Source organism: Monodelphis domestica, chromosome 3 (genome assembly GCF_027887165.1).
Source record: "Monodelphis domestica isolate mMonDom1 chromosome 3, mMonDom1.pri, whole genome shotgun sequence".
NCBI lineage: Eukaryota > Metazoa > Chordata > Mammalia > Didelphimorphia > Didelphidae > Monodelphis > Monodelphis domestica.
The window spans coordinates 326,525,978-326,598,066 of NC_077229.1; the positions used below are offsets into that span (position 1 = coordinate 326,525,978).

General features: G+C 35.2%; 1 protein-coding gene across 2 annotated transcripts; it reads left to right on the plus strand.

The window, feature by feature from the left end:
• Positions 1-7,472: 7,472 nt before the first annotated feature.
• Positions 7,473-59,323, plus strand: PI15 (peptidase inhibitor 15). 2 transcript variants are annotated; one of them, XM_001367530.5, is made up of 6 exons: positions 7,473-7,666; positions 8,232-8,541; positions 41,766-41,884; positions 43,684-43,816; positions 43,939-44,054; positions 51,134-59,323. In XM_001367530.5, exons 1-6 carry the CDS (start codon positions 7,596-7,598, stop codon positions 51,267-51,269), a joined length of 885 nt encoding a protein of 294 aa, XP_001367567.2. In that variant the 5' UTR covers positions 7,473-7,595; the 3' UTR covers positions 51,270-59,323. The 2 variants fall into 2 exon arrangements, with proteins under 2 accessions (XP_001367567.2, XP_007487002.1); XM_007486940.3 differs by having other exon boundaries at positions 7,479-7,666; positions 8,229-8,541.
• Positions 59,324-72,089: the final 12,766 nt, after the last annotated feature.

Below are 72,089 nucleotides of genomic sequence, written 5' to 3' on the forward strand. Positions count from 1 at the left end.
AGGAGGTGATCTGTGAATTCTTTCAATCTCCACTTTTCCCACTTGCTCTAGAATGTTGGGGCCATTTTCTTGGATAATTTCCTGTAGAATGATGTCCATGCTTTTTCATTTTTCATGATCTTCAGGTAGTCTGATAATTCTTATATTGTCTTTTTTGGATCTATTTTCTAAACAAATGGTTTTGTCAATGAGGTATTTTTTTATTTTCCTCAAATTATTCATTCTTTTGATTTTGTTTTATAGATTCTTGCTGCCTTATGAAGACACTTTCTTTTAGTTATTGGATTCTAGTTTTTAAAGACTGAATTTCATCCCTGGCTTTTTGGTCATCCTCCTTCTGGTCTGATTTTCTTTGGAGGTTATCTTTCATCTCCTTTGCCTTATTTTCAAGCTGGTTAATTATGGCTTTCAAGACACTATTTTTTTTTGTTTTCAGATGACTTATTTTGCTTGTTAATTTCTTTTCCTAATTGTATTCAGCCTCTCTTAATTGTTTTTTTGAATTGTATTTTGTGTTCTTCCAAAGCCTGTGTCCAATTTGCTGGAGTTTCTGTGTTTTTGCTTGGTGTTCCTTGGTCTTCCTCTGTTCCATTTGTTCTTTGCTCATTGCCTGGATAGAAGCTGTAGATTGTCATTTCTTTTTTCTGTTGTTTACTCATATTTTTCCCTTCTCCCCCTCCCCCCTCCCCCCATAATTGCCTGTAATCTTGCTCCTCTCATTATGTGCTGGATCTGTGGGTTTGGGCTATTCTGTCATAAAATGACTTCTTCTCTACTCTATTGATTGATCAGGTTAGGTTGATGATATTGATGAGTCCTGAGATCAGATCTTCCTGAGCTGTCAGCAAAAGCTGAAAAGGAGTTGGGCTTCCCACCTTGTTATCAAGTTTGTAGCCTGTAGTGGTTGTTGATTTTGCCCTTGGAGGTTAGTCAGTAAGGCTCTAAGATCAGTCTGTGGTGGAGGGATGTTGGAGCTTGAGATTCCCTGTTCTCTGAAGGCTTCTTGTCTGCCCTCTTGATAAGATTGAGGAAGGGTGGAGTTGATCTACAAAGTTGGATGTGCCCTAAGGCCAAAACCTCAAGAGGCTGGGGGGGGGGGGCAAGATGGAGTGTCTTGATTGTGACTATGCTGCCTTCTTTGTTCTCCTCCATCTGCCTCCCTGATGCCTGTGTTCTACACCCTGGGCCTGGCACAGCTGTGCCAGCAATGTACTCCCTCCAGACTAGAGCTCTTGCCTACTCAGAGATTCTAGCCAGCCCTGGAGAGCTCAGCACTGTAAGTGGGGGAGGAGTCCTGGGACCTTCCTTCTTTTTCCCCCTTAAATCCAAAAGTTCTAGAATTCAGGCTTTTTTGGGGGGGGGGGTTGTACCTTTCAAGTTGAGTCCAGCATGAGAATTCCTTAGCTCTGTCCTGTTGTTAGATTTGGTTTTCAGTCCCCTGGAAGCATTGTGTTTTTGATTTGGTGAAGAAGGGTTTTGCAGAGTTCTGAACTTCTGCTGCCTCTAACCCACTATCTTGACTCTGCATCACTATATTAAAAATTTGAGGAGGAACTAATAAACTGGAAACCAAAAAATCTATAGAAACAATAAACTAAACTGTTTCTTTGAAAAGGCTATGTGTATATCTATATACATGTGCATATGTTATATATGGATATACACATATTTAATGTATATATATATGTATTTGTATATTTTTATGTATATGTATATACCCAAATACCACCTGAAATCATTCTCAAAGAGATGTGGTCAAGAAATAGGAATAATTCACAAAAAGAATTGCAAACCATTAGTTATTATTCAAATATTGCTTCAAAATCATTAAAAATAATGAGATTTCACCTCATATTTTGCCAATTGGCAAAAGACAGTTTGATGATAAGAGATGGGAAAAGTAAATGTTGAAGGACTTATGGAAAGATAGGAATGCTAATGCATTATTGATGAAGTAAATGGGTATAACCATTATGGAAAGCAGTTTGGAATTATGCAAAGAAGGGACTAAAATCTCCTTACCCAGACATTCCATTATTAGGAAAACCTTTGGGACAGGCTGCTACACCCGTACTGAGAGGTAGGCAAAAGATTCTCATAGAACTGACTTATACTCTCTATTCTTACAGGATGTTCTTAGTGAGGAAGGCAAGTTGTAAGCCTCTGATTGGGTAGAAGTTTCAGGACTTTCCCACATAGTCTAACATGTGGTCCCTGAATATAGGCATATAACAAGTTATAGGTCTCTGAGTTTGTTTTCTCTTCTCAAACAAAGAAATATTGGAGATGAAATGGATTAGACAGCAACTTTTTGAGCATCATAATGTTGGGAGAGCTACAGGAGGTCCAGAAACCAGAAGCCAGACCAAAGTTTGCACATAGCACTGAGCAGCAACTCACTGGTTTGGAGCTCAGTAGTAAATTGGATCCAACACCTGAAAGGCTGCTTTCAAGGGTGACATCCATTGGACAGGGTGTTTTTGGAAATGAACTTGGTGGAGTGAATGCTTTGTAGCAAATTCTTTAAGTCTGAATCCACTGTCCTTGGGAGTTAAGGTGGTATGAGAATATTGTGTCTTAATTTGGGGCAATTTTTTATGCTTCTATTTTTATTATATCTTCTCAGAAAAAAAATACTTTTTGTAAAAGACAATAGATATCAATCCCTTTTGTAAAACATGGACACTAATATCTGGAAGTGTATATTGTGGAGAACCTACTGAAATGGCAATAGTATTAAGGAAGAATACCTCTGACTCTCAAAGGGGTAGCCTTTGATCCTGGAGTTTAGACATCTAACTAGACTTTCTCTGATTGGATTCATCAATGTGAATAAAAGTTGAGAGGAGGCTATTGTTTGGTCCATTGACAAAAGTCATTGGTCTAGTGTCAAGACCATTGGTTTTGAGATGAGAGTATCTGTCTGTTGCTCATCTACTCTTTGACACTGAACAAGTTACTTCATCTTCTCTATCTTCAGTTTCTATAACAATAAAATTCAAAAAAAATTGAAGTCAAATGTAGCTTTGAGAGTGGTGGGGCAGGATTCTATAGTCCCTTACAACTCTAAATTGACTTCTAACTTGGTCTATTTAAGTATTGAAGATCCTATTTGATCTCCTTTCCTTAAGATTCACAATTCTCCAAGTTATCCTCCTCATAGCAAATCTGATTATACTATTTAATAAACATTGATAGCTCCCTGTTACTTTTAAGAGAAATAAATTCTTATTTCACATTGAAAATTCTTCACATGACCTGCTCCAACCTACCTTCATGCCTTATTACATGTTACTTCCCTTCTCACACCTTGAGTATAATGGGGAAAGAGAGTTATATGGATGCAGAGACAAAAAATAATCTTAAAGCAGTTACCACAATGTCACTGAATGGCCTCAACCTTTAAGGCCAGAGCTGCCATGTCTAATATGCTTAATAAAAGCAGAATGGAATCAGGCCTAGCTGATTCTTGGGTGACTTGAACATGGTATTCTGTAGGCTGAATAGACTTGCCTTAAAAAGATTAAGAAAGTATTCCGGCTTGGTTTGCATGTGTGTCTGAACATCAGAGCATAGATCCAGGAGGCTAAGCCCTGGTTATTAAGCCTTTTGTATTATATTTAGAGGCTCTCTTAATTTAACTTAGTTTGATTCAATAATAACTTTTAAATAACCTTCTTTATGCAGAGCATACTGGGCACTCACTGCGAAGGAAGAGAATATAAATGCTTAGGTTAGTCTTCATATAGTCCTTTGCTATATTATCTCATTTGATTCTCACAATTACCCTGGAAAGTAAGTACTGTTACTATCCCAATGTTATAGAAAAGGAAACCTACTTCCCTGGTTTCATGCAGCTATCTAATAACTATGTGAAATGGGATTTGAACTAAGATCTTCCTAACTTAAGGTCCAGTGTGCTACCCAGTAGGTAACCTAGCTGCCTAAAGGACCTTAGAGGTTATCTAGTACAACCTCTACTTTTTACAGTTGTGGAAGGTAAGATCAAGGGGGATGAAATTACTTGTCTAACACTTAGGATAGTGCCTGGCACAAGACAGGTATTCAAGAAATGTTGGTTGATTGATTGTTCAGTGTCGTAAAGGTAGTAAATATTGGAGGTAGGATTTGAACCCAAAGTCTTCTGATTTCAGAGCCAATATTCTTTCCACTATATGATGCGATTTCACTTTGTGAAATCTGCTGACCTAAATTACAAACAGTAAATCTAACGGTCTTCATGAAAGGTAATGTGGCATAATATCTAGACCTCCAGACCTAGTGCCAGTGACCCCTGGGATTCAATCACAATTAAGGCATATATTCCTTATGAGACCCTGGAAAAGTCAAAGCTCTGAGTCTCAGTGGCTAGGTGGCATAATGTATAGAATGCAGAGTCAAGAAGACCTGAATTCAAATTTGACATCAGACACTCTGTGATTCGGTCATTTTCAAAAAAATAAACAACCTATTTACCTGTTTCTTTGTGGGGTTTTTCCTTAATGGACTTCCCTGACCAGCAGGGTCCCACAAGGGAAGGGGCTCACCTTTGTGATGGGACCGGAGGAGAGGAAGGAACCGAGAACCAGGGTGGAGAACGAAAGACACGGACAAGTCAGTGGTTGGATAGGGCAGGCAATCCCTATGATACTCCCTTTGATAGGAGAGTATGAGTACAAAGGAACACGAGGTGGAGGAGGAGATTAAGGTAGGGAATGCAGGCCGAGATGGTTACAGCCTCGGGGAAGGAGGTCAAGAGGAGAGAGAGACATAGTCATTGAGGAGCCCAGTGGAGCTCCATGGAAGGGGAGAAAGGCCAGGAGGAAGTTCATGGGTTTGCCTCTGGATTTTATTCCTGTCCTGCTTGGGCGGTACTCCCAAGGACATAGTATCCACATCACAAAGTATAGACAATTAAGATTGGGTGGCAAGGTAGAGGGAACACCTTTGGGCGTGTAGATTGCAAACCTTGGTGCTTTCCCGGGGAATTGACTCCAAGCATGCTAATGAGTTTGTCTTAGCATGGCCAGTTCAAGGTTACATTCACAAGCCTCATTGGTATAACCTTATGCTTGGAGACACAGTAGCCATACAGTCATTTATATTTCATAGATGTGAATATGCTTGGGATGCTACATACTTCATCTGTAAAATGGGTTAATAATTATACCTACCTCTCAAAGTTGTTATCAAGATATAAGAGATGATATGTAGTTATATCTTTTTGAACTTTGAATCATTATGTGAAAATTATTATTTATTAGCTGATGGCCATCTTTCTAGTGACAAGCTTCTCCTTAGTTCCTTAGTCTCCAGCATAAAGTTTATTGCCAAGCCCATATACTCAAAGTCTTGTAGCATCTTATGGGAGATGTGTCAAATACATGCCTTTGATTAGGCAAAATCCCAAGTGGTGAAGAAGATAATTCTACATGGTATCAGAAAGTCAAGTCCACATTTACAGGAGAACAGGCATAAATGAAAAAGCCAGGCCAGAAGGGTACCAAAGTAACTAGAATGCTCATCCCCTCCTAATTCTCCAAAGCTTTCATTCTCTGCCCCTTGTCCTGGATCTGGGCCAATTTGCTGAAGCCTCTTTCTAATTCAACTGTTAAGTATAGGTAGTTAGGTCCCACCAGAATTTTATTACATCTACAAAGCCTAGACACATATGCTGTGGCTCCATAGCCATGATGTTTAAGAGGGATTTAGAATTAGTGTAAAATATAAGAAATAACTCTGTTTACATTATCCTGAACAAAATAGCCATATAAAATATTTTTGATATTTTTTCTATGTTTGATTTAAACTCTTTACTGATTATTTAATAAACTAATCACCAGGTTTTAAATAAGTACCTATTATTATCCAGAGACTGTATATATACTATTTTTTTTCTTCCCAGGTAGCACTGGTAAGTTAAGAAAGTATTCCTTGGACCAAATATAGGGATGATGGCACAATTGGAAATTGGTTCTTTATCCTCCTTACCTGTAACAATCTAATAATTGTTCCTTATGAAAATATGTTCAAATATTCTCCAGCTGAAATGTGGTCAAAATCAATGAATCAACAAACTGGATACATGATAGTGTATCTTAAGCCAGTTTATAAACAGTATTTATTTCCTGGATTCCTTTTTCTAGACACTGAATAGTCTGTATTTTGTTGATGACATCACAACATAAATCAGCTGCATTTTCGAGGATCCACTCCTTACATGTTGCCTCACAATTCCTATTCCTGGTTGTAGTTCAGCCTGACCCTGAATAAGGTCCAACATGCATCTTCCTAATATGGGACTTCTGGCTGCTGGCCACAGCTGCTGCTGTTGAATTCTTCCTGGCCTCTGTATTGTGCCCTCCACTCTGCTGCTCCAGTGGCTGAGCCATTCTCTGCTTGAAATAATTTCAACTATAGGCTTCTAAACCCAAAACAGATGTTTGCCTGGCTGCTCTTCATTCTGTCATGCTGGTTCTTCAGTGTCTCAAAATTATTCAGGTACTGGACAGTAGTTCTGATTTATGTAGCCTTTATATTTAGCCAGATGTGGCTATTGGGAGGATGCGAGAGAGATGTTGCTAGGTTGGGAGTCAGTGTGTGTGTGTGGGGGGGGGGGGAGGGGGCAGTATTGAGGAAGAGGCTGAAGAAAAGTGTATGTGGGAGAGGGAAACACAAACAGGAGGAGACAGAAAAGGAGAGATAAAAAGCCAGACACAGGTAAACAGACCAACAAGCAATCAGACAGAGGGAGAGAAGGAAGGAGGGAGGGAGAAAGGGAAAGAGAGACAGAGAAAGAGAAAGAGACAGAGACACAGAGACAGAATCAGGGAGTCAGAGAGAGCCAGACACACACACACACACACACACACACACACACACACACACACACACACAGAATATGAAAGGAACAAAGTCAAGGGAAGACAAATCACTTAAGCATCTCTTGCATTCATGTCCTAAGAATGCTCATGTAATATTGTGACTCAGCGTCTTAAAACAAAAACATATATATATGTATATATATATATATATACATATATATATATTTCTTTTCTTCTTTTTTCTTTCTTTTTCTCCCCCCACTCCCCGCCCCAATACACCTAGACATACCATTTGTTCCATTTCTTTGATTCCGCCCTCAGATCATTCATTGCCTATGTAAAACACCCTACTTGCTCCCCAAGTAGTTGCATTTTCCCCAAGAACTAGCCCTTTCGAACCATCCCCTTTTTACTATGGGAACCTAAGACGTGAAAGTATCAGATGAACTCCTTACTGCAAAGGTGGGAAGCTTGGTCAGAAAAGGGGCTTGTCTTTTAGAGTTTGCACTTTGCAAGCTGTGGGTGTGACTCCGTTTCCTCACCACCCACATGAAAAAGTTCGCCACCCAATCAGTGTGTTCTCTTTCCAAAAGCCCCACCTCTTTCATTTTGGCTAGGGAAAGACCCTTCGAAAGCCTGCCCTTTCTGTACTATGCAGCCTGTGACATATAAAAGCTGTTAGCAGTTCCTGGAGCCAGCAGCGTCAAAACTAGCAAGAGTTTTTGCTTTTAGAAGGCTTGTAATAAGACACACTCCTTCTTACAAGGGTTCATGCCACAACATAGCAAAGAACTTTTTAAAAAACTGGAAGGACAGTATACTCATTTTGGCATTGCTCAGAGGTAAGCCATTTAGTTGAATGAGTGTTTTGCATGCATTTATTATATTAAGTAGCTCACATTTGTTTTTCTTGAATGAAATCGAGATAGAAATATAATTTTGGTATATTTTTTGTTCCTCTCTCTGCGTGTGTCTGTGGCAGAGCATCCAGACATTTGCTGCAGGTAGCAGAAGCTGTTTCCTGAGATATATTTGTTCTCTTCAGTATCTGGAAGAGGTTGAGTTCCTAGGAGATTGCCCACTTAGGGCACTTGGTACTCTATAGGGTATATATGTTCAGACACTATGGGCACATGATTAGTAACACATCTGAGGGTTGAGGGTTTATGATGTGCTGCCTTATTCATCTCCATCTCTGGAGACCTCATTTTAGGTTTCTTCTACATGCTGTTAAAGGCTTTCTATAGCACTGATTTGAAAAAGTCTTTTGAATTACAGAATTTAAGAAATCAAGGAAAGCTCTCAGAGGAGAAATTTAGTCAGGAAAGGCATGTGCTCTGGGAATTTTTTTTCTTTTTTGCCCTTTACACAGTTCAACCTTAAATCTACCTTCCTATTTCAAAGCAGAGTAAACCCTGTGGCTTCTCCCCTCCTCCATCCCAAGATGATAGCAGTCTCTGCTGTCAGTGGTGTGCTCTTGTTCTCCCTCCTCTGTGAAACAAGTGCAATCGCCTTGCTCAACGCCACTGACTCATCCTCGCCAACCAATAACTTCACTGATATTGAAGCTGCTCTGAAAGCACATCTGGACTCAGCGGATCTCCCCAAAACCAGGAGGAAGCGCTACATCTCACAGAATGACATGATCGCCATCCTCGATTACCACAACCAAGTTCGGGGCAAGGTGTTTCCACCTGCTGCCAACATGGAATATATGGTAAGAGGGATTCTCTTGTCAGGGGTGGGGAGGTGGTTCCTGGTAGAGATGCCTGGTTTTAATAATCAGACTCTGGGAGGACCAAAACATCAAGGCATATATATATGCGCAAAGCGGTTCTTATCTGCTAGGGCATTCTATTGTGACTTGGTAATTAATGAAACTGCCTCAGAAGATGAAGGTATAGAGGATTTTCAATTAGCTTCTTGAACTTGTCAGAGAAAGAGCTATAAAAAACCCTGGAGTCTGCCCATGAAAAATGTGCACGTCTTCATGCTAATGATTTTATTTTTCTCTCAGCTACAGACTTTATTTTGAAAAGTTTCTTTAATAACAACATGTTTCTGTAGACTCCAGTGTGCTAGTCTTGCCTTTCTGGAGAGACTCTATTCCTATGCTAACATACCATGCCCGTTATTTCCTCATTATGGCTTAATGCTTTGTAGTTCAGATAACAGCTAAGTTAGTATACTTGCAGATTGTTCCAACCTGCAGTGAATAAATACTTTAGTACTCTTTCATTAAAAATAGGCTGTCTATGTTTAAATTGTTTTAACTACCAAGTGAAAAAAATCCAAGTTGTTCTTAAAATGATACTCACATTATTTTTAATGAATAATGCTTCAAAACTTGATGGTTAGGGGGAAGCAAGGTAGCTCAGTGGATTGGGAGCCAGGCCTAAAGATGGGAGGTCCTGGGTTCAAATCTTATCTCAGATACTTATCTAGCTGTATGACCCTACGCAAGTCACTTCACTCCCATTGCTTAGCCCTTACCAATCTTTTGCCTTGGGATCAATGCACAGTATTGATTCTAATATGGAAGGTAAGGGTTTAAAAAGTAAACAAACAATAATTTGACATTTAATTCTATCTTAAATGAGAGCAGTAAGCAGCCTTTGGGCACAGAAGACCATCAGTAATGAATCTAGAAGTAAATGTTGGGAGTGATGATAATGATGACCATTCTCAACTTAATAATTTGGAAGTCAATCAGGACTGGTCTTCATCTGTGCAATTTCAGATAAACTTTCATACTTGATCAACTGGAAAGATTAGTAAGAGAAAGAGTAAGGTCATCTTTCAAATGTAAAGAGTTTCAGTTCATTTAAGTTGCTTAAGGTCATTTAAGTTTCTGCCCAAATAAACTCTCCTGTGATTTCTAGGAAAGGATAATATGTGGTCATACCAGTTGGGGTTACTGTCTTTTCAAAAATTTAACAGGAGTTGTGCCAAAAATGAGAATGACTAACTCAGCCAACAAGGATGTTTAGAAATAAGTTGATGTTACAAGAGGAGACCAAACTAATTCATTTATTTATTCTGTTACATTAATATATTTTTCTTTAAAGAGCAGAATGTTTAGAACATGTTAGATTCACAACTGAGCTTCATTTCCTTCAAAGGATGAGAAGACCAATCCATTCATTTTGAAGATGAGGAAATTAAGATTTAGAAAGGTTAATTGACTTGCTCAAATTCCCACAGTTGGTAAGAAGTGCCAGATTTTGAATCTTGGTCCTCTGACTCCAAATCTAAAACTCTTTCAAAGAACCATACTACATTCTCCTTGTTCTAGAGGAAATGCCAACAACTTCAACTAAAATGAGGAATAGTAGTTCTTGCAAACAGATTCAATGGAAGAAATTATACATTCCATAAAGTATTTTATTATCAGAGTAATTACTTATAATTATATTTCAAATACATTGCCTTACTTTTATTTCTGTACAATAACTCTATGAAATACATAATGTTAATAGTTTATTCCAGTTTTACAGATAAAGAAAATGATGCCCAAGTAAATTAACCAAAATGCCAAGTTCTCAAAGCAATAAAGTATGAAACTTGAACACAATAGTTATGAGTCTCAATCCTTTTGAATACATCATAATCTCTCTCATTTTGTTTTAAGATAATAGAAGAACCATCTAATTCTTATCTATTAGATTTAGTGTCATTTCAACTACTTGTGTGCTTGGATATCACAATTAAGAATCAGGTAGACACTTAGCAAATAAGATAAATGAATAAAATGCATATTTTGATTCATTAGGTCCTGAGTTCAACTTCTGCATTAGATACTTATTTAGCTCTGTGACCCTAGACAAGTCACTTAGATTGCTCAGCTTTAGAATCCACATCTGTGAGGATAATAATAGCTCCTACTTTTATGGATATTATGAAAAAATAGTGAGATCACAGATTGAAAGCTCTTTGCAAAACTTGTGCTATATAAAAGTTGTTGCTGTTGTTGTTTACTTGAAAGAGGAAAAAGAAAATATTTGATTGCATTAAAGAGATCCCTATAGATGAAAGATTTAGGAATTCTTGAGGGAAAGGCTATACTCAGTTGACTTAACCTTTTCCCTACTGGCCCAGGAAGGGGAATGTCTCTGCCCTTAGGGAAACACATTTCCTGTATCTTGGCATCAATAGACTGGTTGTCCTATTGTTCCACTCACCATCTTTGTAATTTACCAGACCAAAACCTCTTTCCCACACTACCACCTCTTTATAAATATTCTCTCTCTCCCTACTAGAATGTAAGTCCCTTGAGGGCAAGGACACTCTTGATTTCCTTAGTACGCATTATATAAAATTTTTTCATCCATTTTTTCTTACGTTTCTGGAAACCTCAAGATCACTCAAATGCTATCACATGAGGTTTCATTTTCTCTTGGCATGAGGGTACCCTGTGATATGCCTTGTTTTTAAGATTTCTTTTTTTTTTACATTGAGATAGATCATTTATTTAGATGCAAATTTTCTGTTTTAAATCCTACATCAAGAACAAATGATGCCTGAAAAGTGTAAACTTCTAAAAGGCCAGGACTGTCATCTTATGATACTTAAGGTATATGTAAAGGGAACTAGAAAGTCAGGTACTAGAAATTAAAAGGAAAGTGATTATGTTGTCTCTAGGAACTCTTTGGAAAATAATGCATTCTATTGCACTGTCTAAAGACAAAAAGCCTGGCATTAATACTACCTACAGAGAATCAGGTTGCTGATGCCTGCACACTTCTTTATAAAAGCTGGGAGATGAAATCATCAAATCACAGCTATAAAGGATATAAAACTATGAATGGCCTTAGAGATCCTCTTTTATAAGTCTTCCATTTCAAAAATGTAGAAACTGAGAAGACAGATTAAGTCACAAACACACCTATTATGAGCCAAGATTCAACTGTATATCCTTTAAATCCCAAATCTTTCCACTATTATAAATTGTTCCTCAATTGTTTCAAGGACATCTTGAAATATAGAACTCCAGTTGACTTTCCCACCATTATTTGCTCTTGGGTAGGGAGGGAAGGGGAAAGGAGAAGTGATTGGCCTTATGTGTTCCTTTTGTATTTCTCAGAGTTACAAGCATAGATAGATGCTCAGTAAATTCTTGTTCCTCAGTGTTTTAAACCAAAGCTAAACAAAAACAGAATAGGCTTGGATAGGTATGACTTAGACTTGTTATTTCAGTGATATAAGGAACTCGGACATAAGGAATCTCCCTAGATTTGAACCTTTTCTACAGAGTTGCTTAGAACACCTATATTAAGTAATTTGCCAAGGGTCATGGCCAGTAGTATGTTCAGAAGTGAGGCACAGTGGATAGAGCATCAGCCTTGAAGTCAGAAGGATTTGAGTTTGAATTGGACCTCAGATCCTACTAATTATGTGACCCTAAGCAAGCCACTTAATTTTGTTTGCCTCAGTTCCACATCTGTAAAATGACTTGGAGAAGGAAATGGCAAACCAGTCCAGTATCTTTTCCAAGAAAACTCCAAATGGGGTCACAAAGAGTTAGACATGACTGAATTGACTACACAAACAACTTGAACCAAGGTCTTTCTTGCTCCAAAATCACCTATCAACATATTATGTCTTACATTTGAAGTGATGTTGTGAAATTATACAAGGGTGTCCAAGAAGACCATCTCAAAGTTCAACAATTTATAAAGATTCACAAAGTTTCAATTGACCTAATAATCTTTGTTTTAGGCAAAGCCAAAGACTGTAGAATGTGTAAAAGATTAAACTGTCTCTAGTAGTTCAGTGGGCATCAGTACCTTAAAGGACATTGAGAACCTCTAACCAATGTTGCCCCCCATTTCAAGGCTTAATTTAAAATTCCAATTTTATTTTAACTCATAAACAATTGTACTGTATTTTAAGCAATGTTAAGGCCTGATCCATTTCTAAGTATTCTAAGAGTTTACAACAAAGTCTGGCTCCCTGAGATTGCTTTACAAATATTTGTTGATTGATCACTGACCGTTTCCTCAAATGGCCTTCTTTGTTTATTGATAATCACCTGCCAAGAAGGTTCTTTTTAGTCAAGAACTTCAAATAATGCCAACAAGATAAGTTGAATTAGTTTGAGATCAAATGTCACAAATTTTAATCATTTTCCTCTGAAATATTTAGCATTCTTCATGGAAGGCATTAAGATTCTTAGAAGAGCATATAAAATATATATCTTTATAATGGATGTAAATCATCCTTGAATGAATCAAAGCTGCTACATACTTTAAAAAAAGCAGAGTAATTCACAAGTTAAAGTTAAATCCATTTGTAAGAGTGTTAATGGACCACACTAATAGCACCTTTGGCAGTTATGACACTGGGAATTTTTATTCTATTTATTTCTTGGCTTTAAGGTACTGGTCAATTCTTCTATTTCTTAGCTTTATGCCAAATCCTGAAGAATATAGACTAATCTGCTGCTGAGTAACAGGACAGAAGTTTGATTTATTAGAAAGGATTTTAAGATATTTGGACCTAATCTGACTGTAGAAGTTCATTCTTAGGAAGTTTTATTATAAATAATTGAATTTATTCTTCAAAAAGTGGGAATTCAGCAAAATGTTAATTTTGATATCATGCTGTATGTTAGTTTTCTTCTGAAAAAGTCATTGAATTCAGTGTTTTAAAAAAAAGCACCTGCAGCTAAGTGGCTCATTGGATCAAGGTTAGAGATGGGAGATCCTGGGTTCCACTCTGACCTCTGACACTTCCTATTTGTGTGACCCTGGGCAAGTTACTTGACCCACATTTACCTAGCCCTTAATTCTCTTCTGCCTTGGAGTCAATACACAGTATTGATTCTATAACAGAAGGTAAGGGTTTAAAAATGTATAAAAAAATTTAAAGTACCTACTCATTTCCTCGCACTGTGAAGATATAAAGACAACCACAAAAATAGTCATAGGGCATTACACAGTACTAGGAGCAAGCAATTTGCATGAATAAATATAAAATATATAGAAATAAACATGAAGTAATATGGACTGGAGCACTAATGTTAATGGGGAGAATTGGGAAGGTCATGTGGAAGAAATGGCTCTTGAGCTGATAGCCTTGAACAGAGTAATGAATTCAGACAGAAGTGAGGACTGAGAATACCCAAAATGTTGAATTTTCTATATGAAAAGCTGGAAGAGAGAGAAGGAATATATTGTAATGGGGAGATTAAATAATTCAATTTGGCAAGAATGTAAAGTTAGTAATATGAGCTGATATTAATATTCATTATATGAGGCATATATACTGCCAGCTCCTGGGAACCTTGAGTTTATAGTTTGGTTTGTTTTGAAGTTATTTAGTATAGTTATATCAAGAGTTCAGGGATTAAAATAACTAAAGCCAGAAGTCAGTATGATGTATATCAGTGAAGTGGCCACATTGAACAAATCGTAGATTTTTTAAAATACTGAGAATTTTATTAAAAAGTCATCTATATATATATATGCATTATAGATATGCATATGCTTATATCAGATCTATACTGATCCCTTGATCATTTGAAGTAGATATTCCTTGCCCCCACATGCCTTCTCATCTTGAGTCCTTCTTGGCCACCGTTATTCAGTCTTTCAGTCATATTCAACTTGTCATCAGCATGTCTTTTATGTCCATAGAATTTTCTTGGCAAAGATAATGGAGTGGTTTGCCATTTCCTTCTCTAATGGATTTAAGCAAACAGAGATTAAGTAACTTTCCCAGGATCACATCATGGGTGTCTGAGGGTAAATGGGAAATCAAGTCTTCTCATTTCCAGGCTCAGCACTTTTTCCACTGAATGATCTACCTGGCTCTCATCCATTGCTTTCTGCAAATCCTTTCAAAGAAGACCACTCCAATATGCTAGATCCCTCCTTCTAATTATTTTATTATTTTATAGATAAGAATACTACTGCAATATTCATTACTCATCTGTCATCCCTTTCTTCTTCTATATGCTCTGCTTACCTACTTTACTTGTCATAAATGCCATGAATAATATCTTTGATTCACCATATCAACATTCTGATCAGTAACAAGATATAGCCCATTCATGCTTACTTTCCATAATTATATTAGGTGGCCTGCAGTTGGGATTCTTCTCAGACAATGATTCTCCTTTGTTAAGAATATGAAGGAGAAGGAAAAGTAAAGGGAAGAAGAAGAAAAAGAGAAAGGAAAAGAATGGGAAAAATAAGGGGAGGAGAAAGACAAAGAGGAAGAAAATTATTTTCATATTATAGATGGGGAAATTGAGGCTGTGGGTTTGCTTATAGGCACACATTTCTTGGAGTCAGATGCAGAATTTGAACATCAATCTCCTCACTCCAAATCTAGCTTTCTTTCCATTATACTACAGTACCCTCTACTGACCACATCCCAGTACTTCTGAGATAATAGCTATTTTTTTTCTTCTTAAGATTGAAATTTACACCACATATCCAATTACATGAATCCAAAGATGGAATGATTTTATATAAAATAGATTAAACTAGTTAGCATGATGGACAGAGTGTTGGGGCTGGAGTCAGGGAGACAAGTTCAAATCCTGACTCAGACACTTCTTAGCTGTGTGACCTCAGAAAAGACATTTAATCTCTATTTGCATCAATTTCCTAATCTGTAAAGTGAGGATATTAACACCACCTATTTCCCAGAGTTTTTGTGAGAATAAATAAGATAATAATTTAATAGTACTTAGCACAGAACCTGGCACATAGTAATTGCTATATAAATGTTAGTTATTGATCATCATCATCATCATCATCATCATCATCATCATCATTATTAGGAGATAACCTGTAAAACATTGTGGATGAATGAATAGGGTCTTAAACTTCAAGTCAGAGAGAACTAGTTTCAAATAATAGTATTTTAAAAATATAGTTGGACAGTGTTTACAAATATCTCATTTTATCCTCACAATAACCCTAGAGATAGACAGTATCATTATCACCATTTTACAGATGAGGAAACTGAGGCAGACAGTAGTTAAGTGATTTCTCCAGAATCGTACTGCCAGTAAATATCTGAGATAAGTCTTCCTGACTCTAGATCTAGCATTCTATCCACTTTGCTACTCAGTTTCTCCTAACTTTCATATCCTACTTTTGACACAACTAGCTATGTATCTAGACTATATGGGGTGTTCATGGAGGACTACCACGTCTGGTGTGAAAATTTACTGATCCCTTTTTAGGGTTTCTCACCCACTTTTTGTTCCCACCTTTCACCCAATTCTCACCTGTGGCTTTGAGCAAGTATAGTGTGCACAATGGCCACACAGTGGTAAATCAACTCAGCAGATAAACTAATCCAAATTAAATGTAATAGACAGGTTTCAGTCCCATCAGTGAGTTAGAGGAATGTCTACCCAAAGATTTTCCCCAGGGGAGTGGCGTAAAATGAGAACAGTTTGTTCCAATGGCCACAAAGGTGGCTGAAGCAGGTTTTGTGGAGTGCTCAGAGCTTGGTCAAACATTGAAGATCTCAAGGTCATCCACTGCATCTAAGTCCATCACCAGTTATCCTGTCCTTTATCTTGACAACTCTGGAAAAGCAAGTGAGGCTTTGTGCAACTCTGCCTCATTTAAATCCAATTCATACATGAATTCAGATCACCTGATGATGTAATTTAATCTTTTTGAAAGGAAGAACAATAGTTATGTTCTCAGGAGCAAGATGCTTAACCTCTCTGATCATAGACTTCCTTATGTATAAAATGGTAATCATAATTCTTGTATTGAGGTTGTTGTGAGGATTATCTGAAATAACTTCTGTAGACTTTAAAGCAAAATATTATAAGTGGCAGTTATTATCTGAAAATTCTTAATGTAAATCTTCCATATAACTTGCATAGACTTGTGCAAAAGAGACATTTGTAACTGGGTCCAACTTACCAGTTTGTTTTATATGAATTATCATGTGCAGATTCTAATTGGATAATACTTCTTATGGAGTCTTGTGGGAAAAGGAAGAAAGCCAAACTTTCAGTTTGTACTAAATCACCTAAAAGCATGATTTTAATGAATGAGTGAACAAATGAAGAAGATATTAAAATAATCCTGAAAATAGGTGCATTGACCTACTTGCCAAGAATTAATAATAAGTTATAATTTGTGATAATAGAGTTACTTCCAAATTGACTAAGACTATCAAGGCTTCCACCAAACTCTCTAAATCCCTAGAGTGGCAAGAAAGATATGATCTCATAATACTTTAGCCTTAGACATCATCCAATAAGACAAGCTTTATCCACTATTTAATTCCTGTGGTAGATGAGAGAGTATGGTAAAACACAAAGAAAACTAGATTAGGAGTCTGGAGGCTAGGATTTTAGTGCTCATTTTATTTTCTCTGACTATGTGAGCAAGTCACTTCATATTTCTGCTATTGAATTTCCTGATCTATAAGAAGGTTGGACTAGAGCTGTGTAGGAAAATCTGTGACATGAATGCTGAAGGGGGGAGCTGCTTCCCTCCCCTCCTCCACCATGCCTGAGGACATTTATCATGTGACCCGCCTTTCTGACTTTCTACTCCTGTCTGGGGTAAGGTAGGGGCTCACATGCTGCATGATGGTTGCAGTTTGGGCATTTGGTTCCTAAAGGGTTTGCCATCACTGAACTAGAGGATTTTGTTGTATCATATGCACGTAGAAGGGATCTCCAAGTCAATCTAGCCAGACATATGAAAGTCCCTAATTGATATTCATCTAGTCTGTGCTTCAAGATCTCATAGAACTGATTATTCAATAGCCCATTCATTTTTTTTGACAATTCTTTGTCTTAGAGATATTGAATCAACCTCTATATAGGGTCAAAATTTTACTCCTTCAAATTTCTACCTGTTTACCCTGGTTCTGCTCTATTAGACCGACTATGACAACATTTTAAATATTTTAAGACATCTATTATGATTTCCATAAGCCTTCTTTTCACCTGGCTAATTATCCTCAGATCCTCCAGTAGATCCTTTTGAGGCAAGATTATTCTAAAATTCCATCATTCTCTAATGACTTTTGACCTCATAAGAACAAAGAGTTATGCCTCTCTGCCCCTTTTCATGGCAGTGTGGGAGAGAATATTGAGCCTTCATGGAGTATGAAGTGTTTAATAGTTTTTATAGGGAGATATTAAATACCAGACAAAAACAGCCCCCTCCTGGAAGATAGCCATCCTTATCAAAATTCATGCAAAACAATAGAATGTCTACAGACTCGGCATTTATATTTATTTGGGTGTGAGAATGCTTTTTCCCTCCTCATTGTAAGCATGAGAAATTTCAAGTGTCAACTCTGAAGTCTTTCCATAAATGTTTTCTTGACCACTAGAAAGTCTCTAGAGATGTTTTGCCAAAGAGCAATGAACCCAGCAGGATCTTTGACAGGAAGGCATTTCTCCAGCACATTCAGAGCTCCACATTCCTGCTCTACATAATGGAGAACCTTTTCAATGCCTTGGCTAGAAACAGAGACAGGGCACATTTTTCAAGAATTTTCATCCAAGGTACACATTACTTTGACTAACTTGTACATGAATGGAGAAGGTAGTAACCTTGAAAAATCCCTGCTTTTAGTCAGCTTTCCACACATAAAGCCAAAAGGAGACAAGGTTGTACTATTTTTCCCAGCTGTGAAATGTATGCTAAAAAGGTAAAATGTAAGAGCAAAACTTTAGGGGTCAGTATAAACTCTTGGTTACTCTGGTGGTACAACAGAGCGGAGATAAAAAAGATCCCAAAACACATGGAATCCATAGCTATGTATTCATTACCTTTAAGACTTTAAGTTCTTGTAATTAATTTCACATTTGATTTCTACACGATTGTCAAAATATTTTCCTTAAGTGCAGGTCTGAAGCATATCACTCTTCTGCTCAGTAAAGAATGTGGCAGTGATGGGCAACCTTTTAGAGATAGAGTGCCAGGCCTCACTTCTCCTCACTCCTCCATCTTCCCCCATTGCCCCAGATAGAGGAGAGAGGAAGCAGTCCCATTGGCTGCTGGGCAGAGGAGTGGGGGAAATGAGGAATGTCCTGAGGCATTTGGAGAGGGGGAGGAGAACAGCTCCACCCCAAGATTCTCTGGCTTTCTGGTAATGAATGCTGGTGGGTGACTGCAGGAATGCCCACAGAGAGGGCTATGCATTCCCCTTTTGTCACATGTGCCATAGACTCACCATCATGGGCTATGGGTTCCTTATTACTTCCAGAACAAATGTAAATTCCTTTTGTTGTTATTTTGTATTTAAATTTACCAGTGATCTCATAATTGCCAAACTGAATGACCTTTACTCAAAGTTCATCTTTCTTGACCTCTTTGAGCATTTAAAAATATTGAATGGCTTCTCCTTTCTAGATTTTCATGACAATCTTTTCTCCTGTTTCTCCTATTTATGTAGTAACTCCTTCTTAGTCTACTTTGCTACAATTGTCTTTTTTTTGCTTGATCTTCAGTGTCTTCACTTACTTTGGATCATTCCAAGTTCTGGCCTGGAACCTTTTCTATTTCCCTTCTATACCATCTTACTTGTTAATCTCATCAATTCACATGGGATCAACTCATTTCTGGACAGATAATTCCCAGATCTACTTAACTAGCTCTAATATTTATTTTAAGTTCCAGTCTTGCATTAATAATCACCTTTTAGACATCTTGAATTGGAAGCCTTGTAGACATCTCAATTTTGCCATACACAAACTCTTCCCTCTACCCAACTTTCCTCTTTCTTTCAAGGGCATCACCATCCTTTTATTCACTGATCTCACAATATTTGTTTCACCCTCAAATCTTCAATTAGACCTACCTCCAATATCCAATCTGCTAAATCTTTCCTTTTCTACTTTCACAATGTCTCTGCATAAATCCTCTTCTTCCTACTCATGCAACTTATGAGAGACCTTATTTACACCTTTAGCCTGAATAATTACATGAGTCTTGGACTCCCTACCTAATTTTTTTCTCCAATCAAGTTCATTCTCCATTGTGATGCCAAAAGCCTAACTCTGATGGTTACATTCTTACCCAATCAACTTTAATAGAATATCTATTATCTCCAGAATTATATATAAAATCTGTCATTTAAATTCCTCCCTCCTATTTTTGGCCTAAATTATGACCCACTTATTTTTTCTCTATATCCCAACTCTTTGTATTTGCACTATCCCTCCCTTCATTGAATATGCTCTTTCCTCCTCTACAATTTCTCGCTTCCCTTACTTCCATCTAGATTCAGTTCTACTCCTTTCTCTTACACATCCTGTTCTTTTGAAATTACTTTCAATTTATACTATATACCTATATAAAATGTAAAAATATATAAATACCTACTCTATATAAACATGCGTGGTTGTGTAGATATCTATATTTCTATACCTATATCTATATCATTATTTGCATGTTGCCTTTTCCATTAGAATGTGAGGTTCTTTAGAGCAAGGATCATGATTTTACCCTTTAAATTTTTTTTATAGTGTTCCCAGCTCTTTACACAATATCAGGCAGATATTAAGGCCTTAATAAATACTTGTTGACTGACTTCACAATCCAGCTCCTACCTAATTATACTTTTCCCCAATTTACATACTCCACAGTTTAGCCAAACTTTTAGATATAGATATAGAGTAGATATAAATATTTAGATAGAGACAGACAGAAAGATAGATAGATAAATAGATAGATGGATGGATCACCCCTTCCCACTCTTCATTCAGAACACTCTGTTGTTTAATGACATTCTTTTGTATAAGTTGCTTAGAATCTATTCCTTTTTCACTTCCATCTTTTAACCAATTTAATTTTCTTCCAAGAGCAGCTAGGTGCCCTGGTGGATAAAGTTTTAGGCCTGCATTCAGGAAGACTCATCTTTCTAAGTTTAAATCTGACCTCGTAAACTTAATAGCTGTGTGGCCCTGGGCAAGTCACAACCCTTTTGCCTCAGTTTTCTCATCTGTAAAATGAACTGGAGAAGGAAATGGCAAATTTCTTCAGTATCTTTGTCAAGAAAACCTCAAAAGAGGGTCGTGAAGAATCAGACATGACTGAAATAACTGAACAACCAAAACAAATTTTCTTCAGAGCTTTCTGGGCCTCAATTCGATTATCTTGAAAATTCAAATAGCAATTATGTAATCTACTTCATTGGGTTATTGTAACTATAACTATCTATCTATAATTTAGTAAGATTGAATACCCTAGAAATGTAAAAAATATATTAATATATAGAAATTATCCAGAAATCCTTGGGTTTATGCAAGTTACTTTTAATTCTTAGGTCCAGGATGTGGGCTTATCTCTGCTTGCTCTGCTAAGCAGAAAACATTATGGAAGTGGTCCAGTTTTACAGCTTAGCATACCCTTCTACCATTGTGTGGGGATGCAAATTGACTGTGTTGTGACAATTCATTGAAGAACATTAATTTGATAAAGCAAATCTCCATTCATCATATAGAATGCTGAATAGGAAATTTATACATGGGCACGAGGGGAGATACTATTCTTAGAATCATATCATAAAAGAGAAGGGACACCTTAGGTGGGAAAACTTCACATAAGGCTTCATATCAGACTCCTCAAATTTTAGGAAGGTTACAGTTATAGGTTCCTTAATGTAGAGACATGAGAATATTCATCAGTCTTCCATGGTTAATCAGAATCTCAATGTGCCCCACAGGTCATATCCTGGGACCCCTGACTCTACCCTTATAGACAATAATTTTCTAAAATTAGTCTTAGGATTCTAAAAATAGGAACTGACTGTGGGGAGCCTGGCCCAGCTGAGAGTGTATCCTAAACTTCAGTGTTTAGCTATGAACAAGTTGGCATAAATAATTCAATATATCCAACATATATTCAATGCTACTTAATTATTTGTGAACCTTCCTGAATGGTAGGAGGAAGCATGGGAGAGTCAAAACTTTCCTTGAAACAAAAAAGCAATTAATAAAACTTGGCTTTAGATTGAGGAGAACAAGGTTCTTTTTTGCTGGCCAAGATTATCTAATAATATCTTAATTTACAAACCAAACATTTTTGACATAGATGTGGATGGTTTCCCAGTAAATTATATTTTTAGTCTTTTAGAATATATTTTTAGCTTTATCATTAAATAAGTTCATAAAATTTCACACACCATAAACCAAAGTAAAACTTTTAAAGAAGATGTCTCTTGGACACAAACATAAATCCTAAATACAGATTATTCCTAAATAAATGTGAATCTAGCACCAAATCTATATTCCTTTCTGCATTCTTAAATGATATGTCTTCCTCAGGCATTAGGTAGAAGCAAAGAATTTGTGATGTGTTGCACATGGTGATTCAACATGCTTTTGTCAAAATAGGTAACAGCAAAATGTGAAGTCTTTCCATTTTATGAGACAACATGGATCACAGATGCATTTATATGTATGTATATGTATATATGTCATTCAAGAATACAGTTATAGTAGTATTGTAACATTGTAGTATTTTTAAAATTTTGTGTGGAAAACCAAAGAAAAATCATTCCCTCATTCCTAATAGGACTATTAAATGTTAAATATGCTCTGGAGCATAGCTGGGATCTGTGAATGGCTGAAAAAATGATTTTAACCTAAAATAGAGCAAGAAAAAATGACAGAAAATATTTCTGTAAATAGTATTACCATTTTAATAGGAACTGTAAAAGAGAGAGTCTGAAATGCATGAAAAGAACATCATCTGTCAATCAAAGGGAACATTCTGTTGGAATGTTCCCAGGAGAAGCAGTTGGAGCCAAGCCATGCTGAACTGGGAGACTGACTTCTGAGCTAGGCTGAGAGACTTCTGACTGGACCTCTCTTAGCTTCTGACCTAGGTAGAGAGAGACCTTGGTAGCTTCTGACAGAGTGGTGGATAAGAAGCTGGGATTTCTAGCTTTTGAACTAACTTTTGGCTAGTGTGGCTGATGGTGGTGGCTGGACTTGAAGAACTAATTGTATATCTGAGATTTGAGTTCAAAGAAGAAGAGAGAAGAAAACAATTGTTCTCATAGCTTTCTGACTGTCTCTGATAGTGACTGGATTGTCATACTCTCAATACCCTCCTAACTCTTTGTATAGATTAGGGAAAAACCCCCATCCCTCTTACCTCATCCTCTATCCTTGCCTTGTCTTCCCCAATAAACCTCCTTACTTGAGAAAGAGAGAAAGAGTATCTTCTCTAAATCTCATAGTTCACCTTGAGTTACTTAGAAGGTGATTAAGAGGGGGGAGGGGAAGAGAGGGAGGAGTGAGAGGGAGGAAAAACAGGAGGTATTGAGGGAGGAGGGTAGGAAAATCTTGATCAATTAGCCATCTAGTATTGATCCATAGACACCCTCTAGTATCTCTTCTATCTCTAGTACCCCCTTTATTACACAGCTATCTCCTTTATTACAACTGAAACCCCAGAGAATCCTTTTATTATAGCATACTAGTGATATTTGAGTCTTCCCTTTACAGTGACTTTCACAGTCAATCATTTGCCATATCTAATCAGTATATTCACAGAATCTGTAACTAGTCCTCCCTCATTCTCATCAGCAACCACCCTAACACAACACCTTGGTACTTCCTGTGGATTATTTAAATCATCCTTCCCTCATCCTCACCGTCAATCCATTACATAGGAATAATCTTTTATCTATAAATTTGATCATGCCATTCTCAGTAGCTCATATCTTAGATATTAAATCCAAATACATTAGAACCCTTCTTAACATGGCACCTGCTTACCTTCATGGTGTTACCTCACACTATTCTCTTTCATGTACTGTACAAACAAACAAATTAGCCTGGATATTTTCAAGAATTTTGCTCCATTATTATGTACTTCCTTTGCTGAAATTATTCCCTATCCATAGAAATATGTAGCTATCCTACACTAAGAACCAAGTTTCAATAAGAACTTGACAGACAAGAACATTAGGCTGACAAAAATAAGATTAAATTTAATGTAGATAATTTTAACATATTATACTTGAGATTAAAAATACAACTTATAGGAACTCAAAGATGGATAATGAAATGAAGGGTTAGCAATTAATTTGCAAAATTTATGAGGATTTTTAGTAGAATAAAAGTTTGTTATGAGTAAAAACTGTCATGGAAACAAAGGAAATTAATGGAATTAGTTCTACTGTACTCTTCTCTGGACAGAACAGATCTGGACTGTTATATTCAATTTTGGATATTACAGTTTAGGAAAGGCATTGATTGTAAGCTGAAATACATATGATGGATGACATGAAAGATGGTGAAAGGCCACAAAGATGTGTCATAGTAGAATCAGTTGAAGGAAATGATAATGTTTAGCCTAGAGAACAGAAGATTAGCTGCCTTAAAGTATTTGAAATGCTATTATATAGAAGAAGGATTTAACTTTTTCTATTTGGGCCCAGAAAAATGAAAGAGGAGCAATGGTTAGAAGTTATAGAGATGGAAATTTAGGCTGGGTGCAAGAAAACATTTTCTGACAATTTTATTGCTGCCAAAAAGTGAAGAAGCTTGGTGGTTCAGAGAAAAGATTGCCAAGCCTGGAGTCAGGCAGACTCATCTTCCCAAGTACAAATCTGACCTCAGACACTCATTATTAGCATGACCCTGGACTAGTCACTTATCCCTGTTTATCTTAGTTTATTTGTCTGTAAAATGAGCTAGAGAAGGAAGTGTCAAACAACTCCAGTATCTTTGCCAAGAAAATCTCAAAAGTGTTTCACAAAGAATCTGGAATGACTGAAATAACAGAATGACAAGAAGAAAGTGGACTGGTTTGTTTCATGAGGGAGAAATTATGAGATTTCTCCTCATTGTAGATCTTCAGACCAAAGGAAAGACCAAAAGGAAAAAAATAAAACACTTGTTAGGTATGTTATAGAGGGTTTTTTTTTTCAGTATAGGTTGATTTATATGACTTCTGAGAACCATTGCCTCCAGTAGCATAGAAGAAAGATTATTGGCTCTCTAGTCAGAAACTCTGAATTCAAATCCTGACTCTGTATTTAGTTGCTTGTATGACCTTTGGGAAAGTCACTTCCCCCTCTTTGATCTTCAGTTTGCTCATCTATAAGATGTAGGAGTTGAACCAGAATTTCTCTAAAGTCCTTCATAGCTCTTAATCATAAATTCCACAATCCCCTCCAACTACAAGTATATTGGAGCTGCTTGTACCAGGCATCTAGAGCCAGTTGTTAAATTTTCAGTGAGAGTATTCACATCTCTGAAATTGGTAAATGCTATAAATCAGGGTTTGATTCATTGCTTTGTTGATAATTTAGACATCAGAAATTCAAGGGAAAATGTTAATGATTCAAATTAAACTGAAAAGTTTGTTGTATGTTTTTGAAGAGCTGATTGTTAAATATATGACACTGCTTCCAGCTATAACATTCTGAATGTGTTATATAGAACACCATTTGTACTTGTTCTTCACAATCAAAAGACAATAATCCATAGATTTCTTAATTTCAAAATGCTTTCTCAAGAATTCCTATTAAGTGAGGCATTGTGACATTAGCCAGAAAGCTTGCGCCAAATCAAGAAGATTTTCATTCCAGTCCTGTATTTGACATTCACTAGATATGCAACTCTGGGCAGCTCACCCAAGATTGCAATGTCCTAGGCGATGTTAGATATTATACTTAGCACTGAGTTGCCTATATACATTTACTGAGGCATTTAACTGATGGAGCCAAGATAAGAAATCTATTTTTTTGACAACCAAAAAAAAAAAAAGCCACACTCTCCACAGCCTCCCTTCCTATTCTTAATCAGAAGTTATCTTTAATAATAAAAATTTCATAGTATTTTGAAGCTCTCATGGTCTTATCTCTCACATTTTGTATTACAGATATTTCTGGAAAAGAATTACTTTTTAAAAAAATGGGTTGAAGACTTTTAAAACTCAGTCAGCATCTTTTACTCTTTCTTCATAGATCATTCTCTCAAGATGTTCTCTAACCATTTGATTTCATTAGTATATGGATTTTCAGGTGGAAAACTCTCCTTATCTCTGCAAATAAAATATTAATTTGTAATTTAAAGTCTTAGAGTTTCACCTACAGCAGTGATGTTGATGTGAGAAATGTCCTCAGGTGCATGTGGAGAGGGTGAGGGGAGCAGCTCCCTCCAGCATATGTGCCATAGGTTCACCAACACAGACCTAGGGAATGGAGAGGATAATTCACCTATGGTTATATACTAAGGATATGCCAAGAGGTAGAATTTGAACTTGTGTCTTTCTGAATTTGAATATCAGTTTTTTTTTCTCACTATGCCCCACCACACTTTGTTCCTTGTACTTATTAGGATACTTAATCAATATTTAATCAATGAATCACTTAATCAGCAATTAAATGTTGCTGAAGCTCCTAAAATCTTTGCTAATTTTTGTTTTCTCTGGTCTGGTACTGTTTTTCTTATTACTAAGCACACAATTACTAATACAAGATGCCCTGCTTCTGATTATATATTATTTTAAACTGTTCCAATTCAAAGGGGAAAAAATCCTCTTTTTGGGTTTCCATCTGATTGCTTACTGAGCTTGGATTAGAGCTTGAAGCCACATTAATGCCAAACTGTGTGCTAATGTGACCCAAACTATATACTAACATTTTTCCATGGTTTTCTGGCTACTTTCTCTACAAGGCTGCCATATGAGAGTATGCTGTTACAGTAGCAAAAGACAGTGGTAGTTCTTGTTTTGTGTTACCTAGGGAACTGTTTCACCTAGTTCATGATGACATGTGATCCTAATTGTGTTTAGTAGATTTGTTGGGTTATCTAAAATAAACTGACTTTTTTCAGTACTGTTCTGAACTGCCGGCTCTATGCTGTTTCTAAAATGGTCCCTCACATTTCTTTAAATGGAACACAGGAAAGGCTATCAATGGCGAATGCTTGTGAATGTTCACTTCACAGACAAAATAGACTAATGAGTCCTGTGATAGTAGAAAGAATTTTTAGACAAAAATATGTCTCACTTCTATACAGAGAAACTCAATGTGATGGAGAAGTGACTCAGTGAATCCCTCTCTATGATTATTAGATTAGGCAAAAATAGAAAATTAAATGAAATCATGTCACTCAGTCAAAAAATATGTATTAAGCAACTACAATGTACCAGACACTATGCTAAGCTCTAGGATACAATGACTAGGAACATAATTAATTTGACCAACATCTCTAATAAATGTACTAGTTTGTTGGTAAGATACCAAATGCCAATTAGCTGTTATATTTCTGGTACTGAAGTAAGAAAATGCCTTTCAGTAGTTGATTCTAAAATGTAATAGCCACAACTCTGAGATAGCTGATATGGTCATTGATTTAGTGCTAGATGGATCTTTAGAAGATTTCTACCATGTAAACTCCTTAAAAGATGAACAGAATTAAATGTCTTCCATAAGGCTTCAGATAATAATTATCAGAGCAAGGATTCAAACTCAGATGTCTAAATCCAACACAACACATTAGCTCTTGAAAAAAAAATAAAACCCTTAGCTTCTGTTTTAGAATCAGTACTGTACCATTCCCAAAGCAGAAGAGCAGTAAAGGTTAGTCAGATGGGCAGATGGGATTAAATGACTTGCCCCAGGTCACACAGCTAGAACACCTTAGATCTTGTTTGAAGGTCCTTAGTGATTTAGCTCTCATAGAATAATGTGAATATTCTAGTTGATTTTCCAAATGAACCTAAGTACCATCGGGCATTGGTTTTCTGATTCAATCCAATGAACGTTTATTTGAAATATCTCATGTGCAGGGTATGTGTGAAGTGCTACACATAAAAAGATGTAAAATGACACTGACACTGTCCCTGCCTTCAAAGAATTTTTAGTCAATTAAGGAAGATGTAAAGTTGACATAAATATATACAATACAAGGAAAGGAATGACAGGGGCAAAGAACATTGCCAATTCAAAAGATACTCACCAGGAACTTGAAAGCAAAGGATTCTATCAAGGCAGAATATTGTTACTGTCAGTTCCTCCAATTTTTGATGATGGTGTCTGAAGTGCTTCAGCTATAGGAATTCCAAACCACATTTATAATAACCAGAGACAAATTCTGGAAGTATAAACATGGGAAGGATTTCAGGGATCACCATTACTGTTTTATAAATGAGGAAAGTGTGGCATAAATAATTTAAGTGATGACCTCAATCACACAACTAGTTAGTGGTTACACCAATATCCAGATTCAGGTTTATTATTTATTTATTTATGGTGAAGTTCTCCATTTCCTTGTAGTTACTGCAAAAATTTTCTAGAAATACTACTTGTGGCAGGGAAGGAAGCATTTCAAATGGGAAAGTGTCCTCAACTCTCCTCATTTCATCCAATAAATAAATCAGTTTCTGAATGCTTTACTTCCATTCTCTCCTTTCCATTTTTATTTGCTGGTATTTTAGCTTGGGCTATCATTTTCTGGATTATTACAGTAGTTCCTAAATTGTTCTCTTTGTCTTCAGTCTCTCCTCATCCAATTAACTCCCCATAACATTGCTAAATTACTATTTCTAAAGCATGGCTCGGGATATTTCACTTACTAAATTAAAAACTTTTATTGACTTTATATTATCTATATAATAAAATCAAATTTCATTGAATTATATGTGGCTTTTGTTAAAACTTTGATAAAAACTATCCTGCATTTCCTACTTCTGTGACTTTTATTAATAATAATAATATAATATTATTATATTGTATATATAATAATATTAATAATAATAATAATCCAATGGAATAATAATATTCCATTGGAATAATCTGTTATTAAAATCATGGCCTAGATTTGGAATCAGAGGATCTCAGTTCAAAACCTTGTTAAACAGAGTAGAAGTTACACTGTAGTGAAGGACCAGCCATCCCTAGAAAATATGAAAAGATTTCAACAGTTTCTCAGTTTTGCAAAGTATTTCTCCATGCTTCCTCCTAGATTAACCATCCTGATGGAGTTCCTCACTCCAAGAATTTTAAGTAGTTTTCCCAATTAGAGAATGTAATAAGATGGTATTGTGAATTGAGTGCAGAAGCTGGTGTCAAGAAGGCCTTAGTTTGAATCCTGCCTTTGATAATAAATACCTTTTATTGAGCAAGTCACTTAATTTTTCCCAGCTTCAGTTTCTTTAACTGCAAATTAGTACCTACTTCCCAAGATTCTTCGTAGGATAAAATGAGGTAATGTATGTGAAGCATCTTAAAGCACCATATAAAAATTACCTATTCATTATATCAGGAATCCATTCACTTTGGTCCCTATTCAGAAACAATTGAAATCAATGAGAGACTAATTCTAATATTGCATCAGAGGGGCATTCTTTCGTAATCTACTAAATCTTCTACATGGCTTGGCCCTATGTGTATCTCTCAACCTGATCAAGTTGATCAAAACATATTTTGGGGAAAGGAACTGCTTAATATCAGACACAATGTAAACTGACATTAAGGATTGTTTCATTGTCTTTGTTTGCCCAGTGCTTAGTATGGAAGCTGGCATATGAGAGCTGCTAGATTGATACTTGATTAGTTGATTGATTGATTCAAGATGTGGAGTACCATGTCAAGGGATTAACATTATTGGCTTTGATCTTAAAATGTTATATCTTTAGACCACGTAAAAGCTCAATCAAGATGAGATACTCCAGGCATTATTTTTTGTCATTATAACTTAGATTACTAGACTGTGAAATTTGTGAGGAGTTTGTTTTTAATGAATCATTTCAGATGTGCTCAATTCTTTTGAACTTCATTTGGGATTTTCTAGGCAGATACTAAAATGGCTTATCTATTTGTTCTCCAATTCATTTCACAGATGGAAGAACTGAGACTAATAGGGTTAAGTGATTTGCCCAGGGTCACAGAGCAAATAAGTGTCTATGATTGGATTTGAACTCATGTGAAGATGAGTCTTTCTGATTCCCAGCCCGGAGCTCTATTCACTACTACCACCTCACTGCCCAAAAGACATTTTATAGAGGAGGAAACAGGAATCCAGGAAGTAGGTGACTTTCCTACAGTGACATATGTAGAGGCCATTGGATGTCATATTTAAACCAAATGATTCATCAACAACATGCTTTTCTTCAAATATAACCTGGTATATCATCCCTACACTGTCTAATAACAGATTTACTTATCTTTGAAATAAGTCTTAATCCTATCTCCAGCCTTACCTCCTCTTGCTTTCAACAAGGATATCTCTTTCCCCAACAATTCAAAGATTTCTCTAATTTCTGTAATGACAACTTCAAATGCATTATATTCAAGGTCACAGAAGTGGTCACATCTGTTAATGAGGAGATTGGGGCCTTTACGATAACAAATACGTATTGGTTCGATTTAAATTCTTCACACTTTTCTCAAAGTCAATTTGCAGCTTAGCAACTAATAATTAATGGCTCAAAAAGTTTTGACACATTTATGCCATAATGGGGTTATTGGCATCATTTTATTTATTTCATTACGTGTTCGTTCCACAGGTATTTATTGCAAATATATGATGTATGCATCATTCTTCTAAGACCCTGTGGTAAATGCAAAAATAAATAAGAACTCAAGTACATTTAACTGATGAAGAAAGCTTGAAATGACACTAACTGTGAATCATAATAAGAGCTAACATTTATATAGCATGTATTCCCAAGTTCTTATCTGGCCTCAGATACTTACTATGTGACCATCAACAAATCATGTAACTCTGTTTCTCCTCAGTTTCCTCCTCTGTAAAATTAGCTAGAGAAGGAAATGGCAAAATACTCCAGTATCTTTGCAAAGAAAATCTTAAATGAGGTCATAAAGAGTTGGGCACAGCTGGAAAAAAAATGACAACTGAAAATGTTGACTCCAACCCCACAACTCTATCCCCTAAGCCACCTATTTGCCCCTAACCAGAAACAATTCTTTAAGTGGAAATATTGTGTTGATAGTTTAGAAAATCTGGAATTAAGTTCTTAGACACTGATTTTAGGCAAGTCACTTAGATTTTATTTGTTTTAAGTAATTTCTGGGATTTATCTACCAAGCCCTACAAGGGTTGATGATCTATTTTGGTGAAGGAAATTCCAATAGTGGGAGTTCCAGGGCATTTTTATTAATTAAATTTGTGATTTCTTCATTGTAAGGACTACCAGTGAGGAAATTCTCATGACTAGCTCTGCAATATTGTCTTAGAGGGCTCTCTGGGACACCAAGTTTTTCATCCTAGAACACACATCCTGTAAGTATTGTCAGAGGCCATATGTTCCCTAGCTGAGGCAGGTTCTCTGTCCATTGTACCACAGTTGTCTCTTCTTCAATCCTGATGAAGTCAGAGATGCTTCCTCCATATTTCTAATTCTGCTATGTAGCTGTAGCCTATTTGCCATTTAGGTAACCTACACTTCCTGTTCTAATCATAGGGGGAGGGAGCAACAGTGCAATTCTTGATGTATTCCCTTCTGATCTAACCTTTATTGGGCTTGCTATGTGGGAGTTTGTGATAAAATGAGCTATTGTTTTCACAAATTTATTCTCTAGAAGAGCTTGAATTCACCCTATGGTGAATGCAGCCTCTCCCAGTCCCCTCCTCCTCTTTTACCCTGTTGAAGATGACCCTTTAATTCTATCAGCTCTCATAAATCCCTCTAAAAGATATTTCTAAACTACTTCTATATTTTTCTTACATAATGGGTTTAAGTCCAATTAATATTTTTATTTTAAAATGGAACCATGCCATTATGCTTAGAAAGTGTTTCAAAAGCTGCTGGCTGTCCTTGGGGAGAATTTTTTTGTCAACACTTTAAAAAATGAAATGCTTTGTGGTCATTTCCTCTATTAATCAGTTCTCCTCTTCCAAGCAGACAGACTTTAAAAAAGTAGAAAACAAGATGTTTCATGTTCGAAGGAAATTCAGAAATCATCCAGTTCAACACTTGTTCTAGGAATTAGAAAACAGGTACAGAAGTGTCAAAACCTATCCAAGAGCAGGCATTAAGTGATAGAGACTGGATCCAAGAATAGATCCTCTGATTTCCAATCCATTCGGTATTCTTTCCACTTCATCACATATAAAATTAATTTCCTAAAAGTTATTCTCCAAATTTATTGGAATTTTCTTTTTTTACTTTTTAAAAACCCTTACATTCTCTCTTAATATCAGTACTAAGACAGATGAGCAGCAAAGGCTAGGCAATTGAGGTTAAGTGACTTGTTCTGTCTTCATTTTTATAAAAAGTAATGCATTTAAAACCATCTGGTATTTTCCTGATACCCTTTTTAGGATTTATTAGTAATTACAGAGAAGCTGTCTAAGCAACACCACATTCAAGAGATTTGAAGTAGCATAGCCAGTTTTGGTTATTCTCAATCAGGAGAGAAATCTACTTGTGTCATTGTAGTCTGTAGCCTTAGAAAACCAATATATGTTGGTTTTATGCATTAATGATCACCCTTTTGATTGCTACTTGGGAAATATGAAGAAAGTTTTGGAAGTATAGGAAAACTTTGAAATTTGGGCATTGGAAAATATGATTTCAAATGATTTTATGTCCCTTGTAGCATATTACAATGGAAAACTATGAAAAATATTTTCCTGACTTAAGTATTTGGTTTTATCTTCTTTAATGGTTATACAATTTAGTAGATTTCATCCCATTCTTATAGAAAATAGATTCTTTGAGGGCAGGAACAGCTGTTCATTTTGCCATTGTAGAGTACCTTCTTTTTGAAACTGATAGAGGCAGCTAGGTAGCACAGTGGATAAAGTCCTGAACTTGGAGATGGAACGACCAGACTTTCTGCCACAAATTCTGCCACAAATGGCCCTGGGCAAGTCACTTAAATCATTTGGGACTCAAATTCCTTTTCTGCAAAATGGGAGGGTTGAATCTGATATGCTCTAGTATTATCAGTTTTAAAATATGATCATTTGATCTAAGTATTTGTTGAATGAATTTACCCTATAAATATAAAGCAGTACATATGTAAATAATTTTAAAATAATAGACTACTTTAAAAATGATATTGGAGCCATTTAGCATGTTCATAGTCATTGTGGACATGTTCTAGATTTGACCTCTCCATCATATTGAAAAGTACAGGAAAGAAACTTACATTATCTAATAAAACGTTTACCAGTATGAGTTCAAGCCCCAGGTCCACCATTTACTGGCATTCTGCCCATAGGAAAACTGAAAAGTTAACTGATTTGTCCAGAGTCACACAGATGGTACGTGGCAGAGAGTCAAGTTTTCCTAACTCCAAGGCTAATTCTTCATCTTCTGTATTATGCTGCCTCTCATTTTAAAAATTATCTCCTCAAAATATTCTTATGTAAGGGCTATTTGACACTTAAGAGTTCTTTTAGGCAGTCTTACTAGAAATATTTTTGCTGAAATGTGACAAATGGAAACTCCAAAAAGTTTCAGCTGTGTGAAACAAAAAGTTCCAGGAAGTCAAATGAGAGTTTGTTATAAGATTCAAGAAATAGCCCATTTCTTTACAAAACTTTAATAAGATTCTTCCCTAGTCACCATGTTAATCATAAAGAATTTTAAAGTGTTTATCATAGAGCAATTAACATATTCAAAGTTCTAGGGATCCAAATACAAAAATTCAATAGACCCTCCCCAGTTAGTTTCACTCTTCATATCTTCAATTAATGTGCTAAGACAGGGACAGAAATTTAAACATTGTATGGATGAGTCAGCATATATATATATATATATATATATATACATATACACACAGATATAATAATATATACATGTATTATGTATATATATTATATGGTGATGGGGCTAAGTGTATATATAGATATGCAGACAAAGGCATATACACATATTTACATAAAAAGATAGAAAGTGATTGGGGATGAATATACATGTTTATATTTGTGTGGATAGACAGGGAAACAAACAGAGAGACAGACAGATAGATAGATAGATAGATAGATAGATAGATAGATAGATAGGTAGGTAGGTAGGTAGGTAGGTGGATAGGTAAGTAGAGATTGGTAGTGTGTATACTAGTGTAAAAATTAAAATTAATCTCAATAAAAATATTATATTAAAAAGATTTATTAAAGGTCATTAAAAATAAAGGAATAAAAGGGATACAAAATAAAAACCAGATGCCCATGGCTAATTAACCTATTCAAAACCCCCATGCTTACCACCACCACACTTGTGACATCAAACCCAAGAGTGAAAGTAAGACCACCCACTCACTTTATTCCTTGTCTACAGGAAGTACATAATGATAGGAAGTCAGTGGGCTCCTGGAAAATGTAGTTCTTTTTTTGAGTAACAGATTTTCAATTATACACTAGAAGCTAGGAGAACAGTAGCAACCCCATTTAAGAGGCAGCATTTGAGATTTGAAGGAAACTCCTAAATTTATTTCTATCATCAGGATTTGGGGCTCTTAGGGAATGAAATTCAGGGAATATTTGTTCTAAAATTTGGGATTGATTTATAGGAAAAGCTTTGGGCTAAGGTTCTTTTCATGTGTATTTTATAAGAAATAGTCTAATTGCTTTTTCAGATGCTCATTACCATGGGATTGGCTATACTTGCTGTTTATCTACCAAGTTAGAGATAGACTTCAATCTGTGTCCATGGAGGAAGAACCCATTTTGACAAAATTATATATATATATAATTTTTTGAAGTATTAAATCAGAAAGGAAAGCAATAGAGCAAAAAAAAATATTGATTTGATTACCCAAAGCTGAGCAGTCAGCATTTTAAATACCTCCATATTATCATGCTACTAAGTACTAAGATGCCATATGGGACATAGTCCTTATAATACAAATCCTATCCCTATGGAGTTCATCATTTAACTGGGGAACAGAATACAGATTACACAGAGAAGCAACTGAAGAATACTTTTTGCAGAGCAACATTTCAAAATCTGCTAACTGATAATTTGAAAGATATGCTACAAAATGTTGTCTGCCTCATGGGTGAGTATTGTGGAGAGCGCAGCAATTCTATTGAGAAATTCTGAAGAGATCAGGCCAAGATGGTGAAGTAAGAAATACTCCAAGTCCACCAACTACCCTCTAAATGACCAAAGAGGAACAAAAATGTCTCGAAGTGAATACTGGAGCAGCAGAACCAACAGAAGAATGAGTGAAGCAGTGTTCCAGTTCAAAACAACATGGAGCTAGATCAAAGAGGATTTCTCTCACTGGAGTAGGAGGAGACAGTACTGAGCAAGCCTTGAGGGAACTCACAAGTAATACACAAGTAGCAAGGGATAGAGTCTGACTGTCCAGCCTCAGCAGGGTAAAAGCAGAAACCAATAAAATATAGAGCAGGCAAGAGTGGGAGGAAAGCAGCTTTGCATAGTACAGCCAGAACAGGGGCGGGCATGAACCAGCACAGGTATCAGTGGGAAGAACTCAGCCCAACAAGATAAAGCTTTGGTGGAATTGGGAAGAACCAGACTTGAACTAGATGAACTGAACAGCTGCAAACCTCCACATAGTAGATCAACCGTTCCAACTCTACAGAGAGTGTTTAGTTTGAGAATGAGACAGCTGAGCTAATCCCAGGCATAACACAAGTATGGGACAGTATTTGCTCCAAGGAATGGAGCTAAGCTTAAACATATAGACAAAATTGAGGGAAAAAATAAAATAAGCAAAAGACAGAGAAAAAGACTACCACTAGAAAAATAGTTCAACAAGAGAAATGACCAAAATACAGTCTCAAAAGAGGCCTACAATACAAAAATGTGTGTGAAGCCTCAAAAGAAAATAAGAAAGGATGTCATCTCCAAAATGAACCTCTGGAAGAACTGCAAAAAAGGACAGAAAAAACAAGTAATATGAAACTTAGAAGAAAAATAGAAAAGAAAATGATTGCTAGAAAACATCAACAGCTTTGAACAAAAACATAGTGAAGAAAACAGTTCCCATAAAGGAAATGCAATACCTCAAAAGAGAAAAATAACTCCATAAGAAAGGAAATACAGAAGAAAATGAATAAAATGGTTCCCCCCAAATTAGAATTGAACACATGGAAGCTTATGACTTCATGAGGCAACAGGAAACAATAAAATGAATTCAAAAGAATGGGGAAAAAATAGAAGAAAATTTGAAATCTTTCACTGGAAAAATAACTCACATGCAAAAATAGGTCCAGAAGAGTTAATCTAAGACTAATTTGACTGCCTGAAAGTTATGATTAAAAAAAGAATCTGAACACTATATTGAAAAAAATTAATAGGGAAAACTACCCTGATATTCTTGAACAAAAGAGAAAAATAAAAATTGAAAGAATTAATCAATCACTTCCTGAAGGAAATATAAAATTTAAAAATCCCAAGACTATTATAGTCAAATTCCAAAAATCCCAAGTTAAGGAGGAAATACTACAAACAGTCAGAAAAAAATTCAAATATTGTGGAACCACAAACAGGATTACATAGGACCTAGAAGCTTCTACAGTAAAGGATCAGAAGGCATGGGATATGATATTCCTCAAGGCAAAAGATATAGGACTACAACCAAATATTATCTGCCCAGAAACTGGGCATAGGGGATGACATGGACATTTAGTAAAGTGGAGGAATTCTAGGCATTCTTGATGAAATGACCAGAGCTAAAATTAAAATTCAATGATCAAATTTGATACTCAAAAGTAGGATAAAAAGGTAAACAGAAAGAGCTCAAGAGAATCAGTGGCATTAAACTAATCACTTTCTTTCATGGAAAAGTGGTAAGTAGGATACTTAAGATTTCTGTAGTACTAAGGGTACCTAAAATATTTCATATAATTAAAGTAATCATTGGAAACAATGGGGTTAAACTGATTATATTCTTTGCATGGGAAAGTGATAGCTAGAATATTTAAGATACTTATGGTACAATAAATATTTAAGATACTTAAGATACTCTAAGATAATTAAGGAAAATGGGGTTAAACTGATTATATTACTAGTAACTAACATGCTTAAAATACTTATGATACTTGAAATGCCTATAGTATTTAGAATACTTAAGGAAGTGAACATACTTAAGAACTTTTTAGGGAAGTGAATAGAAATATATATATATATATATATACATATACATATATATATATAGACAGAGAATATATAATAAGTTGAATATGAAGGGATAAGAAAGAGGAGTATACTAGGAAAAGAGAAAAGGAGAAAAATTTAGGGTAAATCATTTCACATGAGGAGGCATAAAAGAATCAATACAAAGGAAAGGAAGATGAGTAAGGAGTAGTGACAATGCTTAAACCATACTCTTATTGGAGATATGAGAGTAAATAATTGACCAGGGTATGTCAAAGTCACTCTTGCAATGTTTCCTTTATTCTGCCATAGAATCAAAGATCTAGGCGTACATGTGAACTCAGAGGCTATCAAATTTAACTTCCTTATCATGCAAATAAGCAATGTAAAGTCCAATTGGATTAAGTAGTTTGCCCAAGGTCACACAAATAGTAACAGGATATGAACTCCTGAATGCTTAAGGAGCATGTAGCATAGAGACAATGTGAGGGAACAAATTATAGGAAACTGAGGCACAGAGAAGTACTTCATAATGTTATACCACTGATCAGTAATGGAAAAAGAATCAGAATGCTGGTTTTTTGCCTTCTTATCTAGGGCTCTTTCTATTAAGCAATGTTATCTGATTAATTAGGTTGACATTTTTGTAGATTAGAGAATCACCTATGTCAGTGATGGCAAGTCCATGGTACAGGTGCCAAAGATGGCACACAGAGCACTCTCTATGGTTACTAACCCTCACTCTCCCCCCCACTAGAGTTTGTTACTAGAAAGACAGAGAGACTCGAGCAGAGCTGCTCCCCTCCCCCTTTCCACCATGCCTGAAGACACTTTTTCACATCTGCCTCCTCTCTGCCCAGTAGCCTAATGGGAACTCATAGGGGGCAATATGGGGTGCTCATAGGCGGCAGAGCTGGAAGGGAGTGATCACTTGGGCTATTCCCTTCTTCTTCTTCACCTATGCTAAGGACATTCCTCACTTCACCTGACCCTCTCACCAGCAGCCCAATGGGAGCTCTTCCTCCCTCCTCTGTTTTGGGGTAAACAGGAGGCACAGGTCTCTTGGGGGGAAGGGGGGACATAGCACTTGGTCTGGGGATGGGGTGGGGATGGGGTTTGGCACTTCATCTCTAAAAGGTTCACCATCATTGACCTATTTGTTTCCTAAGAAACTTTCAAGATATTCCCAGCTATGATCTCTCTCTCATGTGATTGTTACTTTAAATAATTCCCAGGAGTTTTGTAAATTATATTTATTCAAGGCAGAGAATCCTTTAGGACTATTTCAAAACCATACATACAGAGGTGACACTATAAAAGACAGAATCTAATGTGTTTCACTGAAGTACTGAAAAAAAAACATAATTCTGCTAGATAATTCTGCTATGCTTCCTTCTCAGGAAGTGTGGTGCTTTCTGTGTGTATCATAGGACAATGACATGTTTGTCCCTCTCTCTGGTACTGGAGACCTTCCTTGGGTTCTACAACTAAAAACTTTATATTTAGAAGATACTATGTGATAACAAGTAGTCATTATGATATTAATCATTATTAATATTAATAATTAAATTTACAAAATGTTCTACAATTTAATATTAAATACTTTGCATTTAATTTAGTATCTCAAATTTAGTATTAAAAATTTTAACACATAACTTTACTAGTAGTAGCTAAATATTTGTTATACTTCAGGAAAATTTATTAATCAAATTCCATATTCCTACTAAAAGGGGGGGGTAAAGGACTGTATAATATACCTTGGATAAAATGGAATTAAAATCAAAGTGAGGAAGAATTTAGAGTAAGAATACCTTGCTACACTTGTGTTAAGTTGCAAGGCCCAGAGAAACTAGATATCAGGGCATAGAAGAGCTGGTAAATGTCTTTTCTGAAGTAGTGTCAATGTTCTCTCAATTATATTAGAGAAAGGAAGGAGTGACTAGGGAGTGAAGAAGGGCAAAAATTGTCCCAGTTTTCAAAAAAGGAGAAAAGCACCTACAAATTATATAGACTAGTGAGCCTGATTTCAATTTCTATCAAAGACATTATTAATGTGATAGATAGGCGACATCTAGAAAAGGAAGCACTGATCTTGAAGAACAGATGCTGTTTCACTGGTGCCTTTCTAGAAGGTTTTCAGTGGAGTGTTTTGAGCAAGTGTAACTTCACCCTGACATATTTAACATTTTTTGTCAGTGTTGTGGATAAAAGAATAGGTCACATGACCATCAAATTTATATATAATTCATTAGGTGACAAAGTATTAGTAAAAGGTTTTTTTATGGGCCAATAAATAGATAAAAAACTTTCCACTACATTGTGCTTCTTGCTCTCACACTGAAACCTAATGCAGAAGTTGACCTATGGAGTGTATCTGAAGAGGACAAATCTATTGCAGAAGTCTGGATCTCAACTTTAAAGGGTCTTCGCAATTAAGGGTCTAAGGCATTAATACAGATTGTTTTACATTTGTGACACACTTCCAGACTCAAGACCCTTCCCTCGAGACTGATTATCATAATAAATGAAATAACAAAATACTTTTTCAGTCTTGGATATAAGTTGGAATAATTGTACATTCTTACCCCACTCTCTTTCTTTCAAGCTTAATGATATATCTATATAGGAATGATTTGCAGGAGAAAAAATAAAAACAAAAAAAAATCTTGATATGATATCAAAAGTTTTGTCCTGAAATGTTTTCTACTTATTATCTCCAGCCCTTCATATAACCTGTCTTGCTTCTTCCAGCTACTGAAAGTGGCTCATATTTCTGTTAGTTACCAGAGTGACATATAAAGAAATATAGAATTTTTGCACATTGAAACTAGACCTTAGAGGGAATGTAAGACCTCCTCTTAGCAGAAACATGCTACTGATGAAGCTCTTCTCCACTGGATGCAACTTGCCCATGCTGCTCCATTTGAATTTGACTCCGTAAATTATATTCCCTGCCATCATTTGATACTAGATGAGGCCAGAATTATTCTAGCTTCCAGTGAATGAGAAAAAGTCTAAAGTGAGACATACAAGATTTTAAAGAAAAACAAATATATCTAATTAGTAATATATCATTAAAATTGTTTCCCTAGATTTCTACAGGTAAGGAAATTGTTCATATGAATCATGACAAAAGATTAATTTCACTGGGAAATTTCCTTAAGGAACCTGCTTCCTTTTTAATGTTGAAAAAACAAACCACACAATAAGATTACTAATGAGCCATTAAATGTTATAAAAACTAGTGATAATTTTAATACATTATTATAAGATATTTATTATAATTTATCATTTAAATTATTCTATTCAGTTTTGATTTTCTGATGCCTAAAAAAGATGTTTTTTATTGACAGAAGTCATCAAATTGATGACCAAAACAGATGATTCTATAATCTATCTACTTTAAATCAAAGAAATCTTTCTTAGCACAATTATCTGAAAAAAAACTTTAAAATCACCCACATTAATTTTAGGAGTCTAATCTTTATTATAACATAGTTCAGCTATTTTCCATCAATGCTATCTTGAATTTCTACTTATGAAAAATCAATTCACAAAAAAAGATTGTGTCCTAGCTCTGAAAGTTCTGAGCAATTCAGAAATTACTCACTTTTGAAGGACATTATGATGTTCTCTGGCCTTAAAGCTAGGGTCTATTTCAGGCTCTTATTTTTCACTAAGTACTTAAGAAATTCCATAACAACATTAAGGAAAGGAGTTATAAAAATTTATCATTTAATAAAATGTTTTTAAGTTAGAAAAGACCAGACATATTACAAGTCCAATAGTTGGAGAGTTTTCTTTTAAAAAATTACTATAGGATCATGGCCTAGAATTGGGAAGTAGTTCCATTCCTTTATTTGACAAATGGTAAAAGTCAAGCTGAGGCAGATTAAGTGACTTTGTACAGTTAAAGAGGTAATAACATAAGATATAAGATTGGACTCCTCTGACTCAGTGCCAGTGCCCTTTTCACTGCACCATGCGGCCATATTTAAGGGTATGATCCCATTTGCCAATTTCATGGAAAAGGTCTAGGGGAACAAAATCAATGAGACCCTTTTGTAGTCAATGGTCAAGAAGTCCCAGAAGTTGACTTAGAAACTAGAACTACATCATAGTTTTATTTAATTAAATACTATTTTAAGCCTAATTTTCTTAGGCAAAAATAACCAAATAATTTCTAGATGTTTATCTGTTACTATGTCAAAGAGAAATTTTTCATTGGCTTTATTGCTTCAGCATTAGAGTATTTTTCTGAATTTCAGATTGACTTCAGAATTCAAGATTGTACTTTATAAAAACTAAAAGACACACTGGATAAAGAGACATTTTAAGAGTCAAGAAAACACATATAAATATGGCCTCTAATTAGCTCTAGGACCTGGACAAGCAACTCATCCCTTTATGTCTCTTAAGCGACCCCCAGTACTTATTTTATGAGCCAATGATGGTTGACTTGGGGTCTTCTAAACCAGTAGTTCTCTTGACAAAATCAATCCTTATCTAATATTCTTTAATAAACCAATTTTAAAATGAAATAGCTTCACTAAAAATTATAAAACTAGAAGGTATAGGTCACAAAGATCTAATCCCTTCATTTTGTAGATTGAGGAATTCAGACCTAAGAAATTAATAAATGTTACACCATAATACATACTAGTCATTTGCAGAGTTAGAATATCCTAGACCTTTTGAATTCTGGTATACTAAGTTTTAGGCTGCATGGATTGCTATGAACCTAATCATCCTGTATCAGAGTAGTTCATATAAATAAATATAAGAAACAGCTATCCTCCTCTGGTTTAACATTACTCTAAGCTTGAGAATTTGAAGGACTCCTGAAAGTAATTGTATTTTACCTGGATTTTTTCTCACCTTTATCATTAACAGCACTGAGAAAGCTAAAAGCATTTTACTCTTGGCACAGGTTTGGGATGAAAACCTTGCAAAATCAGCTGAGGCATGGGCTGCCACATGCATTTGGGACCATGGACCTTCTTATTTACTGAGATTTTTGGGCCAAAATCTGTCTGTACGAACTGGAAGGTAGGAGGCAGTTTCACTGATATAATTCATCCACATGAATTTATTGTTTACAGAACTCCAACTTGAGCAATACCAATTGTTCATTTAATGAAAAATTTTTCATTTTGTTCAACTATAAATAAATCACTTTGTCTTAGTGAAGCCAGTTTTCCCTCTTCATTCTAGGAAGTTACACACTCTTGTGAGCATAGAAAAGCTAAAACTTTCCCCTCCACCTCAAAACCACCTACTAAAATTTTTGTAGTGGTCAAACTTATATCTCTATCCCAGATGAGCCAGGGAAATTCCTTAGCTGCCACTGACTTCATATGCATGGTGTGAAGTGTGTAAGAACAGCCCATTTTTAAGGAAAAGATTTGCAAAATTTAGAGCTGGCAAAAGCTATGGCAAGATTATTATGGGTGTGAGTTATCAGATCATCTTCCTATCCCCAACTCCTGTCAGTTCCTTCTCCCTTCACTGACTCTGTTTCAACAAGTTTGCCTAGCCTGGAAATACTCAATTATATGAATATTATTGTCTATGTACCCATTGCAGATTGTTGTCCAAATGCACTATCTTTAGTTTAAAGTTTGAAAATACATGAAAAAAGAAAAAAAAAATCAGACTTACCATTGCTGATTTTTTCGTGTGCTTAAGATCTTTAAATCATTTATCCTTAGTTAGCTATATTTCCCCTATGAAGGTCCTATTTCGATACCTCATGAGGATTTGGAGATGAGGAGCCCAGGATTTCAAAGATAATGCCCTTCCAGTGCCAAATTCTAACTGATTTAACCATGTTGGAAAGACTCCAACTAGCATTCCATTAGCAGACTATTTCCATGGTCTTAGAATCATTTTAACACATTCTAAGAGGTTCATCAACTGAAAGTTGGTGACCCAATGAAACTTGTGTTGTTTTCCTAATTCCAACTGTAGTCCTCTCTTCTATGTGTAATTCAGAGTTGGACAGGACTTCAGTGACCATCCAATTCAACTGAAACACAAAAGTAATATCTACTATAAAATTCCTGACAAGAGGTCAGCCAGTCTTCTGCTTGAGACCGCCAATGAAGACTAGACCATCATCTTTCCAGACAGTCCACTTTATTATTAGCAACATGAATGTCAGAAAGGGCATGTCAGTCATATAGAAAGAGTGAGTTGTAACAGATCTTTCAAGTGCTGTATTGGTACTGCTGAGATTTTAAATGAACCAAAAGAAGATATACAGAACATTTAGGTAAATCTTTAATGGATAACATATGAAAAGACCTGGAAAAATTCACAAAGAACAAGATGTGGAAAGATCTATACCAGTGAAGGAAATATAAGTACTATTGAGATCATTGATCCATCTAAGTTTCTAAGACTGTGTAGACAATTCTTGAATACTAAGGGAAAAATAACAATGGCAGACATCATAATAGCAAATTTAAAAAAAGTTTGTCTTTGAAAGACTATCAACCTCACAGAAGGAAAACCGTGAATACTTTAGACCCAAGTTCTTCCATATTTGGCTCTTTTGAGAGTGACTTAGGAGCCCACAAGGCAATGGTAATGGAAGGAGAAAGGATTTAGTTAATCAATCATAAATGATATTCAAGGTCCCTAACCTTTTCACATATGATCCAAAGCTATATACATTTCTGAAGGAAACTGATCTGTGACAAATCCACAGGTTGTTCTAATAGTGACTGCCCCCTCTCTATCTCTCTCTCTCTCCTTCTCTCTCCACTTACTTAACTTTCCCTCTCCCCCTCTCTCATTTCCTTACTTCCACCTCCATTTCTCTCTTTTTTAATTTTTACATCTAGGTATCGCTCCATTCTCCAGTTAGTTAAACCATGGTATGATGAAGTAAAAGACTATGCTTTTCCATATCCTCAAGATTGCAACCCCAGATGCCCTATGAGATGTTATGGACCAATGTGCACTCACTATACACAGGTAATCAGTCATCTTAATTTTTAATTTAATTAAAAATATGCTTGCTTTTTTATGGTGTTTTTTATATGTGTGTGTATATTATTGGCTCTTAGACTTCAACAAAAGAATAATTATTTATTTAGATGGTCTGGGCTACTTCTAATCGAATTGGCTGTGCAATCCATACCTGCCAGAACATGAATGTTTGGGGAGCTGTGTGGCGACGAGCAATCTACTTAGTATGCAACTATGCCCCTAAGTAAGTGTTTAACTTATATTTAATAGACTTTACCAAATTCTCATTTACTGTTATTCACCTGTCCTAATTCGGCTATACCTCGGCCACCTTTGGTCAGTACAGGAGAAACATTAATTGATATGCCTGTACTTTGTGAAAAAGGAGTGATTTTCTATTGATCACTGTTATGACTAACATTATCTTGAAAGACTGATTTTTGAGTAAGACTATAAGTATATTGATTATATCCAGTTTATCGGTTAGGCTAGCATCACAACTGAGAAAGTAATATAGGTGTCCATGGTTGTCTCTCATGACCAGAGATAGTCTGAGCTAGGACAGGCAGCCCAATAAATAGATTTTTAGGAGCTCATTATCTATCCTCTCCCTTGAACATACAAAGACATCTTAAATTGGTGATAGCAGAAGTGGTCCATTAGATCCTCAGTCCTTCCTCAAACTGGCAGGTGGACAGTCATGGCCACAGGATAAGAATCCATGTCCCCTTCATTTATTAACCAAACTCTATTAAAAAGGAAGACATTCTTTGGGTTTCCCAAGGGCAAGGAAAATGCAAACAATAGCAGACTAGATGGTAACTCTGACCCAAATTCCAAACAGAATACATAGTAATTCTCTTTAATATATACGGATCAATAGAGAATATAAAAATAAATCCTCACACCATGAATATAAAACCTTCTTTGAATATAAACATATCTTGACCAAAATGACTACATTTCTTATGAGCTAAGGGATGGGAAATAGAGGAGGAATACAGGTTTTGGGGTTATATGGGTAGGCTTGGAAAAGATGAGAAGAATGTATGTCATTGTATTCTCTATAGACCCTTACCTGAGGTCTATAGTTGTTAGGATATACATGTTTGGTGTGAGGGAAAGCGTTAATTCATCAGAATCTAAACGATTGTTTAATCCTAGCTTCAGATTTCTCTCTTGCAAATCACTTTAGGCAGAGAAAGATTAACCAGGAATTCCAGGCTCTAAACAAGGCAAACTACTTTGTAATATGAATGTTTATATAGCATATTCTCATCAATTTAATCCTTTATAAAAAAAATCTAAATTTACAGTTTCATTGGCATTAAAATGAAGTCTCTCTCTACTAACACAGATGTATAATTTATTGTCTTAGAGAGTTGCCTGGGGCAATGAAAAGTTAAGTGTAATGTCAAATACTATTTTTAAAAGATGAGACTCCTCTTTATTGACAGTCATATACAAGGGCCCCAGAACTGAGCCATCCAGGTAACTTTCTATATATCTTTCATCCTGGTGTGGATTATAAAAAAATAAAACTTCTTCTGTAAAACCGAAATATATGGTGATTATAGCAGTTGAATCTTTCCTTCAGATTTACAAGGAAGAATCTCTAGAAATTATTTTTAATTTCTATCAATAATAAAATAGCTCCTGTGAAAATAAAGGACATTGAAAAGATAGCTCCTTCATTTATTTTTTTCAACTGGATTCCAGAATCACATTTCCTTTATGGAGCCTTGAAAATTAAATAAGGAGATTTGGCTAAGAGGTAGATTTTAAATATGGATAGTTGCACTTTTTAAAAATTTTGACCTTTCAATGTATCTGAAAATAAATCTCTTTCTCTTTTTCTTTGGACTTTAGCAAGAGTATCTAGTGTCTTCCCTCTCCAACCAATCTTTCACACTGCTACCAAATTAATTTTTTCTCCCTTGCTCAAAGAGCTTAAATGACACTGTATTATGTCTTGCATAAAACACCAACTTCATTTTTTGTCACACTCTTAGCTCTTCCTCCTCATCTCACTCAGTTGCCTTCTACTTCTGTTTCCTTCTTCACTCCATCTCACATCAGGTGGCTTGTTTCCATGCCAAGGTAAACCTCTCTACAGGAACAAAAAATCCCATTATTTATTTTCTCCATCAGATCAGATTAGGATATAGTCTCTCTAACTTTTGTCTTTGTATCTATATCATCTAGTATAATGCTTAGCACATAGGAGACATTTAAATATTTTTCGATTTATTGAATTAAACAAAAAATGAGCTTTGTGATACTCTTCATACCACATCTTCAAAAATCACTTGGAAGTTAATTTTAGATATTTGTCAAAGTTTCTCTAATGTAATCATCCTTAGTTACTCCCTCTAGAGTAGTAAATCAGTTAATACTCATCAATAGTCTTACTTATACTACACCCACTTAATAACAGAAACAGATGATAAAAACTTCCTTAGCTGGCAATCTCATTTGGACTAAAAAAAAATGTTGAAAGAATTTATGACACTGTCAGTGTCTTCCAAACCATGACCCAAACAAACCCAAGTTGTCCAGCACTTCCAGCTAGAATGAGAATATATAACTAAGTTACTCATCATTATTGTGCATGCCAATAAACATGTTTAAGGAAAGATTGTAAAATAAAAATAAAAGAAATAAAATAAAAAGAATTCCTTGATTCTCCATTGATAATTTTATTAGACCAATTATGAAGAAACTTAGAAGTTATAAAAATTAAATATAAAAATGTTTTAAGAAAATTTTGGTGGCTAGCTAGTTATTTAATGATAATGCCTTTTCTTCAAGTTTGTATTTGTAATAATACACATAGCACTCAAAAGTTCAGAGAAAGCCTGAGCTGGGAAAGAAGGGTGGTGGCAGCAGTGGGATTGTTAAGAGAAGAAGATATATATACATGGATGATCATAGAATCATAAATTTAGAACTGGAAAAACTTCAGAAATCACTTAGTCCGATTTTCTTTATGAGAAAATTGACATCTGTAGATACGAAATAGCCTGTTCAAGATCATACAGGGAATAATTGACAGAGGCAGGATTTGAATCTGGGGTTCCCTGACTCCAAAGGCATCATTTTGCCCATTGCCTCTTAGTTGTCATGAAGGTAAAAGCAAGATTTGGCAATTTGTTAAATATTTAGGATCAATTAAAATAAGGAGTCAAGGATGGTGTCAAAGTTGTAAACCTGATAAACTGGAAGGGTACCCTCAAAATGAATAGGAAAGTTCAGCAAAGGGAAGGGGTTGTTTTTTTTTAAATGAATATGGGTTTTGTTTTTGACATAGTAAATTTCAATTGCATATGGGACATCCAGTTCAAAATAGTCAATAAGCAGTTAGAAATGCAAAATTTAAGTTCAAAGGAAGAATATACAAATCAGAAAATCAACTATATAGAGATAACTAAATCAATGGATGCAAATTTTATCAAGAGAAGTCAAATGAAAAGTGAAGAGAAGAGGGCTTAATGGCCTGATAAGAATATAGATCCAGAAAAGAACATGAAAAAGGACTGAGGGAGCTAGGTGTCTGGACCTGAAGTTAGGGAGACCTGAATTCAAATCTTGCCTCAGATACTTACTAGATATGTGACCCTGCATAAGTTACTTAACTTCTATGGGTCTCATTTTTCCTCAGCTATATAATGTGAATAATAATAGCACCTATCTCTCAGGGTTGTTGTAAGTACCCAGTGAGAAAGCATTGGGTAGATCATGGAATATTCTGGTATCATTTAGTTGTTTCAGTAATATCTGACTCTTTGTGACCCCATTGAGCATTTTCTTTGCAAATATATTGGAACAGTTTGCCTCTTACTCCTCTAGCTCATTCTATAGATGAGGAAACTGAGGCAAAAAGGGTTTGCCTAGGGTCACACAGCTAGTAAGTGTCTGAAGCCAGATTTAAACTCAGGAAGGTGAATCTTTCTGATGTAAATCTTGGCATTCTTTGCTGCCTATAGTGCATATAGTAAGCACTCTATAAATATTAGCTATTGTTATACAGATATATGTGATGAACAACAGGTTAATATAACAGTACTAGTAACATTGTTTGATAAATTCTCTTGGCATGATTTAGCTTCTTTAGGTACCAAAACAAATTTCTATAGAGTTGTTTTCCCTGTCATCTTTGCTGTTTTGTGGGAGAATGCTGCTTTTATTTTCCTACCATTTCTGTCCATGATGTTTCACAAATAAGTTTATGGTCTAAACTGTTGTTGCCATTGGCGACCATGCCTTTTCCCTAAGCAAGGAGACTAAATATGTGTTGACTTAATTTCTGAGTTCTTTTGGTTTACTTTAAGTAATGATCATGTGCTGGCTAAATTTTGGTAGTAAATAGAGATATTGATACCCATTATTTCTTTTCATTGCTTCAACTTCACCTCTTCTTACTCATTTTTTGTCATGAGGCTTCATGCCTCATAATTCAACTCAAAACTGCTCACTTCAAAGTTGTCATTGATATTTAAATTACTAACTCCTAGGACCTTCTCATTTCTCAAACTTCTTGGTCTCTCTGGGCTAAATGGCTTATGAAGTGATGTTTATCATTGTCTTTTGTCACACAAAGAAACTTAGTCAACTCCATTATTTTCCTCTCTAAGGAAAAACAATGTTATCTTGCCATTTAGATATATCTTCATGTCTTTTGTTTTAATGTTTAAGGAAGCTCTCAGTATCAATATGATTAAGTTCATCTACTAGTATTTTGATTTGTTGATTGTTGGATGACACATTACAAGTATGAATTATTCAACTAATATTGTGAGTCATCTAAAAATTTTATGATTGTCACCCTCTACTGTAAAGTATAAAACATAGAATATATTAGAAATTCTACAGATTTTCAGAGAGGGATTATCTTTTCCCATTCTTTTCCTTTATATGTTTTTAAACACATAAGGGAATATAGAATAGCCTTGCTCTGTATTACTTACTATCCTAGATTAAGTAGGATTAAAGGTAAACTTTGAATGAAAAGAAAAAAAGTCATTGTGGATATATATTAGGAATATCCAGTCTATTCTGAACATAGTAAATGGGGGTTAGATAGGGATAAGAAAAGGGCCCTTTATTTGAAGTAATGAGCACAATGAGCAGAAGAATACAAGAAGACTATTCTGCATCAAGCCTTCACAGAACTTTTGAAGTTACCTACTTCATTGCCTTCATTTTTAAAGAGGGAGAAATGGAATTCAGGGAGCGGGGCAAGGTCAGGCAGAGAGATTGTGAAAAATTCAAACCTGAACTTGTCTCATCCATCCTAGTTAGTGCCCTTTTCATTGTGTTACATGGACAAATAAATAGATGTTTAAATTTTTTATGATTATATAAATGTGCAAAAGAAAATTGTGGACTTAACATCAACTCTGAGATTCTAGGCTTAAAAGAGTAGGAAAATTATGCATAGCAAAATGGGAACATATTTATAGAAGGAATTATATCAAGAGAATTATGTGGCATTCAATATTTGTTTTATGTTCCACAGAACAGATAGCTTTCACTCAAGTGATTCACTCATAAGTCAATCAGTCTAGGCTATGCACCATTGTGATGAATAAATTCTCCATTCATGAAAATGTTATTTGATACTATATTTCAATGAAGTATTTCTTTATGCTTTGAGCCATTTTATTCTAATAACATATAGAAAAAAGGCTATTATTTAAGGAAAGAATAAGGATATTTTGTAACTACAGAATAGTAGCCATATGATGACGGCATCCCCCACTGACTTCACTAGTCTATATTAGTGCTTTCCATGCTCCCTACCCTGACTTTTCTCTATCACAACCTAAACTCTTTCTCTCTTCTCTGTAGGTCTGGCTTTCTACCTAATCACTCAAATGAAGCTATTCTTTACAAAGTTACCAATGATCTCATAGTTGCCAAACTAATGGCCTATTCTTGATCTTCATTCTTTTTTTTTCTTTATCTTTGTAGCATTTGACACTGTTGACCATATTCTCTTGATCATCTTATGTTCCTGGATACACTTTCAATCTTTGTAACACTGATTTCTCTTTGTTCTTTTCTTCATTTCCTGACTAACCCTTCTGATGCACCTTTGATGGGTAGTCTTCTAGGTCACAATTCATTTACCCTGAATGGTTCCCAAAGCTCTATATTGGGCCCTCTTCTTTCTCTGTAATAACTCCATTACTTATCTTATCAGCTCCCATTGATCGAATGATTATTTCTGTGCTGATGATTCTCATAACAATTTATCTACCCCAAAACTCTTCTTGTGACCTGGCTCATCTCCCATCTCCAAATGTCTATTAGACATCTAAAAATGGGGCAGCTATATAAACATCTTAAACTCTTTAAAAAAAAAAGCTAAACCCAGTATCTCTTCCTCCAAATCTTCCCTTTTCTTCTGTTAAGGACACTACTACATCCTCCAAATCATCCAGGTTTGCAAACTAAGCATCACTCTCAATTCCTCAAACTTTCCCATATTCATTTTCTTGATAGGTCCTTCTAATTCTACTCTCACATAGACTCTCATGACCTGTAAAATCACAACAGCTTTCTGGTTGTTCTCTCTGCTTCAGCTCATGCCACTGAGATCTATCTTCCACTCAGATATCAGTGTGATATTCCTAAAATATAGGTCTAACCATATTACTCTTCTATTCAGTAAACTCCCATGGCTGCCATTTCCTTCAGGATTAAATATAAAATCAAAGTTGTGGTCTCTCCTGTTCTTCCAGTCTTCTGATATTTTATAATCTACTGTATAATCTGTGACTTAGTGGAACTGTCTTCCTTTCTGTTCAATTAGGATAATCTGTCTCTCAAATTTCCTCAAACACTGGCATTTGCCCTTCCTTGTCTTTGATTGTTGGCATCTTTGGTTTCCATCAAGTCTCAGACCAAATCCTACATTCTTCAGGAACCTTTTCCTGTCCCCTCAGGAGTAGAACTTTCCCTGTGTGATCATCTTTGGTTTATATGTATAAATCTCCATAATAATTTGTACCTTGTCTCCTGTGAGATACTAGAGGAAAGATACTGTTTTTGCCTGTCTTCCTATTCCCAGTCTTTATCACAATAACGAGCTCATTGTAAAAACCTAATAATTTCTTGTTGTTGAATGAGCACAAGCAAAATTCTTTCCAAAGGCAACAAAATTTTAGTTCAGCGTCTATTCTTGTATATACACAATAGGAAACTAGTCATGCTTTTTCATAAAGTTACTTTTTCCTGCATTTATGTATAGGTAACTTATTTTTTTTCAAACTATATAATAAATACTATAAATTTATTTTCTTTTTATCTTCCTCCCAGGGGAAACTGGATTGGAGAAGCACCATACAAAGTAGGAGTGCCATGCTCAGCTTGTCCTCCTACTTATGGAGGATCTTGTACTGACAACCTTTGTTTTCCAGGAGTAACATCAAATTACTTATATTGGTTTAAGTAAAATAAAATTTGCCCCCTCACACACTTTTTTTATTCAGTAGAATTGTCTTCTGGAATATCAAAGCTTGTAAATTGAATTTTGCACATATTTTGCAAAATGTTTATGGTAATCATTTATCTTTGGGTATTCATTTGTATAAATTAGCATTAGTATATCAAATTTATTTGACTCTTTGGGAAGTAAAAAGTGTTCACTGATAATTCCCCAATTCTGAAAGAGAATAAGCACAAATTATTTGAAAAAAAAACATAACTTCTCATGTAAATGTAACAATAGCTTTAAAAAATTAACTAATAATTTATTGAGTGCCAAAATGTTTTTTCCCTTAGGGCATCATTTCTTTAAGAATAAGATCAATCTTTTACTAACAATGAAAATAATTTGTGGTGTAATGTATCATATGAAAACATATAATTTATATTGAAATAGAGAAGTGTTTCAGTCTGATTTTAAAGTGTGTGAGAAGGACATTTTTGGGACTATTTTATTATGGGGTCCTATTAGGAAATCTCCTAAAATGACACTCAGCCATTTATAGAATGTATTCATTTCTGTCAGAGAGGTGAAAAAGTTAAATCCTTGGGGGATTTGGTTTCATTTGGTACACAAAAGATAGGTTTCCCTAATTACTTCTTAGCAGCAATTAACTCTGACTTTTTTTAAATCAAAAAAGCAACGTGATATGGTGATTTGCATTCCTATGTTTGTTTAGGCACTGACTTCTTGTGGGGCCTTAAGCAAATTCATTTATACACTTCTGTTTCCTGTAATAGCACTATCATTAATCCTCCACAGACTTGTAGACTAGGCATTGCATGATGTGGTATATGATGGTTGAAGCAGTGTGATTTGAGAGATGCTGAAAACTTCAGACAATTATTAAAATGTAAATTTATGAAATGGGAAGAGAAGGAAGGAGAGAGAACATTAGCACCTGTTCATGCCTCTTTAGTACCTAGTTAATCAGAGCATGTGACTAACACCTTAGAAAACAGAACTCTAAGGGAACTGGGACACAGAAAGAGTAGGATTTGATGAAGGATCTGAGAGAAGGCTGAATAATATCACAATCATAGGGTACTGAAAAGAGGACAAAGTAACTTGGGGAGTTTCAGTTGGATACCCTGACTGGTTGGGGACATTTTGAATATAAACACTATCTTTACAGAATATTTCCAAAAGAGAATAAGACTTCCAAGAATAACTTTGCCAACCATATAATTGTGCCTAGGGTAAACAAATCAACCTATTTTGTGAATTAAATAAAGTACAGTATATTATCTAAATATGATTACAGAAAAACTTTAATACACTTTTCATGGGAGCCATTACTCTATATATTTGATTGAGGAAAGATATATAATCTTTCTATACTTTACTTTTAATTTGTAAAACAGTAATAATAATCTTTTGTGCCTATTTCATAGTTCCCTGTTAGGGTAAATAATGCCATTTTAATAGAGATTTTGTTAACTAAGATGCAACAATAGAGATTATAATTTTAATTTCTATTAAAATGAAAAAGGTTCATCTTAAATATTAATAAATGCATATTTGGGAATTAAGAAACAGACAGTAATAATTAGAATCATGACATCTCCAGAGCCTTCATAAAGACCGAGAAAAGGTCATAAATTTCAAACTATATGTTCATTAGAACAATTACATTATTTGTCAGATCTATTAAGCTAATGATAATGGGCTATGAATTTTTAAATTGCACTCACAGAGTGATGTTTTCCAAAAGCAACTTGAACTGTAAGCTAATTTATAATTTAGTAACACCACTGAAAAATAGTATAAAAGATAATGTTATTGAAACTGTTACTTTAAAGAAATTAGTAATATAAAGTGCCCATGTGAAATGTATTATTTTCCAGGGCTCAAGCTAATAAAAGTATGCTGGTAGTAATTAAATGTGTATATATATATATATACATATATACATATATTTTTTGCAATTCACAATAATGGTGCTGGAATAAATATATCAGCATATTATATCACACTGGGTATAAGCTAGTTCATAAAAGCAGCTTTGTATTAAATCTATAACAAGCATTAAGATTTTCATTTGAAAATATTTCACTCAAAAATAATGGGTATTCATAGTTTACTGAACATTGTTTGCCACCTCATAATTATCGATGGCATGTCCATGATAGTATATTAAACAAACAAACAAAAAAATAAAAAAGCAAATCTATCATTAGGTTCTTTCATTTATACAACTGCAAGGAATCAGTATGACTTCTTTGGCTTTTGCTGTTATCACTTAAATGGTAAATTTCCCTAAGGATAGATAGTTGTTTGGGTACTGTGTAGACAGAACCACAATATTTCAGGCAGCTGTACTCTTGCTTTGGTAGATGTTGCAGAGTATTATGTCTGGCTCCCTGTTTCGTAGCAATAAGTAATATTTCTTCCAGGGTCAGTTTGTGCTGCTCAGCAATTTAGCTGATATATGATGAGCTTAGTCTAGGTACAGAATTCACTTAAGAGTCTCATCAGCTCTGCAACAGAGTGGGCAAAATGGTATGAATGGTTCCATGCATATAAATGACTCAGATGTTTAGCCTCAAGGTAATACTTTTTTATTTCAAGTACTGTAATCTACTGATCTAGCCTTGTTGTTGGGCCTAACATACAGATTATTGAATTAAACCTATATTCTGTGGTTAGCACGTTACATTTATTACTTAAGTGAACTAGCCAGATCATTTGCATGTCTATACCTAGCCTAACTGGTCTGTTATGAACTGCTACTACATTAGGAAGGCCTTAGAATCTGGTCTAATGTTGTACACTGTGTAACAAACCTTCTTTCTACAGATTTTTAGGATACAAGTCTTGGCTTGCATGAGAGTCTTTATGCGCTAAACTGTTCAGGGAGAAAGAAACTGGATTCATGACAATGTTGAAGAGATTTGAAAATCTGCTAGTGGAATCTAAGCATTGGTCTAGGAAGGGTCAATTACAGATGTTGAATCCCTAACCGTTTGGTGGGAAATGGTGCTAAAATTTCATTTCGATCAATATGACATTTCTGTTAGATTTTGGTTTCTTTATGATAGTAATTGTGATTATAAGACTACATTTTGGTGCTAAACATTCTGGTGCTAAACTGATAGTTAATGTAGGAGCTTATCTGGGGAGCTTTTCCTTCACTGTCCTATTGCTGTTTTTTTTTTAATACAGTACATATTTAAGACATATGGCAATAGCAACAACAAAAACCTCTCCCATTTTAATTAATCTTTACCAAAATTAGAAAAAGTGAATTATATCATAGAAGAAAAATTAAAGTATGTTACTTTAAGGAGTGCTACAGACTTGATTTTTATTATTATAAATATAAATTCTTCAGCAAATTTCATAGTAAAACACACGTCATTTTACAGTTCCAATTTCCTTCTGCCACAAGTGATGCTAAGTAGTCAAAGTCAAGGACAAAACATCATAATATCCTTGCTCCTCAAATTTCTTATTTTTGTCATTAGCCAACGTTGTCCTCCCATAGAATATTCATTGTCCATCTCAACTTTATGTTATTTGGGAAATGCGTGAGAGTACTAAAGTCCTCTTCCTGATGCTAAGAAAAATTACTTCTTTCAAAAGAATGAAAAAAATAGATTATTTTATATAGCTTATTTTTAATTGTATTCATGTTACATCCCCACCCCCAAAGCTATGTTCTGTCAAGAGAAGGAAGGGAATGCATTTCATTAAATATTATTTGTTTTCATTCAATCATTTTCAGTTGTGTCTTATTCTCTGTGACCTTATTTCCTTGGTAGAGATCCTGGAGTGGTTTAGCTATTTCTTTCTCCTGCCCAGTTTACAGCTGATGAAACTGAGGCAAACAGAGATTAAGTAAATTGTACAGAGTCATACAGCCATTAAGTGTCTGAGGCCAGATTTGAACTCATGATGATGAGCCCTTTTGACTCCAGGCCTAGTTCTCTATCCACTGCACCATCTACCTGCTCCAAATACTACTTTCCTAATGCTTATCTCTGATTTGCTACCTTTTGTACATATGCAGCACATATTGCTAGTTAGTAAAATGGAACTTAGTTTACAGAATCCTAAATTATGAAAAACTAAAGAATCAACATCTGCCCTCCATAAGAGAAATACACATTTACTTATCTTCATGAAGAAATGAACACAAATTGAAAAGTTCATCTTCTCCCTTCCTTCCCCTACAGCCATTTTTATGGATGGTCTTCCAGTATGATTGCCAGGAAAGATTCTATCAAGCTCTCTAATAACTGGCCAGTTATTGAGCAAAGAAAAATAACCTTTATTAGAATTGCAAGTCTATTCCACAAATCAGCTTTGCTTTACCTCATGTTTTTTGTCACAAATGGAGCCAGGTTCTCCCAGCCATAAGTGTGCTAATTAATAATTAGTAATTAAAATTAAAATTAAAAATTAAGAATGTTTAAAAGTATATTTATAACATTAGGCTCCCAGTTAGGCAATCCATAGCTACACAGGAATATTACGTCTTGTGAAACTTCTTGCAAATAATAACAGAGGCTAGCTAACTTTGTAATTTATTTAATGGAAGAAAATACAACTGATGAAAAGGAAGTCATAGTCTGAGGGAAAGAACTTTAGTTCCTAGGTCAGAGGACCTACTTTCAAATCCCACGTATTGTGCTTTCCGCCTGTACAAGTCACCTATAAGCTTTGATCTTCATTTCCTCCTCTGGAAACTGGACCAAAGGCTCACTCAGGTTCTTTCCAGCTCTGGGTATACTATTCAATAAATTATTGTGAGGAAATTCACACAAGGTTTCTTACTAATTGTCACAAAGAAATAGCATAATTTTCAAGGAGTGTTGCACTCACATAACAACATTTATGACCTCATTTGGGGTTTCCTTGCTAGAGCTCCTGAAGCATTTTGCCAATTCCTTCTACAGACCATTTTACAGATGAAAAAACCAAGACAGATAAGATTGATTCCCAAATCCAAGTACTAGTTCCCAGTTTCTAAGGAACCAAAAAGACTGTAAAATGGAAGACTCCTGATACTACAAAAAAGAAGTTCAATATAATTTCATGATTTAAAAAAACCACTTACACAAACACAATTTCATTTATAGAATCAATTTGTTAAGCAATATGAAGACATTGTAATCCCACAAAAATAATATTTCAAATATTAACACCTATTTAACAACACCTTTTCCTTTGACAAGTTAAGTAGGTCAATATTATCTCCTATTATTATCCCTTATTAGCTCCTATTATTTGAAGCTATATAAGTAAGAGGTTCAGACAAAACAATTGATAGCTATTTTAGGAGAGAAAACAATTTTGTTTTGTCTAGCAATTGAATGCACAATTGAGTTTTATAGATTTCAAATAACAACCTAGCAGTGAAAAAGATTCTAAAATATTACATATATGGCATTATTTATGTGAGCTCAAAGCTGTTCATTTCCTTAAGTAGGGAACTATAGCTCCCTGGACCAGCTCTGCTGCAGGCACTGGCGCCCTCTTGTGGTGATTAAAACACACTCACTGAGGTATCTTCTAGTCTTAAAAACAAAATGCAATAATCGTAAGGCAAAGAAATCTTAATGCTCAAACTCTATCCCGAAACTCCCTCAGTCTCAAATAGCTTATTATGCTAGTCTGTTGAATGAGTAAAAGGAAGAAGCCCTCAAACACAACTAAATGTTAACATTTTTTATTTCCACATTTACTGTTTCTTAAGATATATATAGATATAGATATAGATATTTTCTTTTTAAGCTTTATATTCCTAGAACTGTTACAGGCAAGCCAATATTTAGGTCTTTAGGTCTGAGGAAGTGTATTTTGTTATCCATCTTTCACTTAGTCCTACAATGCTCAAAAAATCATTGAACAAGTCTCGATTTTCAATGGACAATTTCTGACAAAATTTAGATTTTTGGTCTATCAAATAACTTAATCTCATTTAAACTAATGGTCATGAAAGTAAACTACTTCTCATTGTTAACTTGTAAGATATTACAATGAAGAAAGAAGATACTGTCATTCAATTTTCACAATTTCCCCTTTTGAATGGAGTGATAAATCAATATTAGAAATTACACTGGTGTGTCAATGGTAATAAATGGGATACTCTGGCTTGACTAGAGAGATACTAGGGGAAACCTGAGGGTGCCTAGTTGTAATGGAGATAAAGATACTTCTGAGAGATAGAGAGATACTACTAGAGGGGATACTCTGGGGTTGCCTATTATCACTACTGATGGCTAATAGATCAAGATATTTTTTTCCACCCACACCTTCCTGCCTCCCTTTCCCTCCTCCCTGTTAGTCAGCCACCCTTCTAAGTAATTCAAAGGTGAACTGTGAGGTTTAGAGAAGATACTCTTATTCTCTTTCTCAAGTAAGGAGGTTTATTGGGGAGGACAAGGATGCAAGATGAGGTGAGAGGGATTAAGGTTTTCCCTAATCTGTAAGGAGGGTTAGGAGAATTTTAGGAAATGTCAGTCCTGTCACAGCTGTGACACAAAAATCTGTCAGGGAAATGGGAGGAAAACAGATTAATCTTCTTTCTTCTTCCTTCAAACTCAAATCTCAAATATACAATCAGTTCTTCACACTCTAAGCCACCAACAAAAGTTAATTTCTTCTCAGCCTAGCTCCAGAACCCCCCCCCCCCAAGGGTCATTCAGCCTAGGACAGAAGCTAACAGGAGTCCAATTCAGAGCTTCTTCTCCTTTCAGCCTAACTCGACTCTCCAACTGTCTTTCCTGGGAACATTCTATTTGGAATGTTCTTTTTTGATTGACAGCTGAGGTCCTTTTCTTTGTCTTGCATGCATGAAATTCTCTCTTCCTTCATGCCTCTTTCACAAAATCATAGCTTTTACATACAATTTCATTGTTGATTAATATTAATGCTATTTAAAAAATTCTTATAATCTAGAAATAATTTTCACTACAAAGCCCCATTGATTTTTAAACATAATTTAGAAGTATATAGAATATTTTCGTGATAACATATAGCTACTAACCTTAGATTATATTTTCAGTATAGATATTTAATACACCTACTACCATTCATTGCTTTGAACATAGACTTCAATAGGCTTTTGCCTTTATTGGCAAAGTGTGAACTACCTGTATAATCTTAGACAAGTCATTTAGCTGCATTGACTTCTATCTGGAAATTGAGGGAGTGGGACTCACTCAGGTCACATCCAGCTCTAGGTCTACAATCTAGCAAGTCACTATGAGAAGCTCAAAAATCTTAAAAATTTTCAGTGTTGGATTCAGGTAACAGGTTTTTTTTGGTCCTAAATCCAAGCACCTGTTCCTACCTTCCAAAGGACCGGAAAGACTGAAAGGAGGCAATTATTCTATTTTTGTGTGTGTGCATGTCTAGGGAAAGGGAAGGGATTTGGGTTACTATTCAATCATTTTTCTGCTAAACATTGTTTGGGGTTGAAAAACAATAGGCTTTTGGCAGCTCAGATGGTTTGGGGCAGAGACAGATGGTTTGGGGAGCTCAGATATCTCATGAATTGTCCATAGAGTCAGAACTCTGGTGTCTGTATTCAATTACTGAGCTCATGCTACATGGTTGTACATACACAGTAAAATCTAATTTTAAATGATTTCTTAGTGCTTGTATATTTACACTTATCACATATAGTATTTTGGAATTGAAATCTTGCATATAAGAATGTTATAAAGCCCATATATCAGCAATATAGTTCTTGATACATATGCCAATGTTGTTCTATATTTATATACCTTTGAAGTGTCCTGAATCTGTTTTCAAATAGCTTTTTTTAAAGGAAAGTTCTTTGTGTAACATGGATGTTGATATGAATTATAAAACATACCATTTTCATGTGGAAGTATGATCACATAAGTTCATTGTGTTTGTATGTATACTATAGTTATACATATATATGGAAACATTGTTGTATGTCATTTGCCTGTTTTTATCAACCTTAACTGTTCCAAGCATTCAAATGTAGTTCATTGCAAGCTACTTTTCATTACCTTGGCATTTCAATAAAATTTTTAAAATTACTTTTGTCTTTGGTTCTAAGTTTGTTTAGTATTTCTCTCTATTCTTTCAAATAAGAATTTAGATTCCAATGCTTATGTAATTTTCTTAAGCAATATTTTAAAATTATTTTAAAATGTACTAGTGGCTACACAGTCCCCCTGAAATGCATCTCAGGATTTGGAGCCAGAGAACATGGATTCAAATTCTTCTTCTGCCACTTATTACTTATATGACCTTGGATAAGTCACTCAATTTCTCAAGGTTTGTTTTCTTTTTTGGACGAATGAAGATTTTGGACAAGGACACTTTGGGTAAACTTTCTAGTTCTCTATCATCTATCTATCTATCTATCTATCTATCTATCTATCTATCTATCTATCTATCTATCTATCTATCTATCTATATATATATATATCTGTCTGTCTATCTATCTATCTAGAGAAAGAGAATTGATTAAAATTTATAAGAATAGAAAGTATTCCCACGTGATAATGGATAAAGGATATGAACAGACAATTCTCAGATGAAGAAACTAGAGATGTTGAAATAGGAATTGTATCATAGAACAGATACCACTCATAAAATTACCTGCTGTCTTGGGCAGGAGGGGAAGGAATAGGAGAGGAGAGAACATAGATCACAAAATATCAGAAAATGGTTTTTGAAAATTATATTGACATGTAATCTGGAAAAAAATTAAAATTCTTAAAAGAAAGAAGACATTGATGATAAATATATGGACTTTTACACTACTGAATATCACTGAATATGTTATATAATTTCCCAAATGCAATTAACCTCAACCTCACTACACTGGTAGTATCGAAAGGCATCTCAGTGTTCACTTAAAGCTCATAAACAAAACATAGAGATATTTAACTGATTAAATCAGTGGACTACCTTTAGAGATGTTTACTACAGTTTTGCCAATATGTTAAGAACTCACAATTATCTCCTTAAAGGTTTGTAAATGACAAATAGCATTGTCTTAATGACATTGTCTTAAGCACATCAACCCCCCTAAATATTACAAAGCATCTTTAGCAAAAATCAGAAACGGTAAAAAAAAAAACGAGTCATCATTCACACTAGAAAAACAAGGGGAATGGAAAAATGCAGTGTGAGGAACAAAAAAATTACACTGGAGCCAAAATGAGAAAGGCCTGAATCTGTGTCAGCGCCCTGACACAAACAGTGTCAGGAGGCCAGTCATAACTATAAAATGGGGATAATAACTTTTTCACTACTAACCTCTCAGGACTGTTGTGTAGAAAGCACCTTGAAAACTTTTAAGGACAAAGCTAATTGACATTTAAAAACGTTTTTAAAATTTAACAGAAGCCTTTACACAGATTATCTTATTAGAGATTAGAAGTTACTACACTATTATGCCTATTTCACAGATGAAGAAACTGGGCCTGAAAAAATATTAAATTACCATGACCACCAATTTCTTCATGTAAGGAACATGATTCAAATGCAGGCATCTAGAAAAATCTAGGTCCATCGCTATTTCCAATAAACCAAAATGTTATTAGCATTTAATCTGAAAATAGGAATATTTGTAGAACTTTAATATCAATTCACCATGATGCTGACCTTAGTGAGCACAAATCTTTAGTATTTAAATGGGTTTCTTATAAAAAACAAAATATTAACTCTAAAATCTGTTCTCATATTTTTCTACATTTTATAAATTAATTCATTTATATACATAAGGTCACTGTCAACTTTGGTTTTCTCTATATCAAATCCATTTAAAATGGTTTTCTTTCCTCATTTTCACCTATGCATAGCTCCTTCTTGTGTTTAAGCCCCATTTCTTCCCCCTTACTATTTTCTTTTAGTACTGTTTAATATATTTTAACACAATATTTTTATTTTTAGCCATTATTTCAGCCAATATGTACTACCTAGAAAGTTTAGACTTTGAAATTCTGTTTCCCTTACCACCTAAAGCTAGAGGGTAGGATGTGGAATCAGTAAGACCTGATTTCAAATTTAGCCTCAGATTCTTCATAGTTCTGAGACCCTGGGCCTTCTGTCTATCTTAGTCTTCTCATCTATAAAACAGGGACCATAATGGTCCCTACCACCTAGAATTGTTGGGAGGATAAAATGAAATATTTGTAAAGCCCTTTTCCAACCTTGAAGTACTATATTGTTTATATTAAATAATGGCATTATTATTATTTTTGAATAATCTTAAAAACACAAATTTCTTTCCAGGTTTTTCATTATTGTACATGGAACTTTTTTAATGTCCCCAATCCATAGTATTTTAGTATGGTTCCCTCATTGGCATTTACTAAGACATAGTTCTAAAAAGAAAATGGTATCTTCTCTCATTTTAGGATAATAGTCTTTTTGAGGATTTTCCATATATTTTTTCAGAAGCATCCAACATGGAAAACAAATAAAATAAGTCATTCAGGCAATATACGTACTTTGTGAAGGGGCCTAATTGTTTAGTAGTCTTAAATATATATTTAATATTTTGGAGGAATCTAAACCACAGGGTGATATACTATGGGTCTTGGGAACTGGGGAGTACAGAAGATATAACTATGCAAGACCCTATGGGACTAAGGAATTCACCTGACTGCCAAGGGATTGCTGCAATGGCCATGCTATTTTCATTTAACTTCTGAGGGTGATAAGCTATTTAAGCATGTATATATTTTTCTGCCTCAAATATGGATTACTTGTGATCCTTCTTTGCTTTCAAGGGTGCTTTCAAAGATTTCATGGAGAATCCTAGACCCAGATTTATTTAAATTTTGTTTGTTTGTTTTAGTAATCCAAGTTAAAGGCATTGAATCAAAGAGAGAAAAACAGCCTTTTGGAGTCAACCCCAGGATCATATCTACTCCACATGAATCTAGAGATTTGTAGGACACAGAAGTCTATCCTCAAAGTTATTTTCTACTCCCCCAAAGTCACTTTCTCTTCTTGATTAATAAAGAATTTGGGGAGTAGTACTCATTTCTCCAAATTGCATAATGCATCATAAAATCCTCTCATTCTGGAATTGACAATTCCACATTCTTGAACTTGGGCTAACTCATGAAGCAAATCCCACAGCTGATGCTGCTCAGGAAATCATCTTTTTCTAACTCAAGATGCATTCTAGGATCAGGGTACATAGGGAATTCAGAATCCTCCTCTTCTACAAAGGAATATATGGCTTCCCATGAATTACTTTCTTGGGAAGCATACAGCATGCATACTTCTGCTATATGCTACAAAGTTGCTGTGAATTGCTCAACTGTTCCCCAACAGGATTGAGGTCATGGACAAACAAGGTCTAGGTGGAAGAAAGGATAGACCTGTGTAGATCTGCCCTGTTGGACACCGGTATGTCGCTGGAAGACAAAAAGTCAGAATTTCAGTCAGGTCATCATGAATTCCCAATATCTTTTTAGCAAGGCTCCACTGGACATTGAAAGTTTTCTCAGATGGCTCCAAATAAAGTTATAAGTCCTGTAATATACTCAGTTTGACTGAAGAACTCATATTGCTCAGAGAACCTTCTAATCATTCCCTTTTATAGTATTTCTTCATTGTTTTTGGAGTTTTCATTTTCTTGTTCTTTTTATCAATCTCTTCACTGTTTTTCCAAACCATCCCCATAGTGACTTACCTTTTGAGCTTCCCCCTATTGGGGACTAGAGGACTTAGAAGGGCTGTTGAAAGGACACTCCTGTAGGAAGGGGTGGATTAAGGTCCTTGGTGATTGCTCACTTATAGTTAATTTTGTACTCTTTTTGCCTCAGTAACCTCTATAACCAAAAAAAAATGAGCAAGAATATTGCAATATGATGAATTCCATGTGGTTTCCATGGTAGATGAGGATAGACCATGGGAATATGAAAATGGAAACGTATTCTGGAGTAATCAGTTAGGACATCAATTGAGGATTGGGTGTGAAATCGAGGGGTTAAGGTTTTTATCTGTCCCCTCTCTCTCTTAGACCTTTCAAACTTTAGTTCCTGATCCCCTGCTAGTATACCTCTTAGATTTTATATAGTTTATATAGAAATTTGGCTACCTACAAATCTATGAAGTAAAAGCCCTCCATCAAAGCTTAACTATGATCTCTTTACTATTGAATCAAATATTCGTTTCCCAGTACTTATACTACCTTGGAGAATCACATAATTTCAATATTGAAAGGGATTTCAATGGCCTTATGATTTGGCCCATACATAAAAACAATCATCTTTACCCCATACTAAAATATTTCATTCTCCTGCAATACCACTACTAGGCATATATCCCTATAAAGAGATCAAAGTTAGGGGAAAAGAATTTACTTGTTCAAAAGTATTTATAGCAGTTCTTTTTATGGTAACAAAGAACTGGAAACTGAAGGGATATGCTTCAATTGGAGAATGGCTGAACAAGTTGTGGTATATGCTTGTAATGGAATACTATTGCTCCATAAGAAATGACAAACAAGATGACCCCCCAAAAAACAAACAAACTTGGAAATACATACAAAGTTATACAAAACGAAGTGAGCAGAACCAGGAGAACATTGTACACAGTAACAGCAATAATGTGCAGTGATCAACTGTGAATGATTTAATGATTATCAGCTGTTTAGATAGAATCCACTCCCCAAGCTCCTCCTACCCCACATCCAATTTTCAGGCCTATATTGTGGGAAGTAGGGTGTTCCCTAGGTTGGTTCTTTGGTGGAACACAGTCGGTAGAGGGAGGGCTTTTACGGGCTTAAGCAGCTTGGCAGCCTATGGATTTCAGCTTCATGATTCAGCTTAGAGTGATATTATCTGTCTCCTCTCTACATTTCCCTCTTTTTACTTTTTCTCCATTTTGACTAAAACTTAATTATTAAGAGCTACTCACAGACTCCTAACTTGAAAGTTAATTTTATAAATGGCAACCACAAAATTTTTAAATATTAATATTACATTTAATATTTTACTTTCATTATTACACAGTAATGCAAAGATCCTGGTCAACTCCAAGGGGCTCAAAATGAAAAAGTCTATCCACAGCCATAGAAGTCCCTGACAAGATCTGAATGCAGATTGAAGTATGCCATTTATCATCTTTTTACTTCATTAATTTTTTCTCTAATGTATGTTATATGTGTCTTCTTTAACAGCATGATGAATATGGGAATATGTATTGCATAATAACACATGTACAACTTATAAATATTACCCACCATCTTGGGGAGGAAGCGTGTGTGTGTGTGTGTGTGTGTGTGTGTGTGTGTGTGTGTGTGTGTGTGTGGGGAGAGAGAGAGAGAGAGAGAGAGAGAGAGAGAGAGAGAGAGAGAGAGAGAGAGAGAGAGAGAGAGAGAACATGGATCACAAAATGTCAGAGAAAAAAATTGCTGAAACTTGTTCTGAAGTAATCTGTGGAAAAAATAAAAACATTTAAAAAACCAACAAGTTCACTCTAAACAAATTCAGCTTTTCCTCAAAAAAACCCAGAAAGGGAAATCCACTATATCTAGAAGCAACTCATTTAATTTTTCACTTACATCTGATAATAAAGTAATTTTTGCTTAAAATAATTATAAGTTTATCTTGTTGAAATGTCCACCCATTTCTTCTAGTTTGGTCCCTAAGGATAGAATACAAATTCCAGTAGTGATCATTTATAGACTTCCAGGACAAACTTACCTTCTTCAGTAAGTACCTACCTCACAACCTTTTTCTTATCTCCTACTGCTGCCTTCATATTAGTACAACCTTAATCAAGCTAACCTCTACTTACTCAAAACTATTCATTACCTATTACTTTCTGCCCTACAGCACCTTAGCCAACAAAGATGATCATATTAGTGCACCCCCTTCATGTTCAATAACTTAAAATGTCCTTTATTTAATCAGTCTATTGGCTCCCAAATTCTTTCTCTGCCTTCCCATACCAAAACAGATTCTTCATCCATATTGTGACCTCCAAATCCTTGACCCTTCAGTTCTCTAACAGGCCTCTATTTTTGTGCTAGTTAGTTTTCTCCTTCCTCTGTCTTGATCCCTTCATTAATTGGCTCTACTCCACACTCTCAGCTTCTCTTGAAGCCCTTGTTTCATTGTCATATTGCCAATTGTGTCCTGCCAATTCTGAGGATTTCTTGGATGTTTCTCACCATCCTCTGTCTTCATGTCTACATATGTGCCCTTAAACCGCAAATGGGTAGAAAAATCACAATAGTTGTAACTTGGACCTTACTGCTGTTATGCAATTCTTTTACATTTCCCTAATTAATTTACTATTCCATTCACTCTTCCAAACCCTTTCATCCTTCCTCAAATCTCTATGGCTTTCTGAAACCCCCTTAATTTTCTGAGCAGAGAACCTTATCTTATATTTTAATGATTAAAAACCAAACCAACCAAACAAACAAACAAACAAAAAACAATGTCAGCGTGAGCTCCCCCTTATCTCATCTTTATTCACTGTACATCTCCTAAATGCCTTGCTACAGTTATGTCCTCCTTAACTTCTCTTTCATATGATGGAGTAGCACTTCTCGCTGAGTGAAACCACCTACACAAGTGATCCAGACCCAATCCCATCCTTTCTTCTTCAAAAGATTGATTCCTTTATCTTCTTCACTCTCTTCCTTATCTTCCATCTCTCCATATCTATTCACTACCTACACATGTATACCTTTGTCCCCCATCCTAGAAAAGCCCTCCTTTAATCTATCCATCCATACCATTGGGTAAAGGGAACCCCCTAACCCAGGGTCATCCAGCCCGTGTCCTGTGACACAGAGGTCCAAGGAAATAGAGATCCCACCCCGTCTTTTATCGCTTCTTTTGGCGGGACCCCCTAACCTTTAGTTTCGGGTCATATCCCTAGGACTCTTCACCTGTGATCTATATTGGGAGCGTTCTCGTGATGTTCAGTCATTCAATGTGTAAGTGGAACCCCGTCCCTTGGGGTCATATGACCTGTGTCCCTGCGCTGCGCATCTGGACGTCACGTGAACACTCCAAACATAGGTCACAGGTGAAGTGTCCTAGGGACTTGTTGGAGCTAAAGGTTATGGGTCGGGCCAAAAGAAGGGATTAAAGAGGGGGTGTGATTTCTCCTTTTCCTTGGACACAGCGCAGGGATGAGCCCAGGAGAGGTGGTACACACCATCATCACATTTCTGACCTATTTTTTGTTGTTAAGCCCTTGAAGAGACTAGCCATAGTCAGTGCTTCTACTTTCTTTCCCCTTACTCTTTTCTTTCCTCTCTACCCTTGGGCTTCCAGCTACATCATTCAACCAAAAATGCTCTCTCCAAAGTTACTAATGATGTCTTAATTGAAAAATCTAATAGCCTTTTCTCAGTCATCCTCATTCTTGACCTCTCTGCAAGCTTTTAAAACTACTGATCTTCTTGATACTCTCACCATTCTAATTTTGGAGGAAACTATTCTTTTCTGGTTCTCCTACTGACCACTCATTTATATTTCTGTGGCTCTCCCACAGGACTCTGTCCTGGACTCTCTTCTCTCTGCCTCCATATTATTTCATTTTGTGATTCCATCAACTCCTTTGATTCCCTCATCATTTTGGTTCTAACGATTATTCTCAAGTCTACCTTGTGCTAAGATCCTGTCTTTCATTCCCTTACCTTCTAGACCTCTTTAAATATCTATCTTCTAGACATCTTAAACTTGATGTTCCCAAAATTAAATTAATAATATCCCCTCCACTCACACTTATTCCCCCTTCAAAACTTTCCCATTGTTATGGGTACCATCATCTTCCCAATCCGTGAGGTTCAAATACTTACCTCCTTACTATCTCTCACCTCTCCATCATTATTTTGCCAAAGGTTGTTTATTTCACCTTTGTAACATCCCTCACATACTCGCCCTTCTCTATTTTCATATTGCCACAATCCTGGGGTAGGTTGTCATCTCCTTATTCTTGATCTGTGGTAATAGTATGCTGTTTAGTCTTGCTGTCATGAAACTCGCCACTAGAATCAATCTTTCTCTCTCCTGGTCATCACAGTGATATTCCAGGTTCAGTTATGCCACCAACCACTACTCAATAACCTCCACTGGCTCCCTATCACTTCCTGAATCTAATAAAATATCCTAGGTTAAATATAGAAAACTATTCATAACCTACTCCTACATACCTTTTTAATCTTCTTAAAACTTATTCCTCCTCCCACATGAGTGTTCAACCAAGTGGCAGTAGCCTTCTTGCTGTTCCTACTACAAGATTAGTTTGTCTGGCAGATCTACGTATAAGGGAATAATTTATGACCAAACAAGAGATAAAGAACATTACAAGATGCAAAATGAATAATTTTACTATATTAAATTAAAAAAGGTTTTGTACATGGAAAACCAATGTAACCAAATTAGAAGGGAAAAAATAAACTGGGAAAATATAACAAATATCTTTGATAAAGGACTTATTTCTCAAATATATAGAGAACTAAATCAAATTTAAGAGTATCCAAATCATTCCCCAATTGATAAATGGGCCAAGACTATGAATAGGAAATTTTCAGATGAAGAAATCAAAGCTATCAATAATCATGTGAAAAAAAAAGCTTGAAATCTCTCAATTAAAGAAATGCAAATTAATACAACCCTGAGATACTAACTCAGTCTATCAGACAGTAAAGGAATGTGATAAATGTTGGAGGGGATATAGCAAAATGGGGATATCAGGGCATTGCTGGTGGAGTTGTAGACTGATCCAACCATTCTGGAGGGAAATTTGGAACTATTCCCAAAGGGCTATAAAGTGATGCACACCCTTTGATCCAGTAATACCATTACTGGGACTGTATCCCAAAGAGATAAAAGAAAAGGGGGAAGGATCCACTTATACAATTATACATTAGAATTTTGTACCCCTGTACTTCATTTCCCAGAATCCTACTTTCATCCTCACATTGAGTCCTTATGTTTTGTAGATAAAAGTTTCTGTAACTCCACCCTCTGGGTCTCTTCTCCCACTTTCGCAATCCGGGAAACTGTTCTTTGCTCAGGCTATACTTTTACTCAACTTCAAGTGATTATTAATAAATCTTATAAAATATAATACTTGGAGTTATTATATGTTAATGTTTAATCTTACAACAAAAATATTTGTAGCTACTCTTTTCATGGTGGCAAGGAATTGGAAATTGAAGGAATGTTCATCAATTGGGATATGGCTGAACAAATTGTTGTATATGATGGTAATGGAATACCATTATGTTGTAAGAAATGATAAATAGGATGATTTCAGAAAGAGCTGGAAAGACATATATGAACTGATGCAGAGTGAAATAAACAGAACCAGGAGAACATTGTACACAGTAAGAGCAATACTGTGGGATGATCAACTACGATACACTTAACTACTTCCAGCAATACAATGATCCAGAACAATACAAAGGGACTTTTGATTAAGAATGTTATCCACCTCTAGAAAAAGGACTGTTGGGATGGAAATGCAGATTAAAGTATATGATTTTTCATTTTATTTGGGTTTTTATTTTGGGACTTGGGTTTTATGTGATTATTCTCTTACAAAAATGTACAATATGGAAATATATTTTGCATAACACATGTATAAACCAAATTGAATTACTTGCCACCTTTCTTGGAGTGAGGAGGGAAAGGAGAAGGGAGACAATTTGAATTATATATCTTTGGAAAACTTATGTGGAAATTTGTGATAACATATAATTGGAAAAATGATATATCCTTATATTAAAAAAAACACTGACTACAAGAAGCCTTTCCCAGTCCCTCTTAAATCTGGTGTCATCCTTCTGTTAATTATCTCCTTTTTGATCTTTTAATTATCTCTTATTTATGCTGAGCATGACTTGTATATATTTGCATTTCTATTCCTTTATTAGACCATGAGCTCCTCAGTGAGTGATTTCTTCTTTTTTTCTTTTTACCCTGAGCACTCAGTACAGGGTTTATATGTCTATTGACTAATAAATGTTTATTGAGTACCTGACTTTCACATCAAAAAGAATAAGTCTAAGCCTCCTTCCACAATAGAGCTTTTCAAGTACTTGAGCACATCCATCTTACTCCTCTAAACCTTCTCTTCTCCAAGTTAAGCATACTCAGTTCCTTCAACTAAGCATCAAACATGAGGTTTCCCTCTTCTAGATGCTCTTCAGCTTTTCAGTGTTGTTTATTCTTTCTAAACTGTGGCAATCAGAATTTAAAATAATATTCTACAGGTGGCCTAGTTACGGTAGAGTATAGCAGAACTGTCACCTCATTTTAAGTGGTAGCTTGATTGCTCTTAATGCAGTCCAAAATTAACTCTTCTCCTATATATCATATTATTGACTCCTACTGAGTTAGTGGTTTATGAAATACGAAAGCAAAATCTATTTCTTTTTTTCAAACAAACCATTGTCTAACAATGACTAATCCCATTTTGTACTTGTGAAACTAATTCCTTAAGCCCAAGTGTAAGACTTTACATTTAACAGTCTTAAATTTCTTTTAATAAGATCTAGTCCAGTGTTCAATCATAGAAATATTTGGGAGTGGGGCTACTGATTCAGTTAGCCAGTGTTTTAGTAATTTCTCCTACTTATCTATCATTCAAAAATTTGATAAGGACTCCATACCTACCTTTATACAAATTATAATGAAAATATTAAGCAACAGAGGGATAGGCATCTTACTGGGTCATCATATCTAAAATGCCTTCAAAGCTGACATGAAATCGTTACTAACTAGTTTTCATGTTTAGTTAATCAATTATATCTGAATTTCTATAATTGTATTATCATTTAGCCTGCATATCTTCATATTTTCCTTAAGACTAGCAGAATAAACTAGTAATGGTAAAAATACCACCTATTTAGTGCTTTGAGGCTTAAAAACATAACTCATAAAATGATTTAATGTTTGTAAAATGCTTTATATACATAAAAAGCATTAAATAGGTCATATACATTATTGTTATACAATAGTGTTCCATTATATATTATCTCATTTGACCTTCGTGAAAACCCTGAGAAGTAGGTATTATTTTCCCTCTTTTTCAGACAAGGAAACCGAGGCAGGTGAAAGTCAAATGACTTGCCTAGTGCCACACAGCTGGGAAGTATATAAGTTTAAGTAAGAACTCATGTCTTTTCAACTCTTACCCCAGCAGTTTATCCATTGAGTCACCTAGCTGCCTCATTATTGTTATTATGTTCATTCTCTTACATTCCCCTTCAGATTACTGGCAAGTAGCTCTTCTATTTTAAGTTTTCCTTTTGAACAATTGACAGCCTCTTTAATAGTCTTGTCAGAAAGAGAAACTTATTTTATCCAAGTTTAGAAAGAACATTTTTCCACCAATCTAAGCTTTTAAGGGTAGGTGGTTGAGGGAAAGATTCCAAAATACATTTTATTAATTTGATAATGGAAATTGAGTCATGATAAAACTGTATTCAATACAAAGACAAAAAAAAACAAGAAACTATGTGTAATGTTAAAAAAACTAATGAATTTTTTAAAAAATCATTTGCAAAGTATATTATTTTTTCTATCTCCTATAAAGCAAAGTGGACCAAGCAACAATTCTAGGTACAGAACTTCGCCAAATTCTCATAGGAATGTGAAAATAGAAATAATAGGTAGCTTAACTACCTATTATTTAAGAGTTAAGATGGCTTTGGATGTTTGTCTAAATACTACCACATTCTTATTTCAAAATAATTGCTTTATGTCCAAATATAACTGTGATTGGGCACTAGAAGACTGACAGTGGGGGAATAATAGAAGGGATCCAAGGAGTGTCTAACATAGCAATTCAATAACTAGTGGGAAATATATACTTTTGTTTTATTTTGGAAAGTATCTATTTCTTTTATTTTTTAAAAATATGTTGAAATGTTTTTTTAACAATTCTTTAACAATCCAAATCCTCTCTCTTCCTTTCTTCTCTCTTTCTTCCCTCTCAATGAAATGGTCACAATTTGATATAGGTTATAGGTTAGGCTGTCATATGATAACTATTTCTGTATTCCTTATGTTATGACAAAGATATATCATATATGCAGAAAAAACTTATGAAGGAAATAAGATGAAAATTATATGCTTAAGTCTGCATTCAGATTTGTACAGTTCCTACTATGGCTATGGTTAATATTTTTCATTTTGAGTTTCTTTGGGTTGATGTGATTCCTTGCATTGTTGATAATAATTTAGTTCTTAGTTTATTGTTGTACAATATTTCTGCTAATCTATACAATATTCTGGTTCTGATCACTGTACCTTGCATCAGTTCATTTAAGTCGTTCCAAGTTTTTTCTGATATTATCCTGTTCATCATTTCTTACAATGCAGTAGTATTCCATTATGACTATAAACCATAACTTATTCAGCCATTCCACAATTGATGGATGGACATCCCCTTAGTTTCCAATCCTTTGCTATTATGAAAAGAACTATAAATATTTTTGTACATAGACATCCTTCTCCTTTTTCTGTGATTTTTTTTATGATATAGATGTAGTAGTGATATTGTGAGGTCAAAGGTTTTATGGTTCTTTGAGCATGGTTCCAGATTGTTCTCCATAATGGTTTTATTAGCTCATAGTTCCACCAGCAGTGAATTATTTTCCTAATTTTTCCCTCAGTGTTTATTGTTTCCTTTTTGTTATTATTAGCCATCTTATATTATTAGACAATCTTATAGGTGTGAAGTGGTATCGTAGAGTTGTTTTAGTTTGTATTTCTCTAATCAAGAGTGATTTGGAGCACTTTTTCATATGACTGTAGACGGCATTGATTTCTTCATTTGAAAACTGCCTCTTCATAT

What these genes read in the sequence shown, in the direction of transcription:
- PI15 (XM_007486940.3), top strand. Translation starts at nt 7,596, where the DNA reads ATGCCACAACATAGCAAAGAACTTTTTAAAAAACTGGAAGGACAGTAT. An exon ending in TGTGCACTCACTATACACAG is followed by an intron (nt 43,817 to 43,938) that starts GTAATCAGTCAT and finishes TTATTTATTTAG; the next exon opens with ATGGTCTGGGCTACTTCTAA. An exon ending in GTATGCAACTATGCCCCTAA is followed by an intron (nt 44,055 to 51,133) that starts GTAAGTGTTTAA and finishes TCTTCCTCCCAG; the next exon opens with GGGAAACTGGATTGGAGAAG.